Here is a 72,089-nt window from a genome sequence, read left to right as displayed (position 1 = left end):
GAAGCTAAGAAATAATGTATCCATAAATCAAGTAAAGCACATTATTGAAGAAAAAGAAGTAGAGAAGGAGAAGAATAAGAGTTCATAGAAATTTAAAAACATGTCAGCAGACAATTGTAAAGTTAATAGAATTTTTAGAATATGAAGTTGGAGAAATCACCCAGAAAAAAATAGTATCAAAGGACAATGGAATATTACTCAGCCATAGAGAAGAATGAAATCTTGCCATTTTCAAAAACATGGATGGATCTAGAGGGTATCATGCTAAGCTAAATAAGTCAGTCAGAGAAAGACAAATACCATATGATTTCACTCATACGTGGAATTTAAGAAACAAAACGAAAAAATAAAGAGACAAAAAAAAACCCAGACTCTTAGCTATAGAGAACAATCTGATGGTTACAAGAAGGGAGGTGGATGGGGGATGGGTGAAATAGGTGATGGGGATTAAGAGTACACTGATCCTGATGAGCACTGAGTAATGGATAGAGTTCTTGAATCACTATGTTGCACACCTGAAATTAATATAACACTGTATGTTAGTTATACAGGATTTTTTTTTTAAATAGTATAAAAGGCAAAAGGACTCGTCACAGGAAAGGGAAAATAAGAAAATCGAGCATGCAACACAGGAGGTCCACAATCAGGACAGTAAGAATTCCAGACAGAGAATGAGATAGAGAGAGAGAGTGTGCACGCAAATTGATAAGAGGAAATATTAAAGAGATAATATTAAAAAAATCCTGTTACTGGTGAACATGTTCCCAATGAGTTATTGGTACGATGAATGAAGAGAGACAGGCATCAAAGCGTGGAATGGTAAGATTGGAGAACACCTGTCTTAGGGGTAAGTACTTCCAGAAAGAAAGCAGAGATCACATTCAAGGAAGGGTAAGGGCAAACCCAAGATGCCAGGAGAGTAGGGAAATGCACCATGAGAAAATGGTTAGCCTTGAATTATTTACCTATCCAAACTATCAATCGAATGTGAGTAAATAAAAATTTATCGGGCAATAAGTTCTCAGAAAAGAGCCCCCCAGTGTGTGGTTTGCTTTACAAAAATGGAGGCACAGAAAGAGGGGAAATCTTAGATTCAGAAAATAGTCAACACAAAAGAGTGGCCAGGGGAATTACCTGGTACGCCGAGTACCTAGAAAACAGTCCGTCTATTATTGGAGCAGGAGGGCAGAGGGGTGAGGGGATAGCACCAAAAAACAAGCAAGCAAGAAGAATTTGATATGTTTGGCTCTACTGATATGTTTTTCACTTCAGTAGGATAGTTTAATTTTTAAAAATTAATATTAAGATTTCTGGGAGGTAAATAATGCTAGATGTGCAGCAAGTGAAACAAACATAACAACAAGAAAACCAGATTGTAAATACCCCAGAAACCGAAGTTATAGGAAAAAAGGAAATGTAACATAATAAATTACATATTAATCTATAAACAATATTTATATGGACCGGGCAATATAAACAATTTATGTTGACTTAACCAAAACGTGTGATATAATAATATTTGGAGGATGGGGGTCATGGAAGAGTGCTAAATCCTCATCTGTTAGTGCTGGGAGGTAATAAGTAATGTCTAAAACCAGTAACTGTAAATGGCACAAAAAGCCTCTGAGGCACAGCTAAAAGAACCAGAAGTGGTTATTGCTGGGGAGATGGATTGGGCGGGGTGGGTTCCACAGGAGAGGTGGAGCAGAAAGCTTCTGTGTTTGTATTTGTTTTTTAAAATTGTATGCATATACTACTTTGATTTAAAAAAATGGCTGAACTATTTACTAAGTTGTGAGCTACACTGAGAGAATTATCATACATAAGCCCCTTTCCTCCTTTCCATAAAATAGAATTACATATAGCAATAGTGGTCATTTTTATTGCTAGGAGGCTTGAGTTATGAGTTTCCACATCTTTAAAACGCATATTGATTACGTGAGTCATTTTTTTTTTAATTGGGAAAGACTAATAAACCATCCAGTGGTAAATATTATCTGTCATCGAAGACAAATGAGCATTTCTTTGTTAATTATGCTTAAAACACAAGTATAAATAGCTCTACCTTGACTACATAAAACAAATATTTGAGGCACTCCGAAAAATAAAGATAGTATCTCAATGAGATTCCTCCATTCCTTTTTCTTCATTCCTTCCATCCTTTGTTTTTTACACTTCTCTATTTTCCCATTTTGAAAACTTAACTAGATATTTCTCTTATGATCAAGAAACATATATATATTAGTTTAAAACTCAATTTAAAATAACATATAAACATAAAAAAATTTGTATGTAACATATAATATGCACACACGTAAGAGAAAAACAACGCTAAGACACTAAATTTTAATGATGGTTATCTTTTCTTGTAGGAGAAGAACCTGTTTTTTTCCCTTCTAATTTTCCCTATTTTTCAAACATCAGTAGCAACATTTTAGTACTTCTAAGTATTAAGTAAAGTAAATAACATTTTCCTTAAAGACAGTGCTGGTAGCTTCTTTCATTTGAACCCAAGCACTTTACAGCAAGCAGGAAGTATATGTGAAAGGGGCTGCCATATGCAGGTGGCCAGCAACAGCAGTATATTGGGACTAAGGCTACGAGGGGGATTGTGGGAATTCTTCCAACTTTAATTCTTCTTCTGCCTACTGTGTGGCAACTGTTTTTGATGGGATTTACAGCATCTCCAGCTTCAGGGACTGGTCCTGGTGTGTCAAGTTGATTAGGATGATCCCATTTCCCTTAGCACCAGCACTGGTTCAGGAACAGACTAACTTAGGGTTGAGCTATCAATGCATGGCATTCCCTGGCCACAGTCATGGCTCAGGGGTGGTCCAATCTTCTTAGGACTGGAATTCTGTTCCTGGTTTCAGGAAGAGCATTCTCTCTCACTGTGTGGATCCTGGCAGCCACCTTGAGAAGTTAGCCCAGAGGCAAAACCCAAACATGGAAGATGGCAGAACAGAATCACAGAAAAGTAAAACCAAAGTCCTGTTTAAACCTAATGCCCACCACAAGATCTAAAAGATCTATGATTTTTCACTTACCTGGAACGATAAATCAGCTTTATTATTTAAGCAGGGGGAGTCAAATTTTGCAAACCTAAGTATCTCACCTGATACCATAGGAAAATTTTCAGTGTTTTTGTGCCAAGTATATTCTATACATTCTCTTATTTAATCTGCACAAAACCTGATTTTAAAGTTCGGAAACTAGTGATGTTGGTAAATTATCCAAGGTCAAAACTGACCAATAGTTTTGCTAATTTTTATTTTTGCTAAGAACATTTTTAAAAAGTACCATGTTTTTAAACAACAATTCCATAAAAGGAAGAATACTCCAGTGAAAAATTAAGATGACCATGGTCTGATAACTAAAGATAGTCCCTTTCAAGAAAGCACTGTTGCCATCATTATATGGATATTTTCACTGTACATAGGTGAAAGCTCCATGGATGGGCGCTAGGCCAGCTGCATAAGTCATATTCTGATTCAGCAGGACTTGAGTAAGGTCTGGAAATGGGTTTTCAAAAGTACTTCAGGTAATTCTGAAGAGTGACCGCCATGAAGAACTACCATTCTAGGAGACATAAGGTATGCTTTAACTGGAACAGGTCCCTGTTGCCTACTTTCCCCAGAAGTTTCTCTCCTGTTCTCCAGTCTGCTTCTATTGCACTTCAGGCCATACTCCCCAGCCTGGCAGACCCATGACTCCTCTCTTCTGGCCCTCAACTTCTATTTGTTAAACATGTTTTCTCTTTTTCTTGTTGCCTCTGTGATTACCCAGTTCCATTTTGACTAGTTTTCTTATTCAGAACTACCCAGGAAAGAACAAAAGGCTTCTTTATGAGCCATTAACCACAAGCTTACAGAAAGGAAACACTGGCATGACTATTCCTAAAGACTGCACACCTTAGATACTTACCCTGGAAGGTAGAGAGTAATTCAACTTAATTTAAAATAACGTATGATTGGGGTGCCTGGGTGGCTCAGATGGTTAAGCGTCTGCCTTCGGCTCAGGTCATGATCCCAGGGTCCTGGGATCGAGCCCCACATCGGGCTCCTGGCTCAGTGGGGAGTCTGCTTCTCCCTCTCCCTCTGCTTCTCCCACTGCTCATGCTCTCTCTCTATATATATCTCTGTGTCTCAAATGAATAAATAAAATCTTAAAAAAAAAACAAAAACAAAATAACGTATGATTGCAACCTTCATCAATAATTTTATCTGAATATATTATATTACTTGGGGCAACAGAAATCGATCGCATTTTGAAAATAGACTCAGTAATTCCTGTGGTCTGATAATGATAATGATAATATGATCCAGATCACTAAAGAACTATTCAATAGTTGACACTTTCTATGTTATTTTCCTCACCCAGTTTCCAAGATCAAAGACTTACTGTGTTAAACAGACTCTTAACTATAGAGAGCAAACTGATGGTTACCAGACGGGGGGTGGGAGGGTGGGGGGGATGGGTGGAATAGGTGATGGGGATTAAAGAGTACACCTGTCATGATGAGCATCCAGCAATGTATAAAATTGATGAATCGCTATATTGTACACCTGAAACTAATATAACACTCTATGTTAACTATACTGGAATTAAAACTAAAACTTTAAAAAAATTTAAAAAACCAAAAACCAAAAAAACCCACAAAGACTTACTCTGTTAATTGCTAGAACTCTGCTATTGCTCACTTTCCCCTTCTCTTATTCTCTCTCTAGCTCTTTCTCACCACTCCTCCCTCCTCTGCACCTAGTCTCTGCCATTGACATTTCTGGCATCCATCCCTCACTCTGTTAATCTTCCCATTGTGAGAAGGTCTGATTATATTGGTTTGTTATTACCCAACAAGGTTCTGATCCCTTGGTCTAATCCACAATGATCAAAGTAACAGGACGGGTTTCACTCTAAGCATTCAGCTATTTTTTCCCCCAAAGATTTTAGTAGAGGTAATATAGCTGGAAAAGCCTCTGAGGCTCCATAACCTTTGAATAAAATTTGGTTTGGCAAACAGCTAAAAAATCTCCAAGCAAGACTTAGCTAGGCAGAGAGAGAGAGAGAGAGAGAGAGAAGAACATGATATCCTAAATAATGACTGCTCTCACTTTTCTTCTTCAAAATAGGGAGATAACAGTGTTGTCCATGAAAAGTCTGGATTTTCTTAGCCACGTATGGAGGGAAAGCTGAGACAGGTTTTTATTTGCTACTTTAGTAACCTCAGAATGAATGCCTGAATGTGTGAGAACTTGCCTCCTTGCTTCCACACTGCCTTCATGACATGACTCCTGCCAAACTCCGTAGTCTCTCCTCTCTGATTCTACATGCATAGAATGCCCAGCTATATCTAATTCTTTTCAGTTCTTTGTTCCATACATTTGCAGAAGCTGCTTTCTCATTCTTTTCAACCTTTCCAAACTTTATATTTACCTGGCCAACTTCTACCTGAATTCAAGATTCAACAGAAGCATGATTTCCTTCCTAAGCATAAATGGGCTTGGTGGCCCTCTGTGGGACACACTATTCCTTACCCATACCAAAGCCATTCCCATTTTTATTCTTTCAAATCAAACCCCAAATTTGTTCAGAAATCAGGCAACAATCCCTAGTTCTTGGGAAAGGTGGCTCTGGCAGTTGGTCTGAGCACTGTCAGGGGACCAGTTCATTACCAACAAGATGTAAAGAGACGTCTATTGAATGGTTTTCTCTCCTTGATTAGTATAAAAGGAGAAACTCACGTGCACACACCACATCCTGCTTCCTGCATTTAAACACTTTTTACCTGGGACAAGTGTGCCAGACACATTTGCGTTATAGTCATCCTTTGACTTTGAGGGGAAGGCCAGTAGAATTGCAGAGATGGCAGCCTTAATGTCATTAAGCCACTGAGCCCAAATTTGTTGAAACCACTGTTAGCTGATTCTTTTGCAGCTGGAAATCATTCCTTACTGTTACCTCCTCTGTGTGCATAAATGCAATAAATGCAATCACTGAAGTGTCCCACTCATCTCCTCTGAATCAATTCTGCCTAAGAGTGAAAACATCTTTACTCTTAAGCTGTCCTACATTATCGACAACAGGAAAGAATCTGTAATTGGGTATATTTGGATACATATTTACTATGCCAGTAAAAATAAGGCAGCTACACTGGCAAAAAGATCTCATGTGATCATTGAGTGGTAGAGTTTAGTATAAACCCATATTGACCAGAAATTTTCTTTGCAGTATGCCTGCATACAGAAATACAAAAAGGAAAAATTTTAGCTGTGTAGAAATAAAAAATGATTTCTGGTCTAATGATTTTCAAAGTCTCCCAATAAGACCAAACCTCACATTATGGGAGCCAAAATCATCCATCATCAGCTATATATGTTTCTTGGTCTATATTATTTCTGTCCCAGACACTGGAAGTCTGGACTTCTCCCAGAGAAGAGAACTGTCATCCTGTCACATGATTGCAATTGGCAAGTCTTACCAAGAAAGTTTGGCAGATTCTTAGAACAGGACTAACATATGTTTTATATATGTGTGGGTAGGTGTATATATAGCCATCCATCTACATACATATATGTATACTTATTTATTTATAAGCCTCAGTTAAAGTTAGAAAAATTAATTTAGATGCATATGGATAAGTCACACAAATTAGCAGTAGTTTAAAAGGAATTAGTATAACCCTAAATGAAATCATTCTGATTTTTTTAAAGTAAAAATGCCAATGCAAATCTTAAAAGTAGAACATCATATTAATAACTTTTATCTTTAGGTTATTGCTCATTTATATCAATGATTCATTCACCCATTCAACAAGTGTTTATTAAACCAACTACAAAGACATGTAAGACACAAAGACAAAGTCCTTGCCCTTGAGAATCTGGGTGGGCCTCATCCAATCCACTGAAGGCCTGAATAGAACAAAAAAGATAAGGAAGGGAGAATTTGCTCAATCTGCCTATTTTGGAGTTGAGACATCAGTCTTCTTCCTTCAGACTCAGACTGGAACTTACTGGCTCTTCTGGTTCTCAGGCCTCCAGGCATGGGCTGGAACTATACCATTCACTCTCTGGGTCTCCCACTTGTTGACCAGATCTCAGACTCCTATAATTACATGAGCCAACTCCTTATAATAAATCTATTGATCAATCAATTGATCATGTTCTATTGGTCTGTTTCTCTGGAAAATCCTGACTAATACAACTACCCATTTGCGATATACAGCCAGAATTGAATGTGATATTGGCCAGCATAGTTATTGGTCTCCATCAGTATTCAGTGGTTTTGGTGCACAAGGTCTATCAGGTGTAACCAGGGTTGAAGCTCAGCCAGGTGAGAGAGGGCAGCAGAGAGAAAGGAATGATAATGAAGGGTGGGGACATCCAGAAACTGAGAGTGGGAGTTATTTGATGTATCATCCACGTGGTTTTGAAGTCAGTAAGAAGGAAGTGAGAATAATGGCAGAATAATAAAAAGACAATGAGCCATGTGCTAAAGGTATCAAATAAGAAGGCAACTAAGTTCTCTAGATGACAACAACGAGGAGGGGTAGTAGGTGACAAAATCTGATGACACAAACTTCAAAGAGCTGGGTGTTTGGAAGGATGAGAGAAGAGAATAGATTTGGAAGTGTCACTGGAAAGCAAGAACACCCATCCCGTAATCAGCCCTGTGGTTACAGAGGATATAAAAGAAAACAGCCTACACTTACCACAGCACCTTAGGAATGATTTTAACAGGGCATATCCAGGGTTTACTTACAGTAAGATAGCAAAGGCAACATTCAGAATTGAAGTTGAAGATGCAGACAAGTTTGCTGATGATGAACTGTTAGCCCCAGGTGTCAGAGTGGAAGGGCTTGAGGTGGTAGTAGAAGTAATCAACTTGGGTTAGATAAGTGGACATACACAGTGGTATGAGGATGAATGTATAGGGTAGAGATCAGCAAACTTTTCCTATAAAAGACCCCAAAATAAAAAGTGTCTGCACAGCAAAGGAAAAAACTGACAAAACTAATCAAAGGCAACCTACTGAATAGAAGAAGATAATTGCAAATGACATATCTGATAAAGGGTTAGTATCCAAAATACATAAAGAACTGATACAACTCAACACCCCCCCAAAAATAATCCAATTAAAAAATGGGCAGAAAATATGAACAGATATTTCTCCAAAGAAGACATACAGATGGCCAACAGACACATGAAAAGATGCTCAACATCACTCATCATCAGGGAAATACAAATCTAACTTACAATGAGATATCACCTCACACCTGTCAGAATGGCTAAAATCAACAACACAAGAAACAACAGGTGGTGGTGAGGATGTAGAGGAAAAGGAACCCTTGTGCACTGTTGGTGGGAATGCAAATTGGTACTGCCACTGTGGAAGACAATATGGAGGTCCCTCAAAACGTTAAAAATAGAACTACCCCATGATCCAGTAATTGCATTACTGGGCATTTACCAAAAAAAAAATATACAGAAACAGTAATTCAAAGGTATACATGCAATGTACCTCTATGTTTACTGCAGCATTATTTACAATAGCCAAACTATGGGAGCAGCCCAAGTGTCCATCGATAGATGAATGGATAAAGAAGATGTGGTATATATATATATATATACACACACACAATGGACTATTATTCAACCATAAGAAAACAATTAAATGTTGCCATTTGCAACAACATGGATAGAGCTAGAGGGTATAATGCTAAGCAAAGTAAGTCACTCAGAGAAAGACAAATACATGATTTCACTCATATGTGGAATTAAAGAAACAAAACAAATGAGCAAAGGAAAAGAGAAGGAAAGAGAGGCAAACCAAGAAACAGACTCTTAACTCTAGAGAACATACTGATGGTTACCAGAGGAGAGGTATGTTGGAGGCCGGGGGCGCGGGTGGAGGGGGGAAATCAGTGAAGTAGGGACAGGGATTAAAGAGTACACTCACCACAATGAAATAAAATAAAATAATTTTTAAAAAGGCCAAATAGTAAATATTTTAAGCTTTGCAGGCCAGATGGCCTTTATCATAACTATTCAACTTGGCCCTTTTAGTGTGAGAGCAGCCATTGAGAATATGTAAAGAAATGGGCGTGGTTGTGTTCCAATAAAACTTTATTTACAAAAACAGGCAGTGGGCAGGTAACAAAGTAAGCCTGGGCTTCTGATTCTGAGCTAGGTAAGAAACAGAAATGTGGGTCAAAATGGATTTTTTATATCTTTTAAGAAGAGGAGGACAGCCAGTTTAAGATGAAAGATGTCAGGCTACCAAGTATCTGTTTGCTCCTCAGCTCCCAGGTGTGGCAGTGAGGAATGTGGGAAGACCCTGACATGGAGCTGCTGTGATGGGGCAAGGAGCATTAGTTTTGGTGAGTGCATCTGCTTTTGAATGGCCCCAGTGTAATACAGGACGGTAAATGGCTCTCGCCTGGAGCTGGAGGCTTGGGAGTACCACTTCACCAGGATGCTCAGTGTTGTTGACTCTAGTGACTTGACTCCAATTCAAGGGGAAAGGGCAAGACAAGGCTTCACAGAGGTGGAAACACATTGACTGTGTTTCTAAAGAAAGAAGATGCAAGTGTGGGTAAATATGGGAAGGGGCAAGGTTTTCTTACTCCACTCATATCTGTATCCCAGAACTCAGTCACTGAGTAGGTTTAGTTACTTTAATATCTAAAAATGATTCAATAACTTCCAAACAATCAGTCTTTTAGATTTTGTTAGACTTCAAATTATCTAGTTGAGGGCCTGGTATTTTGCATCAGACTCATTTAGAATCACTCATCAGTCACTCATTCTGACAGTATTTTGAACTCCATCTATTGAAACAATTAAAAAAGACCCCTGGGATGAGTTCACTGCAGATACTAAGTAAATTCTATACCTGGAGAGGGCCTCTTGGGTGCTCATTTTAATGATTCTGGAACAACAGGTTTTCACCCCCATTTCTAAAAGTTTTTTTTTAACTCCCAGCCCTAATTATACCCTACAGAATTGGACCAAACATCATTGATGCTCCTGTTGTCTTGTTGATATTATTTAGACAGATTTCCCAAATGTTTAAATTATTCCTTGATAACAAACCAGGGCACTTTATAGGGAGATATTAACTCTTTAAGACCTCTGGAGTATAATTTGGTGTATTTTGCTAGTAATCTGAAAGTATCTAATGTGCCTCTTGATAGTAAATGAGGCCCTGGGATACTGGTTTATTGCTTATACTTGTGAGGTTTCTGTTATGCTGATGACAAAAGGGATGGACCTGTCTTTTAAGAGAATGCTTCATTTGATCTTACTGAAGATAAACACAAAAAACCGTTTGATTCAATTAAAATACATAAGTGTGAGAAACAATCCTTTTTCTTTATGTAAGCCATTTCTGCCTTAGAGTAAATTTATATTGTACTCAAAGACATTTCATGGTGGATTGAATAAAATTTAGTATTTATGTACCAATTATTTATTATATGCAGAGCCCTGGGGAAACAAAATTGAACAAGGCCTGATGGCTTATATATCCCTCCTTTATTTACATATATATATATATCCTTTGTATAGGATTATATGTAGAGATATCTATATATAGATATATAACCTATATTTGAGACTAAGAAAAATCAATAATTTAGAAAGAATATTTGAATTATACATCAATTACATAAAAAAATAATAGCAGTTCACAATTATTGAACCCCTACTATTACTTAACATTATAGTAATCATTTTCATGCATTAATTCATTTCCTTCTCACCACAGCCCTAAGAAGTGGGTACTGCAGTGTATCACATCTTAAAGATACGTAAAATGTGACTAACAGCTAGTTAGTGGCAGAGCTGAGTTGAAAAACTAGATCCATTTGATTTCAAAGCCCTTGATCTTAATCTCTATCTCATTATGCTTCAGAAACACACATTTTAAGCTGGGTAAAATCAATAAGTAAAAGCCAGTTATTGTAAGATATGGATTTTTGCCATTCTTGACAGACAGAAAAATGTGACATTTCAACTTCTGGCAATAGGTCTTCAAGAGTTCCTCTTAAAATGCAAATCTGTGCTCCTAGAAGAATAACACATCTAAAAAATAAACATTTTCAAGCTCTTAACACACGTATCCCTGCAAAATCTTAAGCGGATGGGACAAAAGACAGGTAAGTTATGATAAGGTTAAAGAGTGATAGGTATGGAATAAGAAAGGGGCAAACCAGAGCAAGGGGTAGGAAATACCACGTCCAGGAAACAGGTAGCATGAAAGAAATGGGTATGTGTGGTTAGGGCTCCTAAACGGGGCCAAGACAAAAGAACATCTAAGATAAGATGTTATAGCGGCATGATTTTACACAGAGCCATTACTGCTGCCTCTCAAAAAAATTCAATGGTACACCATTGGCAAGTATGATAAAATGATCTGTATGAACTCAAAAAATATAGTAGCTTCTTTAAGCAAGGATGGAAATATAATTTCTGTTGTCAGAGTGCTCATAATCAAGGAAGCATTTTTTTCCCTCTTTCGCAACTATTTGCTCCAGCATTCTTTACATGTCAGAAGATTTTACTCATGATCCCTTGCAACATACGGTTGTGAAATAGCCTTAATTCCCGAACAGGGATGCTAATAGAATTGATTGCTAATTAGTTCTGTTGCTCCTTTCATTGCAGTCACATTCTTAAGTTAGTATAAGACTTGTCGATATATGACTCATTCACAAAACTTCCCTGCAATTTTAGTTAAATACTTAGTTACCATCATCGCAATGTTAATAATTATAAGGATGATGATGATGATAATAATAATAAACTGAAATGGTTTTAGGGGTAGAAATGTGAGTCTAAAAATGATATCTTCATGATCCGCGTTTATCCTACATCAATAATTTTGCATCAAATTTGCTCAATTTACAAATCAAAAATAGATTTTTCTGTCAGCAAAGATCAGTCTTGTATCTGAAAATCAAGCACAGCTTGTACATCATCATTAACCATAAAGGCTCTGAAATCAGAACTTAGCTGCCAATTTTGTTGATGATGCATAAGACGAAATCGAGTACAGCTGGCTCTTCTGTCCTATGCTAGCTCTGCAGTACTGACATTAGTGAAAAATCTGTTTGTTTTTTGCTTCAGGAAATTAAATAGCTATGACTAAAACGAAGCAGAGGGAACAGATATATCTGGGTAATAAACAGGTGCCATTTTTATTTTTGAGTTTTTTTTTCTTGCAGATTCATTTCAATTATTGCAACACTACTTTAATTTGACCAATTGCCATGACCTCAAAGAAAATATTATGAAACTTCTTCTAAAAGACCACCAAGAAGAGCCCATTTTCTTGATAAATGGGGACCAAATAACACAACTCATTTATAATTTTAAATCTATCATAAGTAAATACAATTTTCTCAATGATTATTCCTTCTAATAGAGTAGGCAAGTTGCACCTTAAAATAAATAGATTTATTTGCTGACATATCCATTGCTTTTTCAGAATGGACACTGCATGTGATTTAGGCCCAAACCTTAATGCCTTAGTTGTGGAAAAATAAACCAATTTCTATTATCCTGAAATGAGGTAATGTGAGAGTTTTCAATAAGGTAGCATTAAGTTAATGGCATGAAATTAAATTTTTTTAGAGAGGGCATGTAGGGGCAGAGGGAGAATCCCAAGCAGGCTCCATGCCCAGCGTGGAGCCCCAGGTGGGCTTGATCCCAAGACCCTGAGCTCATGACCTGCGCCGAAACCAAGAGTCAGATGCTCAACCGACTGAGCCAGCCAGGCACCCCTGGCATAAAACTACATCCCTACATCATTTGGAAGTTTTGTGAATCAAGGAGATCCTTATCCTCTTTTCCAGACAAGCATTAAATATGCGGGGCTAGTTCAGGGTTAAAGTAAGAACTGAACACATGCATGCATATTAACAGTTACCACTTCAGGAATTCCTGTGAAAGCAATCTGAGAGGTATTTTTTTAAAGACACAAAAAGATGGGGAAGAAGAGATGAGATAACAGTGACATACTTTTGAAAATTAGAAAATAGGTGGATGAAATCTGACTGATTTAGCAGACCTCATAGAGTGGAAACTAAGCTGTAAAGGGGGAAAGCTGAGAATTCCCATTAACACAAGAGAATCCTCAGAAGGTTCAAGAAATGGTAACACTAGATAACTGTGGAACTGAAAGTGAAAGAGGCAAGGCCAGTGCTGAAGGACTGGGTAAAAGCTGATGGAGAAGAAATTATCTCTTTAGGTTCCCAACTCCACACCAGTGGGATACTGAGTCTCCCATCCTTGGATAAATCCATGGTTCTGTTTTGAACTGAGAGAGGCCAGTCACAGTTGAAGACCTGAATATTCTATCGAAAACATCCTCTCAAACCCTTTCCACAGTCAGTTCCCAGGACACTAGCAGCCAGATCGCAACTCTCCAGGAAAGAGATAAATGGACTTTTCTCCGGGAACCTGTCCATCCAACTGGAAAGACCTTAAAATACTGCTAACAAGGATGCCCAACACAAAGCCTTCCCAGACCACCTTGCCGTAAAGCTCAAAGTCAGAAAGCCCCATATACATATATGCATTCAGAGCTCTCTATTGGCTTTTAGACTTTCACTCTTTTTTTTTTTTTTTTTTTTTTTAGATTTTATTTATTTATTTGAGAGAGAGAGAGAAGGAGCAGGGGAGGGGCAGAGGGAGAATGAGAACAGACTCCCCACTGGGCAGGGAGCCCGACATGGGGCTCGACATGGGGCTTGATCTTGGGACTCTGGGATCATGACCTGAGCTGAAGGCAGACGCTTAACCGACTGAGCCACCCAGGTACCCCTAGACTTTCATTCTTAATCAAGAGTAGAAAATTAAAGATTGCAAGACATCTGGAAAAAAATACCTCTAACATGGAAAAGATACCAAAATAAACAAGCAAACAAATGCAACTTGGAAGAAATGAATACCATGCAGGGAGATATAAATTTATATATACAATATATTCATATATATATATATGTATATATACACACACTAACATTCGTATCTTCAGAGAATTAAGATAAGATTTCATAACCTTAAAAAAAAGAACAAAATATACTACAAGTGGAACATTCAGAAAACTACTGAAAAAATATATAATAGTATAAATAAAAAATATGATACACCAATGTTTATAGCACCATTATTTACAATAGCCAAAATATGAAAAGACCTTAAGCATTCACTGACAGATGAATGGATAAACAACGTGGTGTATATATATATATACACAATGGAATATCTTTTTGAAAGATTTTTATTTATTTGTCAGAGAGAGAGAGCGAGAGCACAAGCAGAGGGAGCGGCAGGCTCCCCGCTGAGCAAGGAGCCCAATGTGGGACTCGATCCCAGGACCCTGGGATCATGACCTGAGCCAAAAGCAGATGCTTAACTGACTGAGCCACCCAGGTATCCCTACATATGATGGAGTATTATGCAGCCTTAAAAAGGAACAAAATTTTGATAGACACTGTAACAAGGATGAAACCTGAAGACATTATACTAAGTGAAATAAGCCAGACACAAATGGACAAATATTGTATGATTCTACTTAAATGAGGTACTTATAGTTATCAAAGTCATAAAGACAGAAAATAGAATGGTAGTTGCCAGGAGGCTTGGGGAAGGGAGGAATGGGGAGTTATTATTTAGTGTGCACAGAATTGCAGTTTTGGAAGATGAAGAAGTTGTGGAGATGGATGGTGATGATGGTTGCACAACAATGTGAATATAAGTAATGCCACTGAACTATGCACTAAAAATTGGTTAAAATGGTAAATTTTATGTTATATATATACTGACACCATAAAAATAAACAAAAAATTTATAGTACATAAGAATGTCAGTTAAGGAGTACCTAGCTGGCTCAGTCAGTGGAGCATCTGACTCTTGATCTTGGGATCATGAGTTCAAGCCCTACATTGCGTGTAGAGATAACTTAAAAAAAAAAAAAAAAAAAAAAAAAAAAAGAATGTCAGTTGGGAATTTGGGAGATAAAGTTGAGAAATTTTCTCAAAAAGTATAGCAAATTCAAATATATATATATACTTGTATATACAAAAACATACACATATATACATACTTGAAAAGAAACAAAGGAGAAAAAAGAGCATTCAAGAGGAAATCATTAGTAAAATAATAATAATTAGTGAAATAATTCAGGAACATTCTCCACAACTATGAGATTAATTTCCAAATTGAAAGGCCTATCCAGCCAGTGTTCAATATAATAGATGAAAATAAAACCACATCAAGGCATAGCATTAGAAAATTTTTAAATATTGGAGTCAAAGAGAAGATCACAAAAGTTTCCAAAGAGGAAAAAATTGGGTCAGAAATCACAATGGCATTGTGTTTCTTAACAGTAAGACTAGACCAATGCCTACAAATTTCTGAGGAAAAAAAAAAGTATTTCCCATCTAAAACTCTATTGTCAACCAATGGGAGGAAAGAATAAAGAAATTTTAAAAAAATGTAAGATCTCAAAAAATTTACCTCCTAGACACTCTTGCTCTCTGGCTATTGGAAGATATATTGTGAGGGAGAGAGAATACGTGGTTCTGTGTGTGTGTGTGTGTGTGTATCTGTGTGAGTGTGTCTGTGTGTGTGTGTGTGTGTGTGTGAGAGAGAGAGAGAGAGAGAGAGAGAGAGAGAGAGAGAAGAAAGAGTGAGGGAGAACACTAAGAAAAAGAGGATTACATGGGCTAGAGGAAACAGGGGATCCAACCTAAGAGAAAGAGGAAGAGAAGCCCTTGGCAAGGAGGATAGGATTACAGAGTGACTGCTCTTTACCAGGCATACAGAGCAAACTCGAGACTGGATTTCATCAGACAATTTTTGGCTGAGGACAGTGCAGGGCTCTTTATAACCTCCTTTCCCTCTACACAGAACAGATGTGCATAGAGAAAATTAGTGGAATTAACACTTTAAATGATGACGGTGTACAAGGCAATAAAAGAGTATGTTCCTAACTTAAATGCTTACACTGAATCCATTCAGCCATTTTTGCAAGAGCCTTCCGTTCCTTGTAGACTACAGTACATAATAAAATACAAATCTGACTAAACAAATCAAATTCTCCCATAGACACATTCTTGCCCATAGGGGTATGTATGTGCCTATGTTTGTGTGTGTATAAAATCTCGGAAAGGACATACAAGAAACTGGAGACATACTTGCTTCTGGGGAAAGGAAGTGTGTGGTTAGGCAAAGGGGGTATGAGAAAGACTTATTTTTCAAAATGTATTCATTTGCTCCTTTTGATTTTTTTATCACAATAGAAATATGAATAAGTTACATTCCTTAAAAAATTGTAACAGTCTTAACCAAGAAATTCACCTTCTAGGAGTTTATGCTAAAGAAATACCTGTCCATAGGCAAAATGATGTAGGTATAGGGATATCTTATAGGGCTATCTAGCAAAAGATTGGAAACCACTTAAATATCCATTTACCTGGCACTGGTAAAATAATATATGTATATTCCCAGAACGAAATAGTATGCAACCAGAAAAAAATTATTTAAAAGCCTTATATGTACTGATACAAAGCCATCTACAAAGTAAGTTGTTAAGGGAAAATAAACAAGAAACACGCATATGTGTGTTCACATTTGCTTGTATATGCGTAGATTATCTCTGGGAGAAAATACAAACATTTTCTAAATCAGTTTAGCCTGGAAGAACTGGATGGCAGGAGAATAGGGATATGACAGAAATTATTCTCTGTATACAATTTTGTACCTTTTGAATTTTGATCCATGTGAATATGTTACCTTTGAAAACCAAATTGAATTACAATTTTTGAAAATGTGGGGCATTTTTAAATAACCTAGATTATTTTCATCTCGATTCTTTCTTTTTTCTCTATCGCAAAGCCAGTATGAGATCTTTCATCTAATAATAACACTCTGGTTGTAGTTCTGCAATGCTTAAGAAATAAAATCTGTTACTCCTGCTGGGATCAGAACAGTTGTCAGCATATGTGGGCAGCAGTGGGTGAAGAGCTTTTGAATTTAAGGCATATAAACTAAATACCAAAGTTGAATGTATTATAACATCATTGTTGATATAGGAGAAATTTTATATTAATGACATGTATAAAGACGTCAGTGGTGTACTTCTCTGCAAAACAGATGAGGACAAGACTATATACCAGCTTTATGCTATCCATTCCATCATGACAGACAAGGCATATGAAAAGAGAGGGATAATTGGAACTCCAGACTGGATTTCAAAGCTGTGTCTGGGCCCCTTTTCAATGGCATGACTTACTGGGATGCATAAAGGGGCATATTTTCTGGCTCTTCCTTTCTCTTGCATGTGTTTACAAAATCATTATGCACATTAAAAAATTCAGGCATGAACTTAACTTCACAGAAGACTTTTTAAAATGCTATAAATAACTAATTTTCAGGAAATTAAGTGGGTCGTGTGTGCTCTTAAGCCCCTGATGGAACATGATAAAGATGAGGTGCAGAGGTGAAGGGCCGTGCCCAAGAATTAATCCATTTGTATCGAAAATCTGTGTTCACTGACCCCACCATTGTCTCCATCTCATTACCATCTCTCTCCACCCAGATTCATCTATGACCAGAAATATTTGATGAAATTATAGAATTGTTAAAGAAGCGTATCTCACAAGCCTTTTGATCATTTTGTGAACATTTACTTTCCTAAACAAAATAGATTTTCAAGGACATCACTGCTTCTACTGTGGTGCCATCTGTCTCAATATTGAAAATTTGCGTAATCTTTAAATGGGTAAATCTTTAAATGGAATCGGTTTAGCATGGCAAGTGACTTTAATGGCACCTCTTAACCAAATGACTATCTATTAGCTTTGAATACCTAAGTCGCCAAAGGAATGGTGCCACTTTTCAAAAGAAATCCTGAGGACAATGAACAGGCAGAAAGAAGGAAAGAAAGATTTTTTATGGGAGGTTCTGGCAGAGCACTGGTCATGGGCCAGCGCTCTTTAGAAAGACAGCCAGGGTGGTGCTAGGGAGGAGAACCAGACCAGAGCAAGGTAGCAACTGGTGACAGGAGACAACGTAGGTGGCTGTCGCCAAAATCCAGGTAAAAATGATGAAAGCTGAAGCAAGAGGGAAGAAATCGCCAGATTTGAGAAGAGTAGGGGAGGCTTGGCAATGCAGAATTTAAAGGTAGAAGGGACAAGAAGCTCTGATTCCTTTGACAAAGAAGGCTTTTTGACCCCAGCTCCCAACACCCTGCCCCCCAGCTCTCACCCCCATGTCTGCTCCTGAGTCATCTGCTCTTCCACAGCCCTTTCAGAAGCCTTGTTATCCATGCTCTTTCTCAGACCATTACTCATTTCCCTGCTACTGCTAAAAGTTGGGACCACAACACAATGGCCTTGGGGAGGTGCGATGTACAGAAGGTTATACTTGCTGATGTTGTTCTTTTCCTTGATTGTCCCACAACACCACCACCCTAGTCCGTACAGGTGTTAAGAACAACTAAAGGTTAGAAACAAATGAAGAGAATTACAACAGAAAGGTTAAAAACTGTTCACAAAATAAAACTTCCCAATAGTTCAGAGGATAAGAGCAATAAAGAACTTAATGTAAAATATTTACATAGAGATCCCTAAGAGCATACCCCAATTCCTAGCCTCGCTCCTTGTCTCAAGGTCCATTGTTGTTTACTTTTATCTTGGACTGCACCTTCCTTCATTGCTCTACAATTATATATCTTCACTGTCTTATACCCTATTCATGGTAGTTTAATCTCATGGAGGGTTCATCCCTCTTTCCCAACCAGTGCAACCCACAGGATATTATTTGCAGCAATACTTTTCCCAAAGGCTGAGTCAAGTAACACAGGTCTCTAATAGCATAGTCCCTGGAGCGTTTGCATTTCAATTTTTGCCTATCTGTAGCAGTGAAGATTTGCCACCTCATTCTTCTTGATCATCTATTGGATCCTACACAAACATATCCCCCAAGGGCAAATAATAATTATCAAAGACAATTCACATTAAAAAAAGAAACATTTCCCCAAATATAATCTGTACTGAGTCTACCCTAAATGGAGATAACTGGCTATATTTTTATGCAGAGTTATGTCAATTCCCACTTCGTTCATCCTCCTGCTTCTAACCATGCCCAGATTCCTATAGGTCTATAAGAAACAGGATGCATTACTGTAACCTTTTCAAGTGACAGCAACTCCCTTCCTACACAAAGATGTTGAAATCATGAAATTATTAAAGAGTATGGATATGAATGTGTGTGTGTGTGTGTGTGTGTGTGCGTGTATTTGTATAAAGTGGGTGGAGGGTCTTTTTCCAACCATAATTAGCTTGGCTCTGTTAAGTATCTGATTTCATGTGCTATTTGAACTGATGTTTTCATTCTTGGCTATAATAAAATATTATCTAATCACAAATATTGTGTAGGTCTGAGGAGCAAACAGATATGCATAGGAAGTAAAACACTTAAAGAGAATGGAAAAATCTTAAATTTAAAAGAGAGAAGAAAGGTAGCCAAATCTAAAGAACAAGAATTCTTAAACTTTGCAATATATTGCTATATTTATGCAAAAATAAAATAAAGAATGCTATCATATAATGAGTCCAAATGAAATTTAACATTCCATTCTCTTAGGATTTATAACTTTGCAATTCCCATTATTGTGACAAATATTTTGATCACAAGGATTAAGTGAACTCTAAGGTCCCAGCTATAAAAATGTACAACTCTTTCTACATTCATTCATTTCATGTAGTCAATTATTTCCACTATTCACAAAAGAATTGTTGATAGTTTAATGATCAGGTCCCTAAAAATTCCAAGAAGAGGGGCGCCTGGGTGGCTCAGTTGGTTAAGCGACTGCCTTCGGCTCAGGTCATGATCCTGGAGTCCTGGGATCGAGTCCCACGTCGGGCTCCCTGCTCAGCAGGGAGTCTGCTTCTCTCTCTGACTCTCCCCCCTCTCATGCTCTCTCTCTCTATCTCATTCTCTCTCTCAAATAAATAAATAAAATCTTTAAAAAAATAAAAAAAAAAATTCCAAGAAGAATTAGAATGCCTGCCCTCATGGAGCTCAGTCCAGTAGGGGAGAGAGAGAAATAAGCAACTGCATACAGGTCACAATAGAAGGATGTACAGAATGGGACACAGTAAGTGATCAATTTTAGAGTGTGGGGGTGGAGTGTGTGAGGAGCAGGGCCGTGTGGGATCAAGTAAAATTTCACAGAGGCTAGGGCACACAAGCTGAATCTTGAAGGGTAGATAGTATGAGAAGTCCCTTCCAGCCTGAGGAAGGAATTCGTGCAAAGTTACTAATACATGAAGTAGCATGGACAATTTGGGGAGCTATTTTTAGCTGGCTAGGACTAGATGCTAGAGGTAGGGTGTAGCAATAAAGAGATGGGAGATATACAGGGACCAAAGGCTGTTATGTTTCATGTCTCCTGCTTTGACCATTGAATTCTATGTTGTGCTGATGGAAAGGTTTAACATCTCTGGGGCAAGAAGAGTTTCATCCTCCCTGGAAGTTTAATCAACAATGGGCACTCCCACTTGATTTTGACATGCCACTTTCTATGTGATAATACTAAGTTCCCCCTTGTTCTGCCCAGTAGCAGTAGCAGAATAAATTGGTATCATATGGTATGCATCACTCTTAGTCATCGGGTAAGTTCTGTACTTATTATGTCCCAGCGCTAAGGCCTTAAAAAGGTATTAGGGACAAGTGTATCAGTTAGGACTCTTTCCAATGCAATTGACAGAAAATTCAATCCTAACTGACTTTGGCTAAAAGAGAACTGATTTACTCACATAACTTGAGAATCTGATGATAGGTTTAGCTCCAAGAATAGCTTGATCCAGGCTCAAATGTCTTCAGCACCCAATTTTTCCTTCTTCATCTCTTGGATCCACTTTGTCTGTGTTGGCTCTATCCTCCAGCAGACTCTTGATGTGTGGTGGCAGTTTACATCTCTCCATGTTGAAGTGCAGAGAACAAAAAAAAGAGAGAGATGCTTCCTGGTGGCTCCCACACAAGTCCTGACCATTCACTGTGGCTACCTGGGTGTTAATGGTCAATGGAAAGAAGAACTAGTATTCCTGGTACAGATGAGTGAGGTCTAGTGGCATTTGTGCAATGATTCATCTTCCATGATACACCTGGATGCTAGAAGCATGACCTCATAGACTTCTCTGCCAACTCCTGGTTCTCTTCTTGGGCGACTCCACCAGTATCAGCTCCCAGTTCCGTGTTTCTCCTCAGGAAATGCTGATCATTCTCTGTTTCTCTCTCCCCTTGTATGTGCCCAGGAAAATCCTTCTTCCAGTTTCAAGGAAATCCTTTCCCTTTTGAAGCTTTTTCAAGATACTTAGGCAGTGTCCTGGAATTTTTTCCCCTTGAAATTTCAGGATTTTATGAAACAAAGCCAAAAATACTTATAGATCACTTTTGTTTGCCCTTCCTTTGGCCTCTTCCTAGCTATGAACAATGAACAGCCAGAAGGAGACCTGCTTACAGGGGTGGGGAGGGAGAAGAGAAGCAGTAGCGGAAAATACAGGGAGGAAAAAAAATGTAGAGTTAATTTAGATCTTGAAATATTATCTCTCCAAGGATCCACATATATGATATTTCAAATTAATAATACAGAAAGCTTTTTTCTTTCTTTCTTTCTTCTCTCTCTCTCTTTCATATTCTCTCTCTCTCTCTCTAAAATACAAGGGGACGGAGATACCACTGAAAAGCTGGTGAATGAGTGGGCCTTATAGAAGATATGTGATGTAGGGCGCCTGGGTGGCTCAGTTGGTTAAGCGACTGCCTTCGGCTCAGGTCATGATCCTGGAGTCCCTGGATCGAGTCCCGCATCGGGCTCCCTGCTTGGCAGGGAGTTTGCTTCTCCCTCTGACCCCCCCCCTCTCATGTACTCACTCTCTCTCGTTCTCTTTCTCAAATAAATAAATAAAATCTTTAAAAAAAAAAAAAAAAGAAGATATGTGATGTAAATTAAACCTTAATAGGTATTATATGCTACCCTTCTTTTTAGCATGGAATTTATGTATCAGGCTCAGCTAAGTATTAGCCCTGTTCTGACTAATGAACAGTAAAAATTTTTAAAACAAAATTTTAAGAAATTTAAAAAAATTTTTCTGAGGACTGAATCCTTTATTAGCACTTCTAAATAACACAATAAAAAAATAATTCCTAGGGGCGCCTGGGTGGCTCAGTTGGTTAAGCGTTTGCCTTCAGCTCAGGTCATGATCTCAGGACCCTGGGATCCAGCCCCACATTAGACTCCCTGATCAGTGAGGAGTCCAATTCTCCCTCTCCCTCTGCCCCTCCGCACTCCCATTTGTGCTCTCTCTCAAATAAAAAAACAAAAACAAAAACAAAAAAACATTTAAAAAATAATAATTTCTAGCAAAATAAAATCAAGGAATAATAGATTTTCCATGTATGTCAGCCAATAGTGCCTTTCAAGAGGATGTATGTAGTCAGGCTCCAACCTGGAAAACAGAAACTGCTCTGAGTACTCAACATAGGGAGAATGTAATTCAAGTAATTTGTAAAACAGGTGACAGAAGGGCTGAGAAAAAGAGGAGAGTGATTTTTCAACAGGATAAAGCCACTACAACCCAAATGCTGGGGGAATAAAAGGAAAAGGCAAAGGAAAAGGCAGTATTACTGGAGCCTAGGGTCAGAGGTCCTGGGGCACTTGGCAGGAATTAGAGCTTGGGGGGCAGGGTGGGACATCCTCCTGCTCTGGTTTTCCACTGGTCACACCCAGCTGGCAGGCTGCTCCTAAGAAAGGGAGGGAAACCACAGCTGGCTGGATCAGCCCCCCTGTGCTAAAGGACCAGAGAAAGGTTTGAAAAAACCAGGAATGGATCCAAGGGCAATAAAGCCTAGGACCCTGAACCCTCACAAGGAATTTGTTAAAACTCACTGTTCACAAATCCTGGTTTGATGTTGTAATTTATACTGAAAGAAAAAAGTTGTTTGCAATGGATCCCCATCAGTGAGTTACCAAAGTCTGTGCACTTGGGGGTGAACCATTAAAATCAGGACAACCTGGGGTGCCTGGGTGGCTCAGTCGGTTAAGCCTCTGACTCTTGATTTTGTCTCAGGTCATGATCTCAGGGTTATGAGATAGAGCCCTGCATCAGGCGCCACACTCCCTCTCTCTGCCCCTTCCCCCCTGCTCAGTCTAAAAAATAAAAGATAAAATCAGGACAACCTTATCAGAAGGGCTGGCTATGTATGTATGTGCATATTTTAAATTATGTGGGGATTCCTGTTGATTTTGCTCAAGTTTTTTAAAAAAATTTGTTTATAAGAACACAGCCCGCCTTATTTTTTGGTCTTTTAAATGCAGAAAACTCCTAGGTCTATAACCTTCGTTGTTCCTTTCCTTTCATTTGGAATGCTGAGAATCCCTCATCACTTTTCTTGCTAACCTTCTATTTATCCATCTGAAAGTTGCTGAGATTTGCTTATACTATAACTTCAATGATATTTTCTGAAATGAATTCTATCACCAAAACTATACTGCATAGGATATGGCAAATATTTGTGCTCATTCTTTTGAAGCCTCAACCTGGCTGGCACCGCTCTCTAAATAGAGAGCAGGATTAACTGAGTAATAAGGCAAGAGTGCACAGTAGTTTCTTTAATAAATTCTTCAATACTGTTACTGTGAGGAGTCTTTTAAAAGGATTTAACCTCAGGTAGAGAGAAACGTCAGAAATATTGAGAAATGTCCATATTCTAAAATATCCGCTATGTTTAAAAAATTGTAACAAGCTTTATGCTATCAAGGAGATCCAGTGAAAGATATTCCATATTTCCAGTCTCCTATTTCACAAATTTCAATGTGGTTGTTTTTGGGTTTTTTGTTTTTGTTTTTGTTTTTGTTTTAAGGAAACTGGTTGTTTCACTGTATTTCTCCTGGGTTCCAGAGCTAAGCTCCCGCACCTCTCCACCTCATAAAATTTGGACATGTTTCAGTTTTAGCCTAATTCTCATCCTGTTAAATTTTTAAGGGTAAGGATAATGGAGAATGGAACTTGTCACATTAAAAAAGGATAAGAAGGAAGCAAAAGACTTTTAATTTAAAACTATGTGAGAAGCTGGAAGTTTTAGGAAAGTCGTAGTGAAAGAAAAATACCTCTTTGTAAGCTGCAGGAGAAAGAATTTTAAGACAAAATTAAATTAGAGATATGAAACATTTTACGGGAAGGAGAGACAGATGTGCTTTTGGAACCGGGAAAATACTGGTTAACTTTTAGTTGTGATCACACTTTGATGGTGTCTACGTGAAGCAAATGTTTTGGCTCTAAACTTGTTTCTGCCTTTTTTATGTTTCCTGTCTTCACCAACATGGAGACAGAAGATTAAGGCAGATTCTGACAATGATGAGGGTCAATCAGGAGTCTTTGCCTGTCTCATAAACACCACCCACTGATAATTCCATGTCTTTCAACTGAAAACCTCCTCCTGAAAACTATATAAGCTAGATTTGGGGGCAAAATTGGAGAAAAGTGATCCTAGTACATTTTGCTACTCATAATTCATTCACTCGTGTGAGAGATCATGGCGTTGGAAAGGCCCTAAGACATCATCAGACTGTAATTATGCCTGCTGTCATGTAAATGAAGCATATAGTGACAACTATTTTTTCCTTTTAAGATAGTTTAAATGATATAGTTGAATTCATTCTTTTTCTGAAGTGGCCCTAATATGTTTTCTTTTTGAAAAATGTACCAAGTAAAAAATTGTCAGAAGACCAAATTATTGTATATTTGGTTATTCTTTTCCCATGAGACACAGGTACTCATATTACTAACTTTATGTACCTGAACACAATTATGTCCTTTAGCATCCTAGAATGTTAGTGTTGAAAGGATCTTAGAAGCCATAATTTCTCCATTTGGAAGATAAGGAAACTGAGGCAGAGGGCGAGGCTGTAATTTCTGCAAGATGGCACAAACAGGACCTAATTAAAACCCAAATTTCCTAGTCTTCCAACTCCCAGCAGAGTGAACCCCTTCACTACCTCATTTTGTCTTGATTGTGAATCAACAACCATTTCCTCGGCCCTTTTAATGCTCTACCCATGCCAGGGCACTTAAAAACTTTATTTCCGTCTGTAAATTATATATCAGCATCCCAGAAAATTTGTTCATTTTTCTGAGACATTTTGCTAAGGAAGAGATATTGTCTTACTAGTCCATTAATTGATAGTTACAAGAAAACAGACTACCTCCTGTTGTATAGGAACACCTTAATGGGTAGGAGGAGTGTTGGGGTATGGGAAAGCCTGGCCTAAGTATGAAAGCTTGAACAGGAAGTCCCTACAAAAAATTTTACCTATCAAGAAAGCCCCTTTTAAGTGTAAGCCTTGCTGAAACTCCAAAACGTTGAACTATGGTAGAGTTTTGGAAAATTCAAATGTGCTATGTTCAAGACCTGTGCTAGGTTCAAGGTCAAAAAGGTATGCAAAATGCTCTGAGACTGAGAGCATGAGTCCTGAAAGCCAGGGCCACCGCTGTTTCTTACTGGGCACCCTTTATACAACTTCCCAAATTCAAACAGTTAATATGGCCCTGGCTCCACAAAAAACCTAAATAAATAATCCTGGTGGAGTCTGAAGAAAGGAAGGACATGATGATCCATATATAGAGAAGGATGTAGGCGGAACTCTAGGAGATGCGAACACACGCATATACTTTAAAATATGCTACATCAGAACACTTAAGATGGAAGGTTTTTGTTTGGTTTTGAACCGAGGATTTGCCACCACAAACATCCTACCTGTCCTAGAACGGGTGTGGGAGAGCGGAGAAAGCCTCCAGAGGTAGAAATCGGGCCGGGAGTAAGTAACACAGCGACCCCTTCACTAAACTCGGGGGCCGGGCTCGCCTCGGCCCTTCCCACCCGCGAGCGGCGCTCGGAACAGGGCGGGCCGGGGCGGGGAAAGCCGAGCGCGGCGGGAAGGGCCCAGGGCGGCCGGGGGAGGGCGGAGGGAGGCCGGGGAGGCGGGCAGGCGGCTTTATTGTTTCCTCTCGCCCTCCTCCTCCCGCGCCTTGCCCCGGCGTCACTGGAAAGCCGCCCGAGCCGCCCGGCGGCGGGTTATTTATAGAGCTGGCTGCGCGCGCGTCACGGAGCCCGGCCCGGCTGACGGGGCCGCTGACGCGCTTGGCCGCGGGGCCGAGTCCGCGGGGCTGCGCGCCGGGCGCCGGTGACAATGGGCTTCTGTGTGTGCAGCTGCCGCCGCCGCTGGGGGTCAGGGGAGGGGGGCAGGCGGCCGCTCCCTGACCCCCTCTCTCCCGCCCTCGACCCTCCGAAAGGTAACCGGCCTCTTCTGCCCTTGGCCGGGACAGCCCCACTCCCAAACCAGCAGCTTCTACCTTTTTTTTTTTTTTAATTTTACCAGTAAGTTTCCCTGGGCCCAGCCTCCCCGCTTCCACTTCCCCCGTTCCCCCCTCTCCCCCCAACATGACGAGAGAGGGGGATTTAGCCGGCCGGGGGCGGCCACTTTGTGCGTCCCGGGGAGCGGGACCCGCACAAGGCGCGCCAGCGGGGGATGCGGTCACCGAGGGGCCGGGAGCGCCGGGCAGGTAACGTATCCTGGACCTGGAGCGGGGCTTTGTTTGGGTGGGGGGAGGGGAGCAGGGGTGGGTGCGAGCGCCGGGCAGCCCTGCCGGGACTGTGGTCTCCCGGCTCCTCCGCCCCGCTGGCCCGAGCGCACGAAGCCGATCTGGGGTGTAACGCCAAGAGCGAAAAGAGAAACTTCTGCGTGACTGACTAGCTGAGGCTCCTCCCGAGAGAACAAGATAATAGAGGACTCCCCCCGCCCCTCTCTGCGGGTTCTGGCCTGGTACGCCCCCACCCTGCGGAAGGAGGGGCTGGCGGGGATTTTAGGGACTTCCTGGGATGCGGAGACCGGCTCTGAACCAGCCCCTCAGCTGCCGGGAGCTGGGAAAGCTTGCTCTGGAGCCTCTCGCACGTGGCAGGCAGGCAGAAAACTTGCTGTGCCTTCTAGGAAATTGCAATCGATTTGTAATGCATTTTCGCTAATTGGGAGTTCAAAATTAAACTTTAATAAAGCATTTGTGTCGTCTCGTGTAATTGTGAAAGCTTCCATCCGTCCTGGTAGATAGACTCTAAGTCTCAAGTTAATGGCGCTAACCTAGATTTCCCCCCCAAGTACAATTCCGTCAGCCCTCGTCGGCGCAGCTGGATTTCCGTAAGGTACAGATGTTGCTAATGGCAGCTTAAGCACGGATGGGCAGATAGCATACGGAATGCAACATGTTGCCATATGGTTCCTTTAGCCTTTCACCTTCAGGGATATCAATCACATATATTCTGGGAGGAACTTAATGACTCTCCGAACGGCAAAATGAATTACGTGGTACAATTTATATCCCTTGACCTGATACGTTATAACAACAGGGAGATAGCATCTCACAGTTTCTGTGGTATAAATTGAGCTACAGAGCTACATTTCAAATTCTGTAACATCTATTTGCGGTTTGAGGGGCCCTGTCAAATCATTCTGGCTGTAAAATCTGGTTTCTGTATTGCTTTCCTTCTCCCCCCCTCCCACTTCTGAACGATACAAAGTTTATAAAGTTTAGCAAAACTGTTGTCTTAGAAATTGCCAGTCAGCCAACCAAATACTAATTAATGAGACTATGGAGAAATGGAAAATATGATTTCCAATGCTAGTTACTTAAGAATTAGTAATATTTAGGAACACCATACTTTGGGATCCAGAAAATTAAAGAACTCCGATAAGAAATATGTGTTCTGTGAGTTGTTTCTATATAACTCCTAAGCCCATTAACTATTTGAAATTCTTTTTTTTAATAAACTTTATTCTTAAATGTAAGAAAGTAACTTATAGGAAACAGTCCTCAGAAATATGAAATATAAGAGATATAAGGAGCCAAACAATTCTATACACAACACCCCTGCTCCCCTCCCCACACACACACCATGTGTGTACTTGGATCATCCATGTGGTGGTACTGGTCATTTGTTTTTCTCCCCCCAATATGTTAATGACAGCATACTGAAGTCACTGTTTAGATCCCAGTGGAATGTTTCTGTAATATTTCACAGGTCTTATTTTAAATATCCCGGTGACTAATAAAATGGTTGATTGCCTCTAATTTCAGGTTATAAACATGGTTGTCTCTTAGTGTATCCCTCCTTTTTCTTCCACTAATGCAGAGAGGCAACACTGGTAAACAAAAAATAAGGGTAAAAAAAAAAAGTAAATAACTTATGAAAAAAAATTTTTTTTATTGTTACCTATTAAATGATATCTGAATACTATCTTTTAAAAGATTTTGCTTCCAACAATGTGTAAACCACATTAATTCATGTGAACTGATAGGACTAACAAAATATACAAAACAGACCTAAACAATCTAAACAAGTACATATTTTCAGTCATGTCAAGTTTCAGAAAGTTAACATTCTGGAAGTTTGTCTATATATCATGTCCTTTCAGAATCATTTTGAAATCACAGGATAATATTTCTCTTTTTTTTTTCCCCCTCCTCTTGAAATGGGTGATGATGTGTTACCTAGTGCTTGAGTTATTGCGATCATGTTGGTAATTATTATCAAATAATATAAGACCTTTTGTGTATTTATATAGCAGAAAATCTTATACAGAACACATTAAGCTATATATCTGAGTTACGGCAACCGTTGCTGGGGGCTGTTTTTGGTAATCTTTTAATGGCTAAGGTTTTCTCTCTCACCAGTACTCAATGTGTTTTAACCCTGATCAGAAGTGAGCTTGTCAATAATGACTCCATCTCCATGACTTTTGAATAGGCAGTGAGTGTGTCCTTTAATCAGCCACACAGAACTCGCCTTATAAAGCTGTTATTGTCATGAGCAGATATTGCAGCCTTTTGTTAGGCCCCATGATTATTAACGTGTTCCTCCTTCAAAAGCCAGGCTGAAAGTCCTGCTGTGCTTCATTTCAGAATTCAAGTCCATTAGTAAATAAAATCCTAAGCAGCACTATTTGCTTTTTCTCAAGTTAAAACATTACATGTAGTTCATGAATGATCTGGGGCCCTTTTGTAGACATAAACTATGTATATTTTTGGTGTACATATACAGTAATAAAAACAAGATATGTATCTTGCACCATGACTTTTATTTTAAACGAAGATTTGATGGATGTCCATTGTTACTCTAAATGAGGTGGCTGGCTGCCAAGTCGATCCCTATAGCTGGAAAGTACTAGCATTGTTATTGTCTACCAGGGAATCACTTTCTATTTTTTGAGCTCTCAACTTCACCTCCCTCTTTCAATATTGCCCTTCCATATTGCTAATCTGAGAATTAGTTTGGAAATGAAAACTTTTGAAAATGTGTTTGTATTGCCAAGAAGATTTTCACCACTGTTTCTGGTTGCCTGCTGGTTTACAGCCTTTATCTTGAGCTGGCATGTTTATTTTAACTGAAAATGAAGAAATACTCTTAGGACAGAGTATATTCCCCATGCTCTATGTAATTTTAATTGTGATGTAATCCTAGCTGCTTTCTTATTTTTTACTCATGAATGTATTTTAGAATATGTAAGATAGGGAAGATTTATGTGTTTCTCATGGTAACATGGGACAAGTTATGGATAGGCATTAGGCCTCTAATAGAACTCTGCATTCAAGTGAGTGGGGATGGGGAGGAGAGCCATCAGGAAAGAGTATATAGTCCCACTGCACTGGCCCTGTTTGGTTTTCAAATTTAGAATCTACATTGCTGCATTGGAAACTTGTTTCTCTCTTTTATAGCATTTCATTTTTAAAGAATTCTTTAAAAACTGTCAATCTGTAAATATTTAACCAGCCAAACAGGAAACAGTCTTTTATTCTCAGCTATATGCAGCTTTGTTTTTATCTGGGTGAGTGTGAGTGCCATGTAAATACCACATAAAAATTTGACTTGGTTTTCCTTACTTTGACTGAAGATTGACAGGGGCTTCTTTAATTAATCTTGTTCTCTTTCATGTTCTGTATTCAGATATTGAAATACAGTATTTTTATACATTTATAAGATTGTGTTTGCATTTATTTAATTTATGTTTCTTTTTTTAAAGCATGTAGCCTTGAATGTTTGTTCTACTTTTTTTTTTTTTTTTCCTTCACATCATTACTCTGGTACTGCTTGATGTAACTTGATTAGCTCCCTCCCCAGTCATGATTGGTAATTAAAATAGGCATTAAAATTAGTCACTTAGCAATTTTGCTGTTCAATTGGCAATTAAATTACTTAATTGCAATTAAAGTCCTAATTTTAATTGGCAAAATGATAGATGTAGATTTAAGATAATATGTATAAATACTTTAATAAGTGTCTATATAAGGATTACTTAATTACTCAACTTCAAGTTTATGCTGTTAACTTTAGAACTTTTAAGTGAGCAATGAAATTTATATTACATCTATTCAAAGGATATGGTAATTAGATTTATTACTTATCACTATAAGGGTCCTTGCTATAAGTTACTTTTGTAGTGTTAAAATTGTAGACTTGATAATTGCAGAATTATGATGAGGAAAAGGGCATATATGTCTTTGTCATAATATATCAGTACAGGATCTTCATTTTTCATTAAATCGAGAGGTTCCTATCCACCAGTTAGTCTGAGGAAAAAATCAAAAAGTGGTTATTTTATCATTAAAAGTAGAACAAAAACTAGCCAGCTATGATATAAATACAAAAACTATTGCCAAGTGTATGTATTTTATCTACTTAAAATGCTATATAATACTGTGATAGTTACTAAGGTTATTAACTACTTTTAGAATTCCAAGTGTCCTTGATATTTTCTTTGCATATAGCAACTTATTTTCAGAATCTTTAAAAGGTCTTCTAGGACTTTGCACAATTTAATGACCAACATGTTTACTGAAATTAGCAATGAAATCTAAAACCAAAGTTACCCTTACTTGCTTGATCAAAAAGAATTCTTACATAGAAAATATTGGTGGTTGCTAGAGGCTGGGAGAAGGGGAGAATGGACAGTTATTGTTTAATGGGTATAGAGTTTCAGTTTTATAAGATGAAGAGTTATGGAGATGGATAGTGGTGGTGGGTACACAACAATGTTAATGTATTTACCATCACTGAACAGTATACTTAAAAATGGTTAAGATGGTAAATTTTATGTTATGGGTATTTTACCACACACACAAGAAGAAAATAATAAGTGGTTAGTTTAAAAGCTAATGTTTAGGAGATGGTTACTGAGAGTCAAGCATTAGAGAGAAGATGAAGGATTTTTATTATGCAAAATACTTTTTGAGTGGCATGAGGCTTTACCATATGTTCGGTTTTATAATTTTAATTTGCAAGTAGATGCTTCTAGAAAAAATGAGTGCTGTTTTCTGCACATCTTTACACATTTCTAGAACTGAGTTCTGAATTGAAGTAAGAAATAATTTTGCATTTAGTGTTTTTTGGTTTAAAAAATGGGCTGAATAAAACTGCGTAAAAGCCACAGCTACCCAAAATGTGAATATCAGGTAAGCAATGGACTTGTTTTGTAAGCATCTTATAGTAAAGGAACAAATGATTGGTCAATTAATATTCTATTAATGCAAATGAAATGGCAAAAGGAAAAAAAACCAAAAACCTTCAACATTAAGAACTGATTTTGTAGTTCCATAACTGAGTTTTTTTTTTCAAAGTGAAAATTTCTCTCTATCACTAATGTAAAATTTCCTGCTGATGGCAACAAATGCCATGAATGTAAATTTATCCAAATATAACTTAAATATGTATCTCATTTTAATGTTTAAGATAGTTTCCATTAAGTAATTTTGTTAGGAAATATCTTAAAGTTACCTCAACTCTTGCAGTAACACACTTATGTCTATTCACTATATCTGAATTGGAAGGGCTACTCTGAGTTCATTTTGGGAGAATCGTGAAAGAAATCCCTAAAGACCCCTTTCCCATGCATTAAGATAGAAAATCCTATGGGATTACATCCATGTTTGCTTTCTAAATTATACCAAAAGCTCAATTTTATTAAGTATAATCTGTCTAGCCATGCATAAAATAAAATACTTTGGTTTAGAGGTGAGCATATTATTTATATTGATTTTTTATAAAAATATGTTTTACATATGTGTCAATGCATTCTACTTAATATTGATTAACATCATAGAAGACAATGTAGTAACACGACTTTTCTAAATGCTTTTCTGAGGTCATCTAATAGCATATATTGATAGAATTAATAATTTTGTCACTTAATTTAGTTGGTTTCAAAAGAAGGAGCTCTTTATGCATAAGACCAATTTTTACTCCTATTTATTTTAACTTTTTAAGAAAAGAGAACTTCATTGGGGATAACTTTACACATTTATACATGGCAATAATTTAAAGTTGTATCCAGAATCTGGGCCCTGAAAAAAACTAGTGTTGTCATTTTAATTGAGTTACAAAGTAGTTTATATTCTAGAATCTATGTTTAAAAAAGAATCTTGAAGGGTTGTAGTCATATAAATGCAAAATTTCAGTTTCTTTTAGCCTAAAGCATCCTTTTAACATTTTCTAAAACGTTGTTCAGTTCTACATTTTGATTCCATTATATGTGTAATTAAACCTCTGTGCACAAAAGCATTCTCTTATGTACTAGCAAATACACCCACAGGAATCCTCTTCTAAACTATAATTTATTTAAACATGTAATCATAGGATTTTAAAACATGCTTTCATTTTTCCAAACTATATGCCAATTTGAGCTACTTGGTGACAAAATGAGAGATTTTATTACTATTTTGATTTTTTCCCCCCTGTGACCTAACAGTGAGTTAAACGTGGGCAGGAGGAAAAAAAGAAAATCTATTGTGAACCTAATTCCATGTGTTAGACTGTTTCCCCTTTTAAGAAAAATAGAAAAGAATAAAAGACTTGTTATTTATGAATTCCAGCACAGTATGAATATTTGGGCCTGCAGCTTGCTCTCCTAGGGTTTGGCCTAAGTAGTGAGTGAGGGGTGTGTGTGTGTGTGTGTGTGTGTGTGTGTGTGTGTGTGTGTGATCGTCCTGAACGTTGTGGAGTCAGGCCCCCTACTGACAGCATCAGTCAATTACAGACATTGGCGGTTCTATTGAGACTTAGTTCCATCACAATCTGGTGGAGGGGGGGGACACAGGAGTCCGGAGTTCTGAGCAGCGTCCTTTTTTTACACTTTATGATGCCTGCGTTGTATGCTTCCCACCCCGAGCACATCTGAACCCTACCAAAAATGCTAACCCCGGAAGTAGCTTATCCAGTAATTGGTTTAAATGAGTTTGTCAGTCTTGCGTCCAGTGTGTCTTCCTAAGAAGTAACACTTCCCAGGAACTAGAATAGGAATTTGAAGAAGAGAGAGAACTCATACAAGTTGTAGGATGCAAGGGGAAAAGTCCACCTTTTCCCTCTTTTTAATGTTCTATCTAACCCCTCCATGTCCAGTTACTAATAATAATTATAATAGCTGCTGTGAAAACTGCCTCTCAGTCTTGAGTGCATTAAGACTTGGGCAAGGGCTCTATCAAGCCCGACTCTACAGGTTGCTGTTGTAGAATGACGCACCACGCTACAATGTTTGTCTTCTTCAGAGCTCACTGTAAGAACTCCAGAACACTTTCCACTCTCTGAGAGAGAATTCTCAGGTTGTCCGCAGACTCAACCCAGGCTAAAGCCAAGTGTTTTTAAGGGCCATAAAGGAGGAGGAACTTGTGCAGGGAATGTATCTACTTAGATGGGCGTATTTATGTGTGGAGGGTGATAGTTACAACCTTAAAGTTCTCCTGGCCCCCGCTTTCCGAGGAGTATATTAAAAAATAATAACCGCCACCCCAGCGTGGCTGCGCTTGAGTTTCCGACTGCCTGAAAATAGCTCCCGGGAGCCTGGCCCACCGCTGGGATCAAGGAAAGCTCCTCCTGGCAGCGCCCTGCTCCCTCGCGGAAGAGGAAGGGAACCCGGGAGGGCGCCACCGAGCTAGAGCCGCTGCTATTTTGGGCCCAGCCCCGCGGGTGCGTCAATGCCTGCGCCCCTGCGTCACCGCCACCCCCACCCCTTTCCTTCTCCCCTGCTCTCCAAACTCTCACTTTTTCCCTTTCGTTCGCATGGAATCGCTCCTGCCCACGGGGCGCTGACGCTACCGAGCTCATGCTAATAGGCTATTCTTCGCCCTCCTCCCCTCTTCCCCCTACTCACACATCCTCACTCGCCACAACAGCCCCCCCTACACACACACACACACACACACACACTCCCTCTCTCTCTCTCACACACACACACACACACACACTTCCTGGTTTTATTTGTACTCCGGCCCGCTGGGGCACCGCTGAGCCGCGGAGGCGGCGGCGGCAGCAGCGGCAGTCGCAACATCTGGGGGAAACTTAAGGTGGTCACGCAGGTTTTCCAGAGGCTGCGGCGCAGAAGAGCCCCCGGCTTCCCCGGGCAGCCGCAGGACACCTGATGGCTACGCCTCTCCAGCCGCTGGGGAGCGAGCAAAGGCTGGGGTGCAGATTAGAGCTGAGCAGCTCCAGAACGCGGATAGTTCCCCGGCGCTTGTGGCCCATCCAGGGAACACCAGGATTGGGGGCGGGGGGAGTCGCCAAGGGGCTCCTGCAGCCTGGAAGCGAGCCACGCCGAGGGAGGTGGGGCGGCTGGAACTCTTCGCGGCCAGAGAGGGGGACGCTTCGGAACCCTCCCTCCCCTCGTCCCAGCCTCTTCCAGCGTCCCCGGGAGAAGCCCTGAGAGGCCCGCCCTGCTCCGGCCCGAGGAAAGCGAAGGGGGCTCGCTCTCGGGAGAAGCGGCGTCTCCTTTGCTAGAAAGCGCCTCGCGCCCTCAGCCTGGTGGGTGGACTGGCTTGCAAAGTGGAGTCGGCGGTGACTGGGGCGGCCGCGGGGTGCGGCGAGCTACCACAGTGCACCGGGTCCCTCTCCTGGAAGGGCTGGGCGCACAACTTTACGCTCGCGGAGATACCCCACCCCGCCCTCTCCCCATGTTTTGTCTTTCCCTCTTGGCTCTGAGACAAGGCTTCGAGAGCCCTTGTGCTTCAGAGGAGGGTTGATTTATTTCTCTACAACTTGTGTTAGGGTACGAGTTGGTGGGCATTGAGAAGTGTCGAAAGTATCAGTGTTGGCCAAAGGTGAGGTTAGAGCACCTTTCTGCTGAAGGCGCACCTGTTGCCCGCTGCTCGGCTGTATTGTCTGCGAAAGGAAAGTGGGCGATGCCTCACTCTGACTTTCGGGATCCCTAAAGGGCTGGGTCACTGTCTACCTGTTCCCCTCTCTTCCCCTTTCCACGCACCACGTCCTCGCTTGCACGTGGGCACTGCAAGGGAAGAGGGAACATAGAGAACAGGCCCTACCCAGTCCCTTCCACCTTGGACTGTGTGTGTCTGTGTGAGGGAGGGGGGCGGGGAGACAGAGAGAGAGAGAGAGAGAGAATGCTAACGCCAAAGGAGGAGGCCTTGGACAGGAAAAAGGAGAAAAGGGATATGCATCGGGCTAGGGAAATCCCACCTTAATTGCCTGAACCCTTTGAGCTTCTCGGGTCATGGGACATCTGTCCGCGCTTCCGCTAAGGGGGGTGACAATTGTAAGTGGATGAGGTTAGGGCACTGCCAGGCACACCCCATCCCTCACCAGTCCAGGTGCTGGCTACCTGGCCCACGCCAGCGTTCCCTTCCGCCAGGGGCTTTTGTTGCACCCTCCCCCACATGTGAGCCGCCGGGCGGCATCGGTGGCCCGGGGTTTAGGGGAAGGCGAGGTGAGATGTCGCGGTGCTGCGGGCTGCGCGGACCTGAGTGGAGAGGTCACACCTCTTTCGGAAAAAAAAAAAAAAGAAAGAAAGAAAGAAAGAAAGAAAGAAAAAAAAAAAAACCAAGCTGGCGACCAAGGTGAACCCAGAACGGTTCCCACCTTAAAATCGGCCCTGCTCGTGACGTCAGGTCGGAAATATACCAAAGCGAGAGCCGGCCAGGAGTCCGGGGAGCGCGGCGGCGCGGCGATTGGGCGGCGGGCCGCTGACGCGCGCTGACGCGCGGAGACTTTAGGTGCATGTTGGCAGCGGCAGCGCGAGCCACATAAACAAAGGCACATTGGCGGCCAGGGCCAGTCCGCCCGGCGGCTCGCGCTAGGCTCCGCGGTCCTGCTCTCTTGCCCAGCCGGCCGCCTTCTCCTGCTCCCTCCCGGCTCCTGGCGACTAGGTTACGTTCGCCCCTCTCGCCCACCCCTCCCAGACCCTGCTACCAGGACTCCCAGAGGGAACTACACTTCGGCGGAGTTGAATGAATGAAGAGAGACGCGGAGAACTCCTAAGTGAGTAGGTACAGCCCGTGCAGCTCGAGTTCCTTTATCCTTCTTTCTTCTTTTGCACGTCTCTTCTTTCCACATGGGTGGTACAGGTTTTCTCGAAGTGGGCGCCAGAGGGTCGGAGCGCGAGTGGGGCCGGAGGATGGGGAATAGGTGCGCGCGGCTACGGCGGTCATTTGTCCGAACTCCAGCTTTGGCACTAGGGGGGAGTTGGCTCCCAGGAGGCTTCTAGGCTCCTCATTGGTGGACATGGATGGGAGACTTGCATAGTTTGGGGAGCTGTGGACTTGCCCGGGGGATATGTGCCCAAAGTTTGCTCTTAGAGTGGAATTGATTGTGACCATTGGACAAGGAGACTCCCAAGTCCTGTATATACGAGGGGCCTGGACGCTACCCACAAAGTGACAGGGAGAAAGTTCTCCAGTTTATGTGTTGCTTGGGAACTGTGTCACCGCGGCTGGCTGGTGTGCCAGTGTTTCCTGGGTATTATTGAACAAGGGGTGGTGTTGGTGTTCGTAGAGTGTCCTATTACTAAGTTGCCTGAAATTTCTGGTTTTGACACATGTCGTGCTTGTGTATGTGAATACGTCAGAGAGAGAGAGAGAGAGACAGAGAGACAGACAGACAGACAGACAGCGGAGAAACAGAGAAGAAAGAGTACAGTTATGAAGCTGCGAAGTTACCAGGAGGTTAATATCCAGCACAGGCATATAGCTCTCAAAGGCTGTGGGTGTCGTGGGTCTCCTTTCTTTTTACTTTTTCTGATTAACCTTCCTCCCCAGGAAGCAAGGTAATGGGGGAGGGGGGAGGAGAATAGAAGGAGTGGATGTTTGGCTTTTTTCATTAGTAATAAGATTGTCTATGCTCTAGAATGTCTTCCAAGTGGCAACATCTGAAAATTACTAGGACACAAGATTGCCTCGTTCCACCGGCAGGTAGGCAGGTTGTGGAAGGCCGTATAGGCAAGGTGTTCGGCTTCCTGTGTTGGGAAGCGCTTCCAACCTTGGTGCCAATACCAGCTAAGCAGTGTTTCCCTCCCTCTGCAATTGACCTAAGATGCTCCTGGAAAAATAGGGTCTCCTCTTCCCACCCCTTGGCCATTAAAGATGTTGAAAAGCAAGTTTCCTGGAGAAGTGAATGGCAATTCACCTGTATCCTCAATCCCAGTGTTCTGTCAAAAACACTTAGGAAATCCAGATGCTTCCATGCAGATTGCCTTCAGGGCGGCCCAGGCCTTGAGGGCATTCTGTAACGCATGGGGATGGAGGGAGAGATTATTTTCTCATATTATATTTATGACTTCTACTTTCTTTACCCCCTCCCGAAAGAAAAGCTAGTTTCACCACAGAAAAATTTAGGAGAAATCCAATGCTGTATTTTATTAAACTCTAGTTTCTTCTTATTTGGGTCTGAATGAAACTAAAATGGAAATGACACTACCCTCCCATCCCCACTTCCACTCCCACCTCCACCCCACCCCCCACATTTTAGGGTCCAATTTATTACATCATAAGTATTAAGTACATGAAGTACCTTTTCTCCTTCAGAACCCTCTCTCTGCAAGGATTTACACAGTGCAATGGGTGGCATTTTGTGTTGTTTATAGTCATTTCTTCTACACATTCATTTTAACTGCTAAGTTTGGTAAAGGCAACACAATGAAACAATCAAGGAGGGCATAGAAGGGCTTGCCTGGTGACCCTACAGATGGCCAGCTGAATCTGTCGGGAAAGTCACCCTGAAGCTTCCTGTGTCTGTGTTTCAGGGAGGAGATCCGACAGGCTGGACTCCCCATTGCTTTTCTAAAAATCTTGGAAACTTTGTCCTTCGTTGAATTACGACACTGTCCACCTTTAATTTCCTCGAAAACGCCTGTAATTCGGCTGAAGGTTAGTGCAACTTCATTTCTTTCTTTCCTTCCTCCAAGTTCCCTGAACATCAAGAAACAGGGCAATACGATCTTCCTCAGCAAACTCTGTAACTTAGTATTTTCCCAGCCCATCATCATCAGGAACAACATTCTCATTGTGCAATTCAACCTCATTTCTAGAATGAGCTTGCTGAACCCGAGCTTCAGAGAAAAGGCTCATATTAGCGGGACTGTTTTTGTGAGGGGGTGAAGGGGGAGGCGTTTGAAATATACGGGAATAGAGACCCTCAAAAGCTTTCTAGCTCTGGGTCTTCCTTGGACCAGCCTTTCCATGCCCTGCACTGTTTTGCCCCGCAGCGTTCGCGCTCTCCGCCCTTCCTCTCGCGTCCCTACATGCTCTCTGACCGCCGCGGGCTGCCGGTGTAGCTCCAGGTGTACCCGAGCCCGGGAGAAAGTGTTCAGTTGACCAGGCTGAGTGTATATTACCCTGTTTCATTTCCAGCCATGCCTTGTGTTCAGGCGCAGTATGGGTCCTCGCCTCAAGGAGCCAGCCCCGCTTCTCAGAGCTACAGTTACCACTCTTCGGGAGAATACAGCTCCGATTTCTTAACTCCAGAGTTTGTCAAGTTTAGCATGGACCTCACCAACACTGAAATCACTGCCACCACTTCTCTCCCCAGCTTCAGTACCTTTATGGACAACTACAGCACAGGCTACGACGTCAAGCCACCTTGCTTGTACCAAATGCCCCTCTCCGGACAGCAGTCCTCCATTAAGGTAGAAGACATTCAGATGCACAACTACCAGCAACACAGCCACCTGCCCCCCCAGTCCGAGGAGATGATGCCGCACTCCGGGTCGGTTTACTACAAGCCCTCCTCGCCCCCGACGCCCACCACCCCGGGCTTCCAAGTGCAGCACAGCCCCATGTGGGACGACCCAGGCTCTCTCCACAACTTCCATCAGAACTACGTGGCCACCACGCACATGATCGAGCAGAGGAAAACGCCCGTCTCCCGCCTCTCCCTCTTCTCATTTAAGCAATCGCCTCCCGGCACCCCTGTGTCTAGCTGCCAGATGCGCTTCGACGGGCCCCTGCACGTCCCCATGAACCCGGAGCAGGCGGGCAGCCACCACGTGGTGGACGGGCAGACCTTCGCTGTGCCCAACCCCATCCGAAAGCCCGCGTCCATGGGCTTCCCAGGCCTGCAGATCGGCCACGCGTCGCAGCTGCTGGACACGCAGGTGCCCTCGCCGCCGTCGCGGGGCTCCCCCTCCAACGAGGGGCTGTGCGCCGTGTGCGGCGACAACGCGGCCTGCCAACACTATGGCGTGCGCACCTGTGAGGGCTGCAAAGGTTTCTTTAAGGTGAGCGAGGACGGGGGCGGAGGAGACAGGTAGGGGCCCCCTAGTGCCGGGAGCCTCGGAGTGCGCGCTCCGCGGTGGTGCAGGCAGCCCAGTCCTAGTTCGTCCAACTCCCGGGGTCCGCGGAGGCTGCCCTGCAGCCGCCCACGGCCTGTGGCCGAGGCCTCTGGGTGCTTGAGAAAGGGAAGTAGCTAGACCGGGAGACCTGGGGTCGCTTCCCCCCCGCACGCAGCTGACCCCGGCAGGCCCCAGCCCGAAGTTGCAGAAGCCTGAGTTGGAAGAGGGTCATTTGCATGTGCTAGGAGCTGTCTTCTCTGTTCAGATTGAAATTGGTTAGGACAGAGAACCGTGTCTGAGCTAACCAAGTGGAACAGAATTCCCTGTGGTCAAATTAAGTGATCTCTTTATTTCGCCATCCTGATTGAATAATCTTATCATTTTAAATAGAGAAGGTCTCCAAGGAATGTAAATAATATGAATGCCCACGGATTTGTATTTACTGAGCGTCTCCTTCTCCTTCTCTTGGCATATAAAACACAGCAAGGAGCGGCAAGGTTAGCTCAAATGTTAACGCTATCAATTTTCTCCTGTTAAATGCCCTGGGGGAGGAAAACGAAAAGAAAGAGAAAGAAAAGGAAAAGGAAAAAAAATTAAAAGGAGTTGTGTGTATGTGTTTGTTTGTGGGGAGGAGTGTAGATCCCAGCCATTCAGAAATTGTTCCTGGATTCCCTGGGTCGCTGGATTTTCAAAAGGAAAAAAAAAAAAAATCGGTCTATATTGTCTTCTTTTGCAGCGCACGGTACAAAAAAACGCAAAATACGTGTGTTTAGCAAATAAAAACTGCCCAGTGGACAAGCGGCGCCGGAATCGCTGTCAGTACTGCCGATTTCAGAAGTGCCTGGCTGTTGGGATGGTCAAAGAAGGTAGGTCGGGACAAGCAGCCCACTCCCCCGTCTGCGCCCGCGGGAAACTGCCGCTCCTATCCCAGTCCTATTTTCCACTTCCCAGCGCTGGGGGGTTGTGGGGGGGGTGTCTCCGGGTTCCCCCTCATCCGCGTCGGGCCTCGCTGACCCCGCAGCTGCCTGCTTGCCCATCCTGCCCTGGAGAAAGCAGCCAGGCCCTTCTCGCCTTCAGCTATACGACCCATTTGGAAGAAGACATAAAACAACCCCACATTTTTTTTTTTTTTTTTTTTAAATGCTTCTCGTCAGTGAAGGCTTTACAAGCGGTGGGACCCTGCGCAGCCCTGCCGGGCGCCCCGTGGCTGTGGCCTTCCCCCGGGAGGGGCCGAGGCGGCAGCTGGGTCCCGCTAGGGGGAGCGACGCTAACCCATTTATTCCTTTGCAGTGGTTCGCACGGACAGTTTAAAAGGCCGGAGAGGTCGTTTGCCCTCGAAACCGAAGAGCCCACAGGAGCCCTCTCCCCCCTCGCCCCCGGTGAGTCTGATCAGTGCCCTCGTCAGGGCCCATGTCGACTCCAACCCGGCTATGACCAGCCTGGACTATTCCAGGGTAAGAAGCTGGCGGGGGTAGCATGTGGACAAACCGACAGATGGGCAGGACCCCTTCCCACACCCATCACTAAGCCCCAGACTCAAGCAAGGCTGTGGCTTTGCAGCCCTAAGCAGAGCCACAGGAGACAGGCGACAGACAAACCATGTTGCTGGGAGTGTAGACACGAGGACAGACAGAAAAGAGAGGACAGGCCACAGTGATCACATCTCTGGGAGCCCTCCTTCTCACTGCCATCGTACACACATATACTCACACACTAATGCCTCTAATGCCCAAACCAGAGGATGTGCAAAACCCCCACTTGGATTTTATCCCCAATCTTCCATAGAGATGCTTTAATCCTCATCGTCTGTGGCACCCTCCGGGTGGGGGATGCCTGCTTGGGGGTTGGGGAAGGGAAGGAGAAAGGTATAAGGAATGGCAATGGGGTGGGGAATCAAGTGGTCAGATTCCTTTTTTACCCCAGCTGTGAGAAATGTGTGGGCTTTAATTGGAGGAAGTATGTCGGGCAAACCTAGAAGCCACTGCAATTTTATTAAGATTTGCAAAGGGCATCTCTGCTCGAGACCCACTCTGGGACTGGCATGAATACTAACGTGTCAATTGTTTTGTGGAGATAAGAGTGAACGTTTCCCAGGGCTGGATGGCACTGTATTTAGTCCGTATGGAAATGGTAATTTACATATTTAAAGCAGCGACCTCATAGCACCATCCCTAATTGAATTAATTGCCCCGGAACATCTAATTTCCTTACTGGTCAGAGAGAGGTTTAATTGTTATAAAAACCTGGCTCCCCTACTAGAAGCGGGGTTAGCAATTTCACGGGTTATATATTTTAGAGAACCTCATTAAGTGCTTTTTAAAATGAAATTCCAGTTCCAGGCGAACCCTGACTATCAGATGGGTGGAGATGACACTCAGCATATCCAGCAGTTCTATGATCTCCTGACTGGCTCCATGGAGATCATCAGGGGCTGGGCTGAGAAGATCCCGGGCTTCGCTGACCTGCCCAAAGCCGACCAAGACCTGCTTTTTGAATCAGCTTTCTTAGAACTGTTTGTGCTTCGATTAGCGTACAGGTAATGGAGGAGGCAATCCAGGGAGGCTGGGAAAGGAGGAGGAGAGGAATAAAGAAGAGAAAGAAAGAGGAAAAGGGGAATCACAGGGGGAAAGAGAAAAGGACAGAAGAGGAAAATGAAAGAGGGGTAGAAGAAGGAAAAGATAGTAGACAAAAGGAAGAGAAGGGAAGGAGTGAGATCAGAAGCCTTGGATGAATGGAATGGAAGTGGGATAGGGGGCGTTCTTGATTGTTATGAAATTAAACCCTTTCAAGGTCTACTGGTCTACATTTTATTAACTCTTCCGTAATTAGGTACCTCTTAAATCCCTCATTTATTGCTCTTCAAGTAATTAGTTGTTTAGCTTTTCTCTCTCTCTTTTTCTCCCCTCTCTCTCTTTGGTATTAATTGCAGGTCCAACCCAGTGGAGGGTAAACTCATCTTTTGCAATGGGGTGGTCTTGCACAGGTTGCAATGCGTTCGTGGCTTTGGGGAATGGATTGACTCCATTGTTGAATTCTCCTCCAACTTGCAGAATATGAACATCGACATTTCTGCCTTCTCCTGCATTGCTGCCCTGGCTATGGTCACAGGTCAGTACCTCAAGTGCAGGGCACGTCTCCAAAACTGCCCACCAGGATTTGTCCCGGTTTTCCCTTGCCACTGATCCTCCCTGCTTCTGCCAGCTAGCTAACTGCTTTGTGTGTTCCTCTTTTGTTTCTGATTGTGTTTTCTGCAGAGAGACACGGGCTCAAGGAACCCAAGAGAGTGGAAGAACTGCAAAACAAGATTGTAAATTGTCTCAAAGACCATGTGACTTTCAATAATGGGGGGTTGAACCGCCCCAACTATTTGTCCAAACTGTTGGGGAAGCTCCCAGAACTCCGTACTCTTTGCACACAGGGGCTACAGCGCATTTTCTACCTGAAACTAGAAGACTTGGTACCACCGCCAGCAATAATTGACAAACTTTTCCTGGACACTTTACCTTTCTAAGACCTCCTCCCATGCACTTCAAAGGAACTGGAAAGAAACCTAAAACTATCCAGAGGGGGCAAGTCACAAGGCAGAGATATCCCCATGAGCTGCCTCAGCTCTAGCCGGCCCCCACCCCCTCCATAAAATCCCAGTCCCTTGATCCTTAAAGAGAAAAACAAAAACAAAACAAAACAACAAAAACTGTTGCTATTTCCTAACCTGCAGGCAGAACCTGAAAGGGCATTTTGGCTCCGGGGCATCCTGGATTTAGAACACGGACTACACACAATACAGTGGTATAAACTTTTTATTATCAGTTTAAAAATCAGTTTATTGTTCAGAAGAAAGATTCCTAATGTATGATGGGAGATGTTTGGCCATGTTTGGTTGTTGCAGTTAAGACAAATGTAATACACACACACACACACACACACAAACACAGAGTCACTCACACATTGTAAGGGGACCCACAAGTATTGCCCTTTAAAAGACTTCAAAGTTTTCTGCTGTAAAGAAAGCTGTAATATATAGTAAAACTAAATGTTGCGTGGGTGGCATGAGTTGAAGAAGGGAAAGGCTTGTAAATTTACCCAATGCAGTTTGGCTTTTTAAATTATTTTGTGCCTATTTATGAATACATATTACAAATTCTAAAAGATAAGTGTGTTTGCAAAAAAAAAGAAAAAAAGAAAAAAAGAACTACACAAAAAAGGGACAAGCATGTTGATTCTAGGTTGAAAATGCTATAGGCACTTGCTATTTCAGTAATGTCTATATTATATAAATAGTATTTCAGACACTATGTAGTCTGTTAGATTTTATAAAGATTGGTAGTTATCTGAGCTTAAACATTTTCTCAATTGTAAAATAGGTGGGCACAAGTATTACACATCAGAAAATCCTGACAAAAGGGACACATAGTGTTTGTAACACCGTCCAACATTCCTTGTTTGTAAGTGTTGTATGTACCGTTGATGTTGATAAAAGAAAGTTTATATCTTGATTATTTTGTTGTCTAAAGCTAAACAAAACTTGCATGCAGCAGCTTTTGACTGTTTCCAGAGTGCTTATAATATACATAACTCCCTGGAAATTACTGAGCACTTTGAATTTTTTTTTGTTTTTTTTTTAATGTCTAAAATTGTCAGTTAATATATTATTTTATGTTTGAGTAAGAATTTTAATATTGCCATATTCTGTAGTATTTTTCTTTGTATATTTCCAGTATGGCACATGATATGAGTCACTGCCTTTTTTTCTATGGTGTATGACAGTTAGAGACGCTGATTTTTTTTTCTGATAAATTCTTTCTTTGAGAAAGACAATTTTAATGTTTACAACAATAAACTATGTAAATGAACAGAATTTTGTCTTCTTTCTGGGTCAGGAAGAAATGATGACTAAACAGCAATATATAATAGAATTGGAGATTGATTTAGGATAGGTCACTTATTCAACATTTGAGTTTCAAACTGACAGCCTAGATCTAGTCTAGCAAAAGAACCTGGGGAATTGAACTAATTATCCAGAAAATTCAGTACAATATTTTTCCTCAACCAGAATTTTTGAGTGTGGCAACCTGCATTTATCAGAATCAACTGAGGATATCTTAACCCTTTCGTTAATTTTGCTAGTAAGTGCAGCTTTCAGAAGAGAAGTTTAGGAGACCAGGTAGCTTTTGAAGTTCTGCAAGGTCTGAAGTCCTCTCAAGTTTTTGTCTTGCAGAATGTTTAGGGAGTATCTTTTTAAGACTCAGGAAGTTAATATGGATTTGAAGTGTGTTGTACATTATCTCTGATTTTTCCAATTCCTCTACTTATTACTGTTGTAAAGGGTCTTGGAAGAAGGGCCAAGCAAGGGCCTTGGGTCAGTGGTCTTAGCATACAGCAGAACTCAGGAGAGGTGTTTCTTACAACTTTTTGTTGTCCTCCTTCAGTGGATAGCGATGATGTACACTTTGCACTTTTAGCATAATATCTCCTTCTTTAAAGTTTTTCAGATAAATTATAAAATAGCCATTTGTCAGATGCTGAGTCTGGTACAAGTAAGCTATACTACAGCCTCCAGGATTCCACCCAGCACCAACTTTTAGCAAAGAAAGCCACTAATGCTGTAGACACCCTCTTAAGGTCTGAGCTTCCTTCTGCTCAACATCCTGGTCCTTGGGCAGTGGAGGTCCTGCCTGATTTGCTTCAGGCTCGCGGTGAATTCTTATCACAAGATGGGGACCATCTTCTTCGCTGACCCTAATGAATTACAGATGGCTTCCGGGGCACTGAAATTTAGAGAGTGTTATTGTTTTTAAAACGCAAAGTTAGAAATTGCCAGTAAATTGCCACAAGAGTTCTTAGGTGGTTTGTACTTTGCTTCCCTCCCGCCCTCCCTTTTTTAAAGACAGGTTTTGTGTGTGGGAGAAAAAGAGAGAGGGCAGGTTTGGTGATAATTTAAGGTTATTTTAACCAGATACGTTTCTCTGCAGGTAACTCTGAGGGGCAAAAGTGGGTGGTCACAAAAAGGATTAAATAATAAGCGAAATATCCAATTTCCTGGCTTTTTTGAAAAGATGGGGCTTGCCATTTCCTTTTATTTTCACAACTTCTGTCCAACCAAAGCCTCACACTAATAAGCAGAGAGAAAGAGAAATCTCTTTAGAAATGCTGGGAGTCTGCAGAGCCGTCAGGGCTCGTCTCCCAGGTGCCTCCAGCCCTGAGACAATTACATTCCGAGTCTGAATCCCCGAGAGTTGAACCCAGAAACGAACTCTTTTGAGGGTTCTCCCTTAAGGAAGCGGCTGCGCACCACCCGAGGCCAATGAGGTGTTAGGCAGTGTGCCTCCGGAGAATTGGGGTGAAAGGAGGGAGGGAGGACTCTCCCAAGTCCGCCTGCAGATTGCACCGGCTCCTCGTACATTCAGCTGTAATTTCTAAATTGCAAAGTGGCCAGTGCTTTTTCTGCTTCACAGTTATCGAGTCAATTTCCAACTGCCGGCTGCGCACCGGGTTGTACGAGGAAAGAACCTCGCAAGCATCTCTCCTGCATCTTCCGAGATCTGCGCAGTTGAGGACTTAGCCTGCCCTAGTCTTTCTATGAGTAAAGCCCACGAAAAGCAACAGACACTCTGCATTGCAAAATCCAGACGTTGTATGGGACTTCCTTAGAAAGAGATTAAAACTTTATAATGAAGGCTTCAGATCATTCTCATCTTCCCACGTCCTCTTAAGTTATCGTGTATCGTTCCAGCTGTGGAAAATACATAATCATTGTTCTGAGGATATGACCATACACTTCTCAGGTCTGAAAGGTCTAATTTTAAGTCTAGACTCACTTTGAGTGGATGCTTAGAACGCCCTGACTTTATGGAGAGATGCCCTTAATTCAAAGCACCGGTGAGCTGAGCTACTGCCTGCTACTTGGTGGGTTAGGCTTCTCCGCCGTCCAGAGGACCTCGGCAGTCTCTCTAGGTGCTCAGGCGACCCTTGCTTTGATCTTTCGCTGGGAAGTGGGGTGGGGGGGGGAAGAGAGACAGAGAGAGAGGGAGAGAGACACAGAGACAGAGTGAAGTGAGAGGAGAGGGAAGTTTGCATTTCTGGTTCTAACAAGAGAGACGCCTGACCCAGGACGGTGATAGCACACTGCAGTGATAGCAGCACCCAATGACCTTATCATGTGCATTTCCTTTTGGTGCATGACTCTGTCCCTAGAGAGTTTGGGTGCCCCTTCCACTAAAAATATCAATCACAGGTCTTAAGGGACACTGGTTCTCAGCGTGCAAGGGGCCCGACGAGGAGAAACATATATTCTTGCCAACTTAAGAATGTCACTTGAAGGTTCAATTTCACTTTGCCTTGAGACTCTCTTGGCTTTGTCGATGTCAGTGCGTCTACACGAATATCCAATTATCTAATTATATTTTAAGCCTAGGCGTCGGCAGTGAAGACTTCCAAGATATGAACAGGTCTGTGAGGAAAAAGTTGTATTTCATGGTAATATTTTGATACAGAGTTTTCCAGGACAGGATACATTTCCATCCCGACAGGCCCCACACAGGGTAGCAACACCAGAGCACTTCTGGGCGTCGCGCGTGTTGCGCATCTTCGCGCCGCAAGCTCCGCGCCAACTCCGCACACACGTCCGTTTCCTTTTTTATCCGCGGCGCGGCAGCCCGGAGGTGGCAGCGGAGAGTGAAGGCTGGGGGTCTTCCCGGCCGGCCTCGCCTCTCTCGAGGAGACAGGCGCCGGTCTGGCGGCCGTGTGTGCCTGCAGCCACCTCAAAAATGGAGACGGGTCCTATCAGCGCGCGAGGGGGAAAAGAGGGTGTCTAGCACCGCGGATTTAAAAACTTTCTTCAGTATTATTTTGCTGTTTGAACAGAGGTCTAGGACGGAGTATCTATCTCTAAGATATCTTCTTAAGCCCTCCCCCCCCCCACCTGTCACCGCTATTCAGGAACAGGAACTGTCGCTTCGAGGGCGCGCCCTGGAATTTCTCAGCAATCCAATTCCTGTGCACCCCGTGAGTCAGGACCTGACTCGATTTTGGAGTCCCACAGAGGAGAGGTGGGGTTGAGGGGGCGTCCCAGCCAACTCCCAGCCAACCGTTCCTTCCCAGAGGTCTCAGCAACTACTAAAAAGGGCGCGCCCGATGCAACAGTCTTTGGCAGAGGTTCTGCTTAGATCCGTGCATGTGACAGAACTCGAACCGGAGCGATCACGATTCGTATAGCTATATTGCGGCGGGGGGCGTTCAGTCGATATTGGTTGACTTTACTGGGAAAGAAAGATATGAATTCCAAACAAGGTCATCATTTTTTAGTAATTCGATTTTAATAATAAACACAGAAATCCGCTTTTCATTTTTACTTTTAGATTTTACTAGAAATCCCTACTTGGATATCACACGTAACCATTTAGGACGGTGAGGTTGTTATTTAAAGTCATTTCCCCTTAGTGTATTTCCTGAGCACGACTGGAAACGACCGCTGGGGCCCGCAAGGACTTTTCTCCCACTTTAATCTTGCGTTTCCTTAAGGGCAAGTCCCGCTTCTGTCGGAGGGCGCCTCCTGGAGCGGTGGGTGAGCAGGAGCGCTGGAGCGCAGGGCCCCACCCCACCCCGGGGAAGTAAGGAGGAGAGCCGCACCCCTGTTCCCAGCCGCGACGTGCGCTCCCGGCCCAACCGACAGCGGCGGGAGGACTCCGGAGAGCGAGGCTCCAGCAGCTCACTCCCCTCCCCTCGCTTTCTCACTAGGCCCCCGTGCAGCGTGGTCTGATTTCGAGGCCCCAGGATTACTGAAGAGGACGTGCCTGCTCGCGGTTCGGCCGAGGGTGAACGTGGAGACGCAAGCGCTCCCTCTGCCCACTGCGTTTTGGAGACTTAAGAGTTTGACTCCGCAAGTTGCGTCAAAGACTTTGCCGAGGGAGCCTGGGAACAATTAGGACACACTCGCCTAGGTTAACTCTCTGTTTCCTCCTTTTCCTGCTCTGCCCTCCCCAGCTGCTCCTTGCTTTTTTCCCAGCTGTTCCCTGTCCGGTCCCCCAGAGGCGGAGGCCGCAACAGGTTCCCGACGCCGCTTGGACAGGTTCGGTGCGTCAGGGCGCGAGCACGTGCGGCCGAGCGCGCCCCCGACTTCTCTGGCACCCACCCATCAGTGGTCAGCCTTGGGTCTCCGGGGCATTCTTCCACATTACGTGGGGGGAACCATTTTTTTTCCAGTTGTGGGGGAGCACAATAGGGTGGGGCAGAGGCGCCAGGGCACATCCACCCCGCGGGAAGAGCCGAGAGAGTGGCCCACGCATCTGTGCCACACGCGTGCCCCGCACGTGTGCTCTCAACTCCCAAGCTCCGAGGAGAGAAGGCGCGCATCCTCGCCCCGCTTTCCGATCTCGCACCGCGAGTTCTGAGCCCTAGGCCCGGGAGCCGGAGGAAGCGACTCGTCAGGTGGCCACAAGAGTGCTGCGCGCTCGAAGGGGCAGTGGGGCAGCCAGTGCGCCTCTCTGCCTGCCGCCGGGAGCGCTCCTTCCTCCCTTGAAGACACCGACTGCCGGTGGCTGGCTGCCCTCTTAGCTTAGCCGAGTTCTGTTTGGCGTGCTCAGCGGGACTGGACAGAGCTCCGGATGGGGACTGGGATCCTTGGAGAGACTCACTTCTATGCTTTCCTCCGCGTTTCTTCTTCCCCTAGTTAATCCTCTCACTCCTATTTCTTTGTATTTCTATCGAAACTTGTGTTTAGAGAAACTAGGATTTCCAGGACACGTGCCACCTGTCTTAACAGATACCTGTTAGAGACTTCTCCGGGCAGTAGAGGGTGGGGGACGGCTGCTGCTCATGTGAGGACTTCAGAGGGCCGGAACTTGCTAAGATTTTCTGCCTCTGGAAGCTTGCAGGAAAGGATTGTGTTGACTATCTCAAATAGAATTGGACTTTTACAAAGGGTACGGAGGTAGAAAGAGAGAGAGGTCTCTTGATCAGTAGGTTGCAAGTAGGTCAGTGTTTTTCAAACTGAGGGTCCCAATCCACTCATGGTTTGTAAAATCAATACAATGGGATGTGATCAAAATTTTCTTTCAAAGAAATAAAAGAGTAACAGAATAGAAATCATGAGTGCTTTGCACAGAGTAGCCAAATATGAAAGGTGTAAGTATTGTTTGCTGAAACTTTTCTTGGGCTGTAGTGTAAAATATATTTATGAGTGTGGGTCTTAGTCAAAAAGTTTGAGAGCCACTGCTGATGGACCAGATTGTGCTGGAAGCGAAGGGGAGGGGATATCTATAATGAGAGATGCTGAGAAGGGCATTTCAGCAATGCGGTGATCAGTCCCCTCTCTTCTTTTCTCTTCTCTTCTTTTTTTTTTTTTTTTGTCCCCCATCTCCTCACTGCCCCTCTCCTACTCCAGTGGGGTTCCACATCTCTTTATACCCTGGCCTGTTACGTGCTTGGAACCCAGCTGGGGATCATGAGTAAGGGCCAAAGGACAAGCACATAAAGCCACCCCCTTTTCCTTTCCCTCAGCAAACTAGTGCCTGAGAAGAGGGTAAACAGTGAAGAAGGGCATTGGGGAAGCTCCATAGAAGGTAGGGGAGTCCACGTCACATTGCCTACTGACTACATGCCGGGGTTGTCCCATTGGTATGCTATTGCCCAACACAAGGAAAGGAGCAGAAGCTTTTGAGGGAGGTAGAGATAGGGGTGGATAAAGATAATGAACCATACTGTGAATGCTCAGCTAAGTGGGGACTGAGGAGATGGAAGAGGAGGGGGAAACTTGAGGAGTTATTTAATCAAAGTGCCAGAGTTGAAGGCAAACAGAGATGGGAAGGAGAGGATGAAGGTGCCTGAGAAATATAGGATTCTGGGCACCAATGGTAACGTGGATGAGCTTAAAGAAATATGAAGAGATAAAGGATAGCAAATAAAGAGGGTGCATAAAGGAGGCTGCGGGGGTGGGTGGGTTGGTGGGGGGCAGGTCTGAGATGAAAGTTGAATGTGGAGGGCACAGTACAAGGGTTATGTAAGGAGAGGGTGGCTTTAGGTGTGGGAAGCCTTGGACTGTTGAGGACCACACAGAAGTTTCAAGTTTTGTCATCAGGGAATTAAAAGGAACAAAACCATTGGCAAGGAAAGGTGCCTGTCCTGTCATTCCATTCTAGCTGAGGGGATTGGAAAGCAGGGTTTCCTAAGAAGGGCTGCGATCTTCAAGCTGGGGGATATGGACTTCCTTCCAAGATTCAGGCCAATAGGAAAGGCAGAGCCAGATGTCAGATGAGGCCCCCTTCCATGGTTTCCAAGGTTCCTCCATCACAACTTTTCTACCTACCATATGTGGCAAGGTTGGAACTCATCTTATGTAATCCTCTCAGCTCCACACTGTGACGTTCCCATTATTACTTCCATTTTTACAAATGAGGAGATGAGGTTGAAAAGTATTGTTAAATATCCTGGCCTGTCAGTACATGGGATAGCTGGAATTTAAACTGAGAACCAGGACACGCAATTCCAACTGACTTGGTTTTGCGATAGCTGACCCAGAAGGATTGGACCTTTCTCCACAATGGCTACTGAAACAGGCTATGGGTTTCTGCTGAGGGTTGAAGAGCTTATTTTGGGTGTGTTCAGACTTCTGGAGGGGAGCACTGACATGAAATCATAATGGGGTGGTGATGATAGTATATTGCTCTTCTCTCTTAGGAGAATAACCCCTTCTCTTTGCTGGGGTTATTTTGACTGCTTTTCATCGTTAGGACATGAAGGAGTTTTGAGTTGCTTGCTTTGCTGCCCAAGAAAAGAAAAGATTGGGAATGATTGCTGCATGTGTTTATGTCACCGAGAAAGTCATATTAAAGGTAGTAAAGAGAAAAAGATCTTTTTCCTCCCCAAGCTGTTTGAATTTCCTTACATTAATCATTTGATCTTTAGCCAGCTTCTAGATTTCCTATCAGGAAAGCCAAACTGCACATCAGTAAGTTCACTTTAGTCACAGCCCTGAGCAGACCACTTTGTGAAGACTGGTTGTGCATGAGCTATTTACTCTTTCTTCTCCTTCTCTATTTGTGACCTACGCGGTGTTTAACTGTTATTAACATTTTCTTAAAGCTACTCTCGTAGTCTACCAAATGATATAAGTAGATTTTACTTAGAGTGTCAAGCAGAGAGTAATATTTCTTCAGAAGACTGTCTGCATCTAGCTTGGTGTGGTCAAAGGGTGGCAAAGATCATCTTATTATATTACAAAATTTATTGGAATATACACAGTTGACAAACAAAATATGGTGGATTTAGGTCAGCTCTTTGCTTATACGATAGATTTTGTTCATCTTTGACATTTAATTTAAGCCTCGCTTATCTGAGGGCCGGGAATAGGATAAGTATGTTCTGCATGTGTTATGCTTCTTGTTTTATAAAGCTTTGTTGTCTGCAGCTATCCGGAAATAATTCACAAGCAGTGACTTAGGGACAAGGGAGCCTTGTGACATGTTCTGAAAGCGCCTTTCTGAAATGAAGTTCTGAAAAGTTGAATTATGGAGACCCTAACAGGGGTTTTTATTTTGGAGGAATGAAGATAGCTACATTTGTTTTCTTGATCTTTTGCTTAATTATCCTCCCTGCATACTGAATTGATACAGCTAAAACCAAGCTTCCAGAAATCCATAATGAATCCATTTGATGCTAAGAATCTGTGTTGTGTGTAATTGCCCTGCTCTCAGCAGTGCTGGTCCGAATGTGCCTGGGCCACTTGGATGGAAACAACATCAAAAACATTTGACACATTAGTGACTTATTTTTAATATATCTGAGAAAAAAGTCTGCTGTTGTAAAATCTGCACTTGCAGATGTGTTAGCCCTAAATAACCTTTAAAATTGGTCGTGGTGTGGTGGGAGATGTTGGTATTCATGAGTGTTTTGACATGTTTGACATTTTATGTATGGCGTACTGCTCTGTCTGTCTTGCATTTTTCCCCCAATAGTGCATGTTTTGTTGCTAAAATGGAGCTTTTGGTGTTTACATTTGGGGTCTGTATATCTGCTTATTGGAGAAATGATTTGTTGTTATTTATGTAAATAATGTTTTAATGAATTAGGCTATTACTGCTTTCCATGCTATGGCCATAAAAAGAAGGTTGTGTATAGAAGAGATAATTTGATTTTTACTTTTTAGAGAAAACATTTACTCGGTACACGTGAGACACCTTACATTTACTATAGTCCTGGATTAACAAATAAGGAAAAGCAATTCTGTGGAATGGTTATGCCCTCAGAAGCCAAGGAATTTGTGTACCAGAATCTGATGTAATGAATAGAGGTTTTGAAATCAGTCTGAGTAGTATTTGGAATTGTCCTCTATTCATTTATTTTTGGAAGGGTCCCTAGTAGGGAATTGCCAATTGAGCTGAGAAATCTAGGTGGCCTCGAGAAAACACATACTTAAATACATAGGGAATCAGAGATTCAACAGCCTTCTCTGACTAAAATACAGATTTGATAGTGTGGTCGTCTTCCCTCTGTACCCTCCTCTATGTTAGTTCTCCAGGTAGAACTCAGTGAGTTCAAAAGATTCAGCTAATCTTTGGTGAGGCATTTTTCAAATTTACGAGTACCATACTCCTAAAAGAACTACCCTGTGTTGTTTGAGTATTGGAAAAAGACAACCACCTTCGCGGCCCCTGTACCTTGTGTGACAGACGTGAGTGCTACACAAAGTCTGTCCTGAGGTCTGTTCAGATTTATAAGGATAGATTTGGCTGAAAGCTTTGTAATTCGGAACAAATAAGTTGCTAACTACCTTTTCCTTCTTTAAAACTGGTGTTGCTAATCATGTGGCTTCTATTTAAATGTTATTTTCTTTAAGACTGCAACTGACTCTGAGGCTTTGACATTTTTTTGTCCCAGATATTTCTCCTGTTTTTAATCTCCACCTGTTGTCACAGGCCAGGACAGCACTGTACCTGCAGGTAGAAGGACAAAGGGGCGACTTCCTCTGTCTGGGGTGTCAGAGCTGCTTTTCCTCTGGAGTGGAAGTTTTATGTGCACTTTCCTTTGTACCCTTTCCCTGGGGACTGACACATCACCTCCATGACACGCACAGCAATTGTGGCCTGGGGTTTGTAAGAATAGCCTAAGTTTACTTTCAGCTAGCAGATATATTTAATGTTGCATCTTGCAATTCAAACGGTGTCATGAGACCAACTTGCACGCATTCTTGACTTGTAGCTTCCCAGTTTCTCTTCTTGATTAACAAAGCCTGAGGACTTTTACATCCTTTGAGGATCTTCCTGAGGAAAATTTCATTCATAAAACACAAAACAACAGAAAAGTTTAACATCAAAGGTGCAGTGCTGTTATTTTTTTAAATATATGATTTTAATTTGTAGAGCAATGTGAATGATGATAGTCTGACACTAACAAGATTGTGAATCTCATTTCCTAGGTTATGAGTTAGGAAAAAAATGCAAGGCTTTTCTTGAATGTGCAGTGGTTTGTATGCTGAACATTGCTTTCATCAAAATATGTACTGTTGATTCATTCATTACATTTCTTGTATGTACTTAACTGAAAAGCAGGAAAAAGAAAATCAAGTGCTTGTCTTTTCTTGAGTTAATTTCCCTTAACATGTATTCAAAATAAGCATTCCTATGTAGAATAATATAAAATAGTTATGGAATTTGATGATTATAAGAAAGTTGGTGTGGATGAGAAATGCATCATTCATTAGGTTGCAAGTAGCAGTGGATGATAGAGAAAAGGCAAGGTACCATAAACAAGAAGCTGTAAATAAGCATTTTTCCTTTCTGTAACTAGAATACAAATACTTGCATTATGTAGACATATTCATAAATTTTGATGATAACTTAGTGAAACTGGACCATAAATATGAAAACTAGGCATATTATTAAATGTCTTTGATTTTGCAATGAACGCTTATTATTTTTAAAAGTCTATGTTCCTATGGCTTTCACTTAGGGAAATCAATCTCCCAGTACTGTGAATAGCCTAGTCATTTTTTTTTCCTCCAGCTAATAACAGTAACTTCCAAAATTGAAGACTGAACCACAGCAGTCAAACTTAACAACCCTTTGATCAAATTACAAACCTGGTGACTAAAAGGAACATGAAACCTGTGATCCAGTTTCACAAAATCTTATTTGAAATCTTATTCAGATTAACACGAGCGCTGTCACATGTGCTGAAAATGGAAAGACCGTAAATACAACGAACTGTTATCTGACAATAAGCTGACTCGTGTGGTGTGGTTTGATGGGGGTGCTGTTATAAGGTTTTCATTTAACCTTGTTACTAACAATCCTTACAATGGACAAACATTGTATTAATCACTCTCACCAAGAGTAGTGAACGGAGAACTTGGTGAGACTGGAGACATGCAGTGGCACAAAGAGAGGTCAGGCATGCACGGAGAAAATAAAGCGCTTCTAAGCTGAAAAAGATGAAAGCAAATATGTCCAATACATGTCTCAGCATTGCAAATTTGGAATACGGAATTTGAGTGCAAGAGAAATATTTGTAAAATGTTAATGCTTGGAGTGAAGGCTAGATAAAAAATTAGGTCGCAGTATTCCATGTAAAATGAGAGCAGAAAAGCTGATATGCTTTTTAAGCTGCATGCCCAGGGACTTCTCACCATCAGAACAAGAGAGATGCTAATCCTTTTCTGCAGAGAGCATTGACAAGGCAGTGCCGGAATCCTGCATGCAGTCCTGAACTTCCCAGCACCAGAGGGATGTTGACAAATTGGACAGATTTCAGAGAACCACAACAAAAATGATTAAGGGGCTGGAGCAATTGACTTATGAGGAAAGATTAAAAGAACCAATTATGTATTGCTTACCCACACAAGACAAGCAGTAGAGGGGAGGAGAGACAAGAAAACCATGTATGATTATTTGAAGAGTGTAAATACCAAGGTAGAAGATGAATTGTTTAGATTGGTCCAAGATGGCAATAACTTTGAGGTAAGGGGAAGAAAAGAAGTAAAGAGGAATTTGGTAGATTGTCAGGAAAATCATTTGCAGTGCTGTTATTTGTAAAAGAATGGAAGCAGTTTTGAGGAATTAGTGAACTGTATTGCTCGTATTAATGCAGAAGATAAAAGGCTGCTTTTTCGCTACAGGAAAACTTCTAGATGAGGAGGAGGAAAAGGAAGAAAAATCAGTAGTTTACTTCAATTTAGAACGTGAAGAACTTTATATGCAGTTTAAATTAAATATGACACATTCAAATAAAGGTCAGAGCAAATCTTAAATGAAGCCAGCCTAAAAATAGGACCACTCCTATTTCATAGGTCCTTCTTAGCATTAGAGCTACTCTTGACCATATATCCTATAGTAGGGTAATCTTACCTTGGTCAATGAAATAAGAGGATCTTAATGTTTTCTTTTAATAAAATATTCCTCTTCACGGAATTGTTCTCATAATGGAAGTGATGTTGATGGAACTCAGCCCAGTATCAAATTGATAAAAGAACTAAGAAGTGTTCTCATTTGTATTTTATTAGTGTTTTTTTCTGGCATGCCCCTCTGAAACTTGGCTCAGCTTGGAAGGGAAAAGAACGAATGGAATGAAGTGGCCACTTGAAATTATAATAAGCATGGAAGTGAGGGAAAGGATTTTACAAAGCATCCTCCTCTAGAAGCCAAGCAAAGGAGAAAGATTTCTTCCAGTGTCAACGAGACATAGAAATGGATCTAAAAACATAAATGGCAAAGAGAAAAAAAAAAAGAAGGAAGTGAACGCAAGGCCTCTAAGAATCTCCTGCTTTCTCTGTCTTAGTGAGAGAGTGCTTTTCCTGTGCTCGAGGATGCAGCATGTGAGGTGGAGAGATGCAGAAGGAGAATCTCATTAACGTGAGCTCTCCACTCCCCATGCACTCTGAAACTGCCTGCTGTCAGGCTACGGAGAAGCCCACATATGCAGAAGGCTGTGCGTAATGATTTCTGGAGAGGATCCTATGAATGATTCCATGATAACACTGACTTATAGGTTGTCTTTATTTGAACTGCTATTTACTATACGTATAATTTAAGCTTCTAACAGTGAGGTCTCATATTGGAGGAGCACACAGGTATTTTCCCTGAAGCTATGTAGTCAGTTGATATCTGAACTCTGGAGGATTTACTGTGCTAATTGGAAGGGGGGGGGGAGGAAAAAAACCCAACATTTGTTTTACTTTTTGGGGGGATGCTGTTGTTTATATCTAATACGTGATGGCTTGTGTCCGTTATAGCCAATTCGTTCTATTGGAAGTATCTTTATTTATTATTATTATTGTTTTTTTTTTAAAGATTTTATTTATTTATTTGACAGAGAGAGAGAGAGAGAGACAGAACAAGCAGGGGGAGCGGCGGGCAGAGGGAGAAGCGGACTCCTTGCAGGGAGCCCGATGTGGGGTTCCATCCCAGGACCCTGAGATCATGACCTGAGCCGAAGGTAGATGCTTACCGACTGAGCCACCCAGGCGCCCCTGGAAGTAGCTTTAAATTTGTAATAGATGTGTTTTAGACCAAAACTTGCCACATAATTTTAGTTTCAAGATGACATATAAAATATCTGTATGGTACCTTCTTACTTCGCTGTAGGAGATTCCAAGTGTTTTTCCTTATTATTTATTCAAAATAATGTTGTAATGAAACTAATATAACATTGCATGTCAACTCTATCTCAATGAAAAAAAAAGGAGAAAAAGTGATGTTTTAAAAAATGCATTGCCCTAATAAAAGTCAATGAGCTATATTTACTAGACAGTTTTATTAAGTGAAGAGGGTGCCGTTAAGATTTAAGTTGATTTTTTTTTCATTTTGTAAATGGTTATAATTTCTGTTTTTATTTTAGCAAACTCTTCATCCCAGACATTTAATTAAATCATTTTGCCTTAAAAAGCAAGGAGAAGGGATTACACAGGTAGACAGACTATGCTGTGAGCAAATATTTCTAATCGCTAAACTGCTTTACTTTTGTTACTGTGTTAATGATTTAGTGGGAAAATGACCTTATTTTTGCACAAAAGAAATAATTAGAGTAAACAAAGCTGTTATCATTGACTTTTTCTGCTAAACCTAACAATAAACTTTTCTAACAAGAGCATCTCTGATGTGACTGTACATTTAAAAATACCAATATGGATAAAGAAGGGAGATGGTTTTTGTTTCCAGTTTTATGATTAGCTTATTTCAAACATTTTTAATTCTTTTGATCATTTAAAGAAATGTTGAATTTGAGATTATTTTGTTTACAGTGCTTATACCTTGGTTCTAAAACTGTTAAAGACAAGGCATTTTTATTATACTAATTTATTCAATAACCAAGAATTTGTTGTGATACTGAGCTTTTTTTTTTAATTAATCGCTTCCTTTTTGTTTGTTTGTTTGTTTGTTTTGGTTTTAGGCTTGTCATGGCTTCAGTGTGGAAACTTAGTCCTAACCCTTCAATTTGCATGTTAAACATTTTATTTAGTTCTTTTTTTCATTTTATTCACTTTAATCCTTACATTATTTTGAGCTCTGGTTTTTGACCACAAAACTTCTGAAGTGATTATGCAATTTTGTTTTTCTTTTTGTCCTGTTTGTGGTTCCTCTCTATCTTTTGAAAGCATAGGACAAGTCCAACCAGGCTGGAGGGGCCATGTCAATGAAGCTCAGAGTTATGCAATTAGACTGTGTCAATGAGTTCTTTAGATTCTTTCAAATTCACTACATCATTGCACACCATGTGAATTTTCCTTGCGTACAAGAACATTGTTATTAGCTATGACATAATTTGTGCGGTGTTTATAATGTCTATTTTGTGAATTAGAGTGATTTTTGAGGCAGTTAACATTTGTTATCTTCTTAGGAAGATAAGCACTTGTCTGTTTATAGAATTGTAGAATGACAAAGCTTAAAGTAGTCTCACAAACTTGACTAAAGCCATCTTCCTTTCTCTTGGCCAGTCTTGTTTTGCTTCCCTTGCATGTCAAAGACAATATCCCAGTTTATTTCTAACTGCACAAAGGGTAACATGTCATGGAATGACGATTTGAAAAAAAATTTTATGAGCACTGTAATATTTAGATGCTAACTGCTTTGAATATGTCATTAAAAGGAATGAAAGATTTATCTTTAGATAAATTTCTGGGACCTAGTGAAAATCCTTAGGCACTCAAGTGTTTTACCCCATAGTGCATTAACACATTTATATTCCAGATAAATGTTTCAGAAATGAGTGTTTTTAGGCCCACTTTAGGAAGGGCATATTTTGCATATAAAATATTATGATACAGTGACAGAATATTATAGCATTTAGTGAATGATTTCGTGACTACTCTCCCAAGTGTTTTTAGGATGCCAAGTGTATCTAAATTACATTATGTACATTTGGCTTACTTATACAAAATGTATTTATTTATAGAAAAAGTATTTTTTTTTGAGATGATTCTTTAACATATGTGAATAACTTCCATTGATTTTTTTCCAAGGAATAGGATGTCTTTGAGTTGGTATGAACATGAGAGTTTTTGACAATGGTTAGCTTTGTTGCTTAACACTTTCTTTGTGGGTTTATAAATAATGACTTATGTTCTTAAGATATACAATGTAGAGGAAACTCTTGAGGCAGTAGACATAGTATTACATATACAGACATAAAATTGCTATGACACTAATTAGGGCATAAATAATGGCATACCTAACCAAAGGCAAGTAAAACATTTGTTTAGTAATTAAAATGAAACTTATTTATTTGCAGGTTCAAAGTTTGTCTGTTTAAAACAGACTAGGTCAGATAGATAAAACATAACCAAGTAGACAGATACACAGTGTCCAGTTTTGCATCATTCTGAGTACCTTGAACTTCCAATGAGTTTCTAGGATCTGTAGGCATGTGGAAATAGAAATTTTGACATGCTCAGTAGGATGAACCCTTGTCTTAGAGCTGTTTATTTCCTGTAGGTGTATATAAGACTCTGTGTACATATCCTGCTCCCTGTTCTTTTCTATTTGGAGTTTTTAGAGAAGAATTAGCCTAGTTTGTGCTGATATCAGGAACCCTTCAGGAATTAGATTAGTTGCCTGGTTTAAAGCTATATGTTTTCGAAAAAGAAAGGGAAGAAGCAGGCTCCAGGGGAATGGTAGCTTTTGACTCTTTCAGGAGTATGTTGGGGAATAGTTCTGAATATTTGGATATAAATGTGCAAGTTGACTAAATGCAAGATAATACTTATTCCATAGCTCAAGAATCCAGTGCATCTTATCATGTACAAGATTGAGTGAGATTCCTGGCACTTCCTATGAGCATTGAAATAAAATTAGCAATCATTGGTAACCCACTTACATTTACTGAGCATTGCCAACTACAAGCTCTGTTACCTTGAGCAATTTGCCTATAGTGTCTATGCCTCAGTTTCCTCATCTGTCAATGAGATAAAAACAGCCTGGGACATAATTAATCCCCAGTAAGGTAGTTCTATTTTTATTATTTCTCTTACCACTATTTCATTAGGCTCTGAGAATACAAGTTCTTTTATTTCAATTCCATCTTCCATTCATTACTTTGTATTATCAGGTGGTTTATAATGCTGTTCATCATGAAGGGCCTTGTTTGAGTTCTTTTATTTGACCAATCTTGACTGCAAATTCTCTATGTGCTAGTGTAGAAAAATGGGACATACAAAGAAGAAAATCCGTAGTCATTGCTCTCAAGTCTCTTAGAGTCTAGTAAGGTAGACAGTTGTGAAAATAAACACCTTCAGCACAGTATGTTAATAACCCTAAACAGGGACCCATAAGCCATACGTTGGGATAGAGTGTCCAAGAATGCCTGGGAGCATCCTCTCTTTTGTAGAGGAAGGAGTTTACTTTTAAGACAATAAAGGGAATGTATATATAGAGAAATATAAAAGGCCTAGGGTTTTTTTGGGGAAATGATGGCATATAAAATCCAAGGAGGGTACATTGGCAGGGGTTAGATTGGTAATCAGAATCTGGATTCTGCAAAGGCATACAAAGGAATTTATATTTTATACTTTCACCAATAAACAGTAGGGAGCAATTAATAAAACAATGAAACTTCAACTGGGAAATAAAACTATCTGATTAAATTTTTATAAAGATCACTCTGGCTATGCCATTCTGATTACTGGTTTTGTAGTTGGTGGTTGTGGTTGGTTGGTTGGTTTTGTATAATGGCCTCTTTAGGATCTTCTTTTTAACTTTAGTATTATAAAATTTTTCTGGGCTATGTTATGGGTCTTTCTCAATTTATTATGCTGGGTTGTGTGTTCAGTGGGCTACCTCAATCGAGAATGCCATTCAGTTTTGGGAAAATATCCTCAATTACTTCTTTCAAATGTTTCCCTTTTTTTTGGATAATTTTTTTCTCTCTTTTGGGAATTCCTGAGGAAAAACTAAGGGTTTTGGACTTTCTGAATTAATCTTTTAATATAACAGTTTTCCTTTTTTGCTCTTATTTCTAACAAGCAATAATCAGAGACCATTTTTTTTAAACTGTAAGCTAGTAAAATATTAAGTGCATAGACAATATCCTTTGTCGGTGAGGATGAGGGGAAATGATCCATTTCCTAAAATTGTTGATGTGTGTGTAAATTGGGATAACATTTTTGAAAGGCGATTTGGCAATACCTATTTAAATAGGCTCCAAAATTAAGCATCCTTCCTAGAGAAATTCTTCATAAGGGAAAGGATATATGCTCAGAGATGCTTAGTGTAGCATTGTTTGTAGGAGTGAAGCTTGAAAACAACTAAATAGTTTTTTAGGAGAATTATTAAATAAATTTTGATCTATTTAAACTATAGAATATAGCATAATTCTATATGGGTAAAAAATATGGGTAAGATAGATAAATCTGGCTATGGTAAATCTCTAAGAAATACTGTTAAGAATAATATATATATAGTTATATAGCATGTTCTTATGGTCTGGTGCCAATTACAATGTGTGTGGAGGTTCCCCAACCAACAAGCAATTCTTGTACACCAGTTGGGTGTCTTATAATTCAACTCAGTTCTGATATTATCTACCTGGAGATAACATCGAATCCCACAGGGTAAGGGCTTAGCTGCACGAGACTACACCCCCAACTTCCTTGAGACACCAACCATAAGCCCAAGTTATTATCTGTGCTTCTGACCAACTGGTCAGAATGGAGCTTCCAACAACCCCCTCCAACTGAAGATGCCAATCAATTGCAAGCCTGGGTTGTTACCTATACTTCTGACTGACTGGCTGTAAATCAGAGGTTCCCAAGAACCCCTCCTCAGGTTCTATTCATTTGCTAGAGGGCCTCGCAGAGCTCAGAAACATTTTACTTACTAGATCACCAGTTTATTATAAAAGGATATAACTCAGGAATAGCCAAATGGAAGAGATGCATAGAGTAGGATATGAAGAAAGGGTGCAGAGCTTCCATGCCCTCTCCAAGAGCATCATTCTCCATGTGTTCACCAATCTGGAAACTCTCTGAACCCTGACCTTTGGTGTTTTTCTTGAAGTTCTATTATATAAACCCGATTGATTTAATCATTGGCCATTGGCTATTGAGCTCAGTCTCAAGCCCCTTTCCCCTGGCAGAGGTGGGGAAGGATGGGACTGAAAGTTCTAAAGTTCTAACTACATGGTTGGTTCTCCAGGCAACAAGGCAAGATCCTTAAGTGCTCCAAAAGTCACCTCATTCATATAACAAAAGACCTTAATCACTCTCATCAAATAAGAAATTCCAAGGGTTGGGGCGCCTGGGTGGCTCAGTCGTTAAGCCTCTGCCTTCAGCTGGGGTCATGATCCCAGGGTCCTGGGATCGAGCCCCACATCGAGCCCCACATCGGGCTCCTTGCTCCGTGGGAGGCCTGCTTCTTCCTCTCCCACTTCTCCTGCTTGTGTTCCTTCTCTCGCTGTCTCTCTCTCTGTCAAATAAATAAATCAAATCTTAAAAAAAAAAAAAAGAAATTCCAAGGGTTTTAGCAAAGACTAAATACATATTTCCTATTATAAATTACAATATCATACATATATAATTTGATGTATATACAAACACAATATATGTATTTATAAATAAGATCACTATATAGATGTTACATGTAATAGTTAGCACATGAATCTAAATGCACAACCTTCTGAAATGTTGCATATCACTTATTTTTTTATTAGTTTTTTTTCCAGCTTTATTGAGAAATAATTGACATACATCACTGTATAAGTTTAAGGCATACAGCATAATGGTTTGATTTATATATATTGTGAAATGATTACCATTATAGGTTCAGCTAACATCCATCTTCTCATATAGATAAAATATAGATAAAATAAAGATGAAAGAAGAGAAGAAAAAAGGAAAAAAAACCTACTTTACCTATAATGAGAACTTTTAGGACTTACTCTCTTAACAACTTGCCTATGTATCATACATCAGTGTTAGTCATAGACATCATGTTGTACATTACATCCTTAGTGCTTATTTATCTTACAACTGGAAGTTTGTATCTTTTGATCACCTTCCCCCACGCCCTGCTTTTGGTAATCACAAATCTGATCTCTTTTTCTATGAGTCTGGATTCTTTTTTTCTTTTTCTTTTTTTAGATTCCACATGTAAGTGAGATCATACTTCATTTGTCTTTTTTTGTCTGACTTATTTCACTTTACTTAATGCCTTCCAGATCCATCCATGTTGTCACAAAAGGTAGGCTTTCCTTGTCTTTTTTTTTTAATGGCTGAATAATATTCATATTTCTTTATCCATGTATTCACCACAGGACACAGGTTTTTCCCATGTCTTGCTTATTGTAAATAATGCTGCTATGAACATGGGGGTACAGATAGCTTTTTGTTCGTATGTTCATTACCTTTGCATATAGTCCCAGAAGTAGAATTGCTTGGTCATATGATAGTTCTATTTTTAATTTTTTGAGGATCCTCCAAACTGTTTTCCATAGTGGCTGTACCAATTTGCAATCCCACCAACAGGGCACAAGGCTTCCCTTTTCTTTACATCCATGACAACATTTGTTATCTCTTGTCTTTTTGATGATAATCATCTAACAGGCATAAGGTGATATCGCATTGTGGTTTTAATTTGCATTTCCTTAATGACTAGTTATGATGAGCATTTTTTCCTGTACCTATTGGCCATCTGTATAGCTTCTTTGGAGAAATGTCTATTCAGGTCCTTTGCCCATTTTTAATTGGGTTATTTGCTTTTTTGGTATTGAGTTGTATGGGTTTTTTATATGTTTTGGATATTAACCCATTATCAGATATATGGTTTGCAATTTTATCCCCATTCCATAGGTTGTTTTTTTACTTTGTTGATGATTTCTTTTGTTGTGTAGAAGTTTTTCAGTTTCATGTAGTCCCACTTGTTTATTTTTTATTCTGTTGTTTATGCTTTACATATCATACCCAAAAAACCATTACCAAGACCCATCTCAAGGAAGATTTTTTTTTTAAAGACTTATTTATTTATTTTAGAGAGAGACAATACAAGCAGAGGGAGAGAGAGAGAGAAAAAAAAAAATTCCCAGCTCAGTGCAGAGCCTGACACGGGGCTCAATCTCATGACCCTGAGATCATGACCTGAGCTGAAATCAAGAGTTGGCCACTTAACAGACTGAGCCACCCAGGCGCCCCATCAAAGAGTTTTGTTGTTATATTTTCTTCTAGGAGTTTCCTGGTTTCAGGTCTCACATTTAAGTCTTTAACATATTTTGAGTTAATTTTTGTGAGTGGTGTAATGGGATCCAGTTTCATTCTTTTACATGTGAATAAGACTATTGGAAGATGTTACAACAGAAAATTTTCAGACCAAGAGATAATGAGATAATGTATTCAAAATATTAAAAGAAAATAAATGTCAACTAAGAATTCTATAACTAGTAAAGCTGTCCTTCAGAAACAAAGATGGGATAACGACTTTCCTGAACAAATAAAATCTGAGAGTTCATTACCACCAGGCTTGCCTTACAAGAAATACTAAAGGGAGTTCTTTGAGTGGAAGTAAAAGAAAATTAATTAAGATAAAAAAATACAAAAGGTACCATAAATCTCACTGGTAATGGTAAATATATTGTCATAGTTAAATCCTGCAATATGGCAACAGTTGCAAATAATTCACAACTCTAATTTAAAAGCTTTTAAAAGGTAACAAAAATAACTATAAACACAAAAATCTGTTACTAGTTGCATAATATAAAAATCATGTAAATTGTAACAGCAATAACCTCAATGAGAGTGGGAGAAGAAGTAGAAGTGTAAAGTATATGAATTCCATTGAAGTTACCAGTTTAAAATAGAGTTTTATAAGTTGAAGATATTTTATCTAGGCCTCTTGGTAACTACAAGGGAAAATGTAATAATTAGACACAAAAAATACAATAAAAAAGTCAAAGCATATTTTGATATCAAAATAAATGAAAGCATAAGAAAAAAAGACAGCAGGATAAGAAACAAGAAATAATGGATTTAGAAAACAGCCAGGAAACAATTAATAAAATGGCAATAAAAAATTCTTACCTATCAATAATTACTTTAAACATAAATAGGGGCACCTGGGTGGCTCAGTTGATTGAGTGTCCTACTCTTGATCTCAGCTCAGGTCTTGATCTCAGTGAGTTCAAGCCCCACATTGGGCTCCACACTGTGTGTGTGGCGCCTACTTAAAAAACAACAACAATAACAGCAACCTTAAACATAAATGGATTAAATACTCCAAACAAAAGACATAGAATGGCTGAATGGATTAGAAAAACAGACCCAACAATATGCTACCTACGAGAGATTCACTTTAACCTTAAAGACACACATAGACCAAGAATGAAGGGATTGAAAAAGACATTTCAAGCAAATGATAATCAAAAAACATCAGGGGTAGCTATACCTATATCAGACAAAATAGACTTTAAAAATAATAAAAGGAGGGGGCGCCTGGGTGGCTCAGCTGCTAAGCGTCTGCCTTTGGCTCAGGTCATGATCCCAGGGTCCTATGATCGAGCCCCACATCGGGCTCCCTGCTCCGCGGGAAGCCTGCTTCTTCCTCTCACACTCCCCCTGCTTGTGTTCCCTCTCTCGCTGTCTCTCTCTCTGTCAAATAAATAAATAAAATCTTAAAAAAAAAAAAGGAACAAGTAAGGGTGGTCACTCTGACCACTTAAAAAAAAATAAAAATAATAAAAGGAGACAAAGTAGGTAATTATATAATAATAAAGGGGTCAATACATCAAGAAGATGTAACAATTGTAAATATTTATGCATCCAACATCAGAACACCTAAGTATGTAGAGCAAAAACTATCAGAGCTAAAAGGAGAAATAAACAGCAATATAATAATAGCTGGGGTCTTTAATACCCCACTCTCAACAATGGATAGATCATCTGCACAGAGAATCAATAACGATATAGAGAATTTGAGCAATGTTATAGACCAAATGGACCTAACAACCATATACAAACATTCTATCCAACAACAACAGGATACACATCCTTCTCAAGTGCACATGGAATATTTTCTAGGATAGACCATATGATAGACCACATAAAAAGTCAGCAAATTCAAGAAGACTGAAATCATACCAAGTATCTTCCCTTACTACAATGGTATGAAACTAGAAATTAACAAGAAGAAAACTAGAACATTCACAAACACATGGAAATTAAATAAAACTCTCCTGAAAAACCAATGGATCAAAGAAGAACTTAAATGGCAAATAACAAAGTTTCTTTAGACAAACAAAAATGTAAACACAATATACCAGAACTCCTGGGATGCAGCAAAAGCAGCTCTAAGAGGCAGTTCAGAGCAATAAATGCCTACATTAAGAAGTAAAAGAGATCCCAAATAAACATCTTAACCCTGAGGCTTGAACCCAGAGTTAATAAGGAAAGAAAATAATGAAGATTAAGGCAGAATTAAATGAAATAGAGAAGAGAAAAACAATAGGAAAGATGAACGAAATTAAGAGTTGGTTCTTTGAAAAGATGAACAAAATTGACAAACCCTTAGACTAACCAAGTGAAAAGAGAATCAATCCAAATAAAAGTATGTGTGGAAAAAGGAGACATGACAACTGATACCATGAAAATTCAAAAATTCAAAATCATAAGAGGCCACTAAGAACAACTCTATGCCAAAAAACTGGGCCGCCTGGAAGAAATGAAAATTTTAGAAACATACAATTTACCAAGACTAAATTAGGAAGAAATAGAAAATCTGAATAGGACCAGCTACTAGTAAGGGATTAAATCAGTAATCAAAAATTTCCCAATGAAGAAAAGCCCATGCATGGCTTCACTGGTAAATTTTATCAAACATTTATGATTAACACCAATCCTTCTCAAACTTTTTCAAAAAATGAAAGAGGAGGGAATATTTCTAAACTTATTTTATAAGACCAGTATTATCCTGATATCAGACCCAGAAGAAGAAGCTACTGGAAAACAAAACAAAGCAATGGGCCAATAACCCTGATGAATGTAAATGCAAAATTTTCTTTTTTTTAAGATTTTATTTTTAAGTAATTTTTACACCCAATGTGGGGCTTGAATTTACGACCCCAAGATTAAGAGTCCCATGATCTACCAACTGAGCCAGCCAGGTGTCCCACAAATGCAAAAAATTTCAATACAATATTAGCAAAATGCATTCAGCAGCATTTCAAAAGGATCATTCACCATGATTAATTGAGATTTAACCCTGGGATTGGAGAATGGAAATGAACTAAGGAATGACTTATGTTGTCAGCGTGGTGGTGTCATTCTCCTCCCTCATTTGACAGTGGTTACTTATGGCGAGGGGTATAGGAATGGGAGAGGGTGAAGAAATCTTTTCCATTTTATTATATAGACTTTTGCATTGGTAATTTTTTCTAGGGACTATGTACTCATGTATGAGTTTGGTAAATAAAAGAAAAAGACTTTTTTTTTTTCTCACCAACAAATAAAATTAACCAAGAAACACCCACTCCTCATTTTAATCCTGTTGGTTTAGAATATTTTCTACCACTGTAATCCATACAATTGGATTGCAAATATCCTAGCTTGAGAAGTAGTCTTATAATAAAGCAACAGCTATATGTTATTTCTGATTTTTTTTACACTTTATTAATTGAAAACATATTTGCCACTTACTATTTCCTAACATTTTCTGCCCTTCTTGAAGAATGCATGGAGTACAATGTACAAAGAAAATCATCTATCACAATGGATTTAGCAAAAGTCATCCTTTAAAACAATAGGTCTGCACAAACCCAATAACTGTGAGAGTCTCAAGGAATGACTGATAATTAGTTTTCATTAGTGAGAAGAAAGAAGCAAAGAATAATTCAGCTACCACACATGTGAGTCAACCTAGTATCAAAAGTTTCATTTTCCCCCCACGTGCATGATTTCGTTTTCTTTGATTTTTATGTTCCTGTAGAAAAATAAATAGTATCTGGATACTTCAAATTTGTAACATCCCTGAAAACTTTATAAAAAGGAGAAAATTTTCTCATTTACACAGGAGCCATATTTAAACTAAAATATAAATACTGCTGCAAAGAATGCAAGTTTATTGCATAATATCATGGAGTACCTGTTCTTCATAACTTATATGTTTCCAGAAGACAAAGATTTTAATGGATCTTGGGGTTCTTGTTGTTGTTGCTTTTCTAAACATATGTTTATTTCAGGTACACAATGATTTGATATATGTATATATTGCAAAGTGAATACATATTGATATTCTTACCTCTTATCACTAATTGCTTGTTGATAACCATTGGTTCTTTGAAAATGTTGCCTCGTTTCTTTAAGAAGACACTCATTCCGGGGTTGTCGGTATTACCTCTCAGCTTCAAACTCCAAGTTCAGATTCAGGTTTGTCATGTATCTTGCTGCTGACAAATCTTATGCAAAGGGTAATCCCAGAACCACAAAGTGATGATGTGTTCTGTTTTTAAAGGCAGCTTCTGGGTGTCCAGGTCACATTTCAAAATATCAAATTGCATGGTCCGCTTGAAGGCTATGAATTTTTCTATAGACAGATGTGTGTGGAATATGACCTCTTTTTTTATATTTTGCATGTCGTGATTGTCCCTTTGAGGTTTCTATAAAGGTAAGCAGAATATCAGGGTGTTGGCTATTGGAGGAGAAAAGTCTTTGTTATTCCAAAGCTATTTAATTTATCCATCAAGAAATGTCCACTTTATACCTTTCTTTTTCAAGTGGGGTAATGTAAATGCTCAATTTCTTTGAAAGAAAAGAAAAACACACACACTCAAAAAAAAATTCACATATCTAAATTATAACTTTTTATGTAAGGGGAAGAGTGTAAATGTTGATACATATGAAAATATAGCTCATATTAGAAATAAACATTTGTTTTTCAAAGAATCAACACAATGGATTTAGCAAAAGTCATCCTTTAAAACAATAGGTCTGCACAAACCACTATTTTATGGAGGTGTGTGAAGTACCCATATATGGTTAGAAAGATGCAAATATGTCTATGGAAATCATATACTTTTCTATTTTATTTATATTTTATTGAAAATTTATGGCAAAACCAAATGTAATGCCTATTGTTAAAAAATCATGTGTTTGCAGCTGCCCATGTATCTATTTCAAGGTTATAAATATTTACTAAAGAAAGAATCAATCTCTAATCAAAATAAATTATAATTCAGGGACAAGAAAATATCATGTTTAGAGCTCTACAATCAAAAATCAGAGAAAAGAGCCATCTGAAGCCCTGTAGAGTAACCTGTATTCTTTCTTACTGATCCCAAACAAAGAATTTCTCCCTAAAATTATTTTTTTTGAATAATAAGTTAACTAGAGTCTTAAGTTTTTCTTTTTAATACTCATGGAGAATTCCTGGTTAGCCAATTCGTACAATGCAGCTCACTTGCAGCTCCAAGGATGTTGTGATGTAGGGAATGTCAGGAGAAGGGTCTGGAGACAAGCAGGAGCTAGATCACATAGGACCTTATAAGCACTGTTAATGACATTAGCTGAGGGCAATGGGTAGCTGCTGACACAAAATACCAAAAGATACTCTCATTCTTACTGGAAGATGATGGCTTAGATAAAGGTGACTTTTCTCTGGGGACAACTATTCCTAAAGAAAAAATTCACATAGAAAATACAGTATTTTTTAAAAAAAGATTTTATTTATTTATTTGAGAGAGAGAGAGAGAGAGAGAGAGAACCCGAGCGCGAGCAGGGGGAGGAGCAGAGGGAGAGGGAGAAGCAGACTCCCTGCTGGGTAGGGAGCCTGACGCAGGGCTAGATCCCTGGACCCCGAGATCATGACCTGGGCCGAAGGCAGATGCTTAACCGACTGAGCCACCCAGGTGCCCCCCAAATAAGGTATTGATTAATTAATTAAACAGTTATTGGGTTTCTATTATGTACCAGATAGCATGGGACATATAAAAATGAAATACACATGCTGAGTCTAATGGGACACACAAAAGTCAACAGATACCTTACCAAGGGAGCAGTGCTAGAAATAATATGCACATTGTGTTATGGGAACACAGGAAGAGGCATGTTTATTTCATATTAGAAAATAAAAAATCTGGGTGTATGATTTTTTCTAGACAAGTGAAGCTTATGAAAGTTGTTTAAAAATACTTCAAGTGTTTGTGTGTGTGTATGAAATCTTCAAAGGTGTACAAGACTTTTCTTACTTAGAAACAATATTGCACACATGAGTTTGACATGGGTTTGGCATTTTCCCAGGTGGGAGGTTTGGGTTGACCTAAAACATCTCAGATTTTAATATAATTTAATGTATAGAATAACTGTATGACAACTCCCCCATTAGAAGAAATTACTGACGAGCGCCTAGGTGGCTCAGTTGTTAAGCTTCTGCCTTCAGCTCAGGTCATGATCCCAGGGTTCTGAGATCGAGCCCCGCATCAGGCTCCCTGCTCAGCAGGAGGCCTGCTTCTCCCTCTCCCACTCCCCCTGCTTGTGTTCCCTCTCTCACTGTGTCTCTCTCTGTCAAATAAATAAAATTAATAAATCTTTTTTAAAAAAGAAATTACTGAAACAAATATAAATTTACTGTTTTGCACAATCTGCTCTGCTACTCAAGACTCTCACTGTTAATTTATTTAAAAATGTATTGAGCATCTAATATGTGCCAAGCAATATGCTAGAGCTGGAAATTTAAATGAAAAAGAAAGATATAACCCTGGCTACTACAGAAAATACAATCTAGTGGGAAATATAGATAACTAAACAGACAGTTCCACCTTGTTGTGTTTTTCTAGTTGGTGAATTTTTTTTTCCTTTTTCCTCATTGGTAGCTGTCACTTCTTAGTATTGAGTCATTTCAAAATCTAATTTGAGATGATAGTAATTAGTAGTTATGGATGAGTAACACTGTATTTCTTGTTCAGGAGTGACTTGCTTTGTTTATTATTTCTAAAAAGATAGCATCATAAAAATGGAATTGGTTTACATATATAATGTCTTATTTATTCAGTTGGCTTGTTTAAACCTTTTGGGAACAAGCCAGTTACAGATGAATGAATATTTACAACTGTCATTGATGGAGTGCTTACTATGTAGTTTTTACATGCATTAGCTCATTTAATCATCAAAGCAACCTTTAGAAGAGGGTGTTATTATATTCTACATTTTATAGATGAGGACACTGAAGCACTGAGACGTTAAGTAACTTGTCCAAAGTCACACAGCCAACAGATTGGAGCCAGGATTTAAACTCTGGTAGCCAGGCTCAGAGCAATTGTTCTTAATCAGTAAACTATACTGACTTCAGAATGAATTAATACATAAATATTCAATTATATATATGAAAGCATTTTAATGCCATAGTCCTAAATTATAAAGCTTAGATTGTCACTGATCATGATAAAAACTGAGAGTCACAAATACACCAATTCTTCAACAGACCTGCTGTAGAACCTGGCAATTCTACCAGAAGAATTATTCCTTTGATATGAGATGGATATTCTAGAGGGTCCCTCTAAAGCAAATGGTTATTTTGCTATGAAACAGTAAACTTGTGGAATGCACTATTGCATTAGCATGGACTACATTGCTAAATTATCTAGCTGTCTCTTAAACAAGTTTGAGAACCTAAGGGGATAGCACAGTCCCTTAAAATTTTGGGGGGGTTTCCTATTTTTTAATTTAAATTCAATTAATTAACATATAGTGTATTAGTTTCAGAGGTAGAGTTCAGTGATTCATCAGTTGCATAGAACACCCTATGCTCATTCCATCACGTGCCCTCCTTCATGCCCATCACCCAGTTACCCCATCTTCCCTCCCATCTCCCCTCCAGCAACCCTCAGTTTCTTTCCTATGCTTAAGAGTCTCTTATGGTTTGTCTCCCTCTCTGATTTCATCTTGTTTTATTCTTCCCAGGTTTTTTTTTTTCTAACCAGAATCATGCTGTATGTATTGTTCTTTGATGTGCTTGTTGGAGATGTTCTCAGCC

The 72,089-nt window shown here is 40.5% G+C and overlaps 1 protein-coding gene across 9 annotated transcripts; it reads left to right on the top strand.

Annotated features, from left to right (window-relative positions):
• The first annotated feature begins 25,779 nt into the window (after positions 1 to 25,779).
• Positions 25,780 to 44,513, top strand: NR4A2 (nuclear receptor subfamily 4 group A member 2). Of its 9 annotated transcripts, none has more exons than XM_036092211.2 (8): positions 25,780 to 25,884; positions 38,134 to 38,257; positions 38,741 to 39,606; positions 40,397 to 40,526; positions 40,951 to 41,114; positions 41,994 to 42,196; positions 42,590 to 42,768; positions 42,915 to 44,513. In XM_036092211.2, the coding sequence occupies exons 3-8, from the start codon at positions 38,743 to 38,745 to the stop codon at positions 43,169 to 43,171; spliced, it is 1,797 nt and encodes a 598-aa protein (XP_035948104.1). In that variant the 5' UTR covers positions 25,780 to 25,884; positions 38,134 to 38,257; positions 38,741 to 38,742; the 3' UTR covers positions 43,172 to 44,513. The 9 variants fall into 9 exon arrangements, 8 of the variants coding, with proteins under 8 accessions (XP_035948104.1, XP_077926938.1, XP_077926937.1 ...); XR_013447143.1 differs by lacking the exon at positions 25,780 to 25,884 and adding an exon at positions 26,254 to 26,629 and having other exon boundaries at positions 38,758 to 39,606; positions 42,711 to 42,768; positions 42,915 to 42,991; XM_078070812.1 differs by lacking the exon at positions 25,780 to 25,884 and adding an exon at positions 26,257 to 26,629 and having other exon boundaries at positions 38,758 to 39,606; positions 40,951 to 41,039.
• The last annotated feature ends 27,576 nt before the right edge of the window (positions 44,514 to 72,089 follow it).

This window comes from Halichoerus grypus, chromosome 4 (assembly GCF_964656455.1).
Source record: "Halichoerus grypus chromosome 4, mHalGry1.hap1.1, whole genome shotgun sequence".
NCBI lineage: Eukaryota > Metazoa > Chordata > Mammalia > Carnivora > Phocidae > Halichoerus > Halichoerus grypus.
The sequence above is the reverse complement of the archived record's forward strand: the minus strand, read 5'-3'. Positions and strand labels throughout refer to the sequence as shown.

What these genes read in the sequence shown, in the direction of transcription:
- NR4A2 (XM_078070811.1), top strand. Translation starts at nt 26,508, where the DNA reads ATGACGAGAGAGGGGGATTTAGCCGGCCGGGGGCGGCCACTTTGTGCG. An exon ending in CCAGCCTGGACTATTCCAGG is followed by an intron (nt 41,115 to 41,993) that starts GTAAGAAGCTGG and finishes ATGAAATTCCAG; the next exon opens with TTCCAGGCGAACCCTGACTA. An exon ending in TGCCCTGGCTATGGTCACAG is followed by an intron (nt 42,769 to 42,914) that starts GTCAGTACCTCA and finishes TGTTTTCTGCAG; the next exon opens with AGAGACACGGGCTCAAGGAA.